Raw genomic sequence first — 72,089 nt, forward strand, 5'->3', positions numbered from 1 at the left:
AAAAGTTGATAATCAAATAAATCAAATAAGATAATTAAAACATGTATAATTAATTAAATTTAAGTGCCACTATGTTACACATTTTGACCAACTTTGGGATCACTTTATTTCCATATTTTTTATTTTTGTTTTTGCATAATTATGACATATTATGACATTTATTTCTACAGCATGCTTGTGATGATATTTTTCAACTTGAAAGCCTCATATTTTCCGGATGTCTTTTATTTTACCAAATGGTTGCCATGGCAACATAACCAATTTATATTGTTGGTAGAATGCAAATCTACCTTTAAAAACTTATTATAGATTTAAGAACATTTCAAAATGCACTTCAAGTTCCGTTATTCTTAGTCTTAATAATCGTAATATATCAATCAACTTGAAATTGGGACTCAATTTTCGTGTACCCCACCCACTTTAGGAATATCAGAATCCACATTTTTACACAATAAAGATAAAATTAAGGATACAAAAACTAAGATGTTGTTCAGGTCTTTGTAATATATGGTAAAATAGTCATTTACTCCGCTATGCCTTGACTTATAGGGAAAAATGTCAACCCTATGTCGATTTTTTGTATATTTTTCATGCTTTTTTAAGCAGAATTAATCTATAAAATCCAGAGTATGTTTATAAATAATGGAAAAGGCCCCATTTTCATATTGTTCCAATAGGATGTAGAGTTTTACATCACCTATACTAAAATAAATACAGAAAATAACTAATTTTAGCAAATAAAATGCGTATGAGCCATTTTTCAATACAATGGCGGCCATCTTGGCGGCCATCTTGGATTTCTCAAAACGTACCATGATTTAACATGTCTACCCAAAATTTTTGTAAACTTCAAATATTTAGCTTTACAAAGGTATAACATTTATCCATGGACCTTTTTTTGCACACAAACGGTCCCCAGGGACTGTACTATCGATAATTTAAAGGCACATTATCCCTCAAAAATTATAAATATTTCCTTCTATAAAAAGGGCAGATATGAGTTTTATAACCTTTAGGTAATTATTTAAAAGCATGTTACATGCATATCACCTGAAAAAAGTAGTGCTGAATGTGAAAGAATTGGTCATAAAACTAGCAAAATGTGAAAAAGTACTAGTATGTTGACGTCAATATAAAAAACTAAATCACTATATAACTGTACGTATTGCCAAAAAGCAACAGGAGAAAGAAAAGATATCTTAAGTAATTGGCCAATGAGTAACTTTTTTTTGAAAATGTAAACGGACGTCAAACATAAAAGGTTTTTGAAAAAAAAAATAGAATAAAAGCATTTCTGAGACATAAATTGGCCTTTAAAACGAGAGCAATCTCCTAGTAATTCAAGCGTTTAATAGGAAATATCAAGCTTCAAAGTCGTGCATGTTAAATTAATTCTGAAAGATATCTTAAAGGTCAAAGGAAAGATGTTTGTTTAAAATCTACACCTTTTAGATAGATATGTATGTATGTATGTATGTATGAATAGCTTGTTGAAGTAGAAGCATTAACAGTAACTTGTAAATCTAATTTTAAAACAACCCGTTTCCTGTTCACTTGTGTCTTATCTGTTACATGTAACTTGTACAATTCTGTAAGTTGATCGTTATTTATTATTTGTGTTATTTCTCTCCATCTGAAATATATACTCCCGCGAATCTAAATGACCCTTAAATTCAATAAAACAACATTATGTATGATATAAATGAAGATAGACGCGGAGTAAGGTTCGATAGAAGAAACTCATCTGTCAGATGCACTCCTACGCTCATGAACACATTATGTTAACCTCCACGCAAGTTTTGTCAACAAACTCTCACATAGTGCACGAGATAGTAGTTCAAAATTGTTATATATCTTTATTAGTGTGACTGTTACATGTATATATCTTTATTTAAAATATATAAACCTATATATCTGCCGCCTTAAGTTTACACTGTAATTGTTTTAACTTGGAAATGGAATAAATTCCAAAATGCCCCGTATGAAAAAAAAATATGCCTGTGTATTTTCTCAAAAGCAAATGGTACATGCGCAAAATCATTGCTTATCGGTTAAAGCCCTATTTAAATTAGCATCGTTATATTTTTATTCCGGAACATTTTATCACGTTATATTGTAAACGTACAATATTCATTAGCATAAAATAATGCTACAAATCTACAATGATACCGTATTGTAAATAGTATAATGAATCTAAAAAAAAAAATATTAATAAAATAAATAAAAAGAGAACAACGGCGCGTTCTCACGTACATATTTTTCGTCTACATGAGCCGCGTCACGACAAAACCAACATAATAGGTTGGCGACCAGCATGGATCCAGACTAGCCTGCACATCCGCGCAGTCTGATCAGGATCCATGCTGTTCGCATACCAACCCCATTACAAGTAGAGAAACTGATGGCGAACAGCATGGATCCTGATCAGACTGCGCCGATCCATGGTCTGGATCCATGCTTGTCGCAAACGCACTATGTTGGTTTTGTCGTGACGCGGCACATATATATCTGCTACGAAGCTGGTATGCAAATATTAATTCTAATACATGAAAAATATATTTTTTTATTTTTTTTTAAACTTTTGTTTAATCATTTAGATGCTACAGAATATTGTAATGTATAAAGGTCTGTACGAAAATGGAACATATTAATCTTAATCGGAAAACGCTGCTTTTATAAGTAATAAGTCACCAGTGTATTTTTTTTTATTTATTAAACACTTGGGTGTATTTTATGCTTCAAAAAAGAATATTAATAATAATAAATAAATAAATTGGGGAGCATACAGTCGTTGCTTCGTCCTTCCATTCTTCCGTCGCTCTTTTTTTTCCTTTGCAACTTAATTTAGTGACCAATTACTTTCATATCTTAACCAGTGAGATTGTCCTTTGTGAAGCGAATTCCGGCCAAGAGAAGCGAAGTCCGGCCAAGCTCCGAAACTTCTAATATTGTCCTGTTGCTCACTCCACCACGTACACGTAGCGAAGAGTGATTGTCCCGTTCACTGTCAACACCATGCTAGGACAAACATCTGCTGGAGTGTTAGGTATATTTGCTGAAAATTGGAAACCAAATGGCTTTTATCGCTAATTGAACATTGATGACCCTTGAGAACAGATTGACACCTTCAAAAGGTCTTTTTTGAATATCTTAGCATGCTTGACTTAAAGATCTATATGTTCAACAAGACAGATATAACTTAGATATTAGGATAAATTACTTCACATAACATTTTGAATGTTTGCAATATCGGTCGATGTTACATAAAACTAAAAAAATGTCGTGATGCCATAAATGTCCACCTGCATGTAGTCAAATTTTCAAACATAATAAAATTTAGTTCCAAGTCTGTTTGCACAAAATCACCAAGCATGTTTGAGTTCAAAAATGAGGTCAATGTCAAATATAGTATCATCATCATCAGCATCATCATCATCACCATTTTGTTTTATTTTTACCAATATTATCATTATTGTATTTATTATTATTATTATTATTATTATTATTATTATTATTATTATTATTATTATTATTATTATTATTAATTATTATTATTATTATTAATATATTATTATTATTGTTACTGTTTTTATCATTATTATTTTTATTATTATTATTATTATTATTATTATTATTATTATTATCATTATTATTATTATTATTATTATTATTATTATTTTATCATAATTATTATTATTAATATTATTATTATTATTATTATAGCATTAGTAGTATTGCTATTTTTACTCTACTACTGCTATGAATATGACTAAGATAAAAACATTATAATCGTACATCAATTTCAATTTCATCATCAGCTCATCGTCATCATTATCAAAATCAAAACAATATCATCACCATCATCATCATTATCAAAATCAATACAATATCATCGCCATCATCGTCATCATTATCAAAATCAAAACAATATCATCGCCATCATCAATATCATTATTATCATCAGTTCATCATCGTCATCATCATCATCATCAAAAAAAAAAATCATCATCACCTTTATCATCATTACCAGAACATCAGCAGCAGTACATCATTTACATCATAATAATCATCACCAGTGCATCATTATCATTATTATCATTAGCAACAATATAATTAGAATCATTATCTTAATCATTAGTTTTTGTATTTCCTATAGCAACATTTGGTTATCAAACATGCGAAATGCGTTTTTGTTTGTTGAGAACATCGTCGTCATCGTTGTTTTCACCGTCATTGTTATAAAACATTCGAATATAGACCCATAAGTAGTAAATAAAGACAAAACATATAATATCTACTGCCAATCTCTGTATAGATCACACTTTAATCCCTGATAAATTGGGACACGCAATAGTTTAGTTAATATTCATTGCATCGCCTGCAAAGGATTGTTTCATCATAAAACGATAAATTGTTAGTGGAATAAGAGAAAACGGATATGTCCGACAACAGTTTTAATTTGATAAAGATAGAAGAGATGACATATTATTACATGCAGTATATGGTTCTATATAAACGGCTTTTTATCACAGTCATATAACCCGAGCAGCAAGGCGTTGGTTATACTGTAAACAACTGTTTATATACGACCTGTCAGGAGTCTTCGTAACGAATTTATACAGCAAACTTCCTTTTTTGAGAAAGAAAAATGACAATTCTTCATAAATTGACAGCGGTCGTGAACATAAAACTTTATAATAGACTGAAAATTTGTAAAGTCGCTTTTCATTTGATAATCGTTACGTTTATATAGATTCATATAAATGTGACAATTATCCAATGAAAAGCGACGTTACAAAGTTGCAAATATTATAAAAATCACTATAAATATAAAATGCATGAAATTACAAGTTATACAATAGACACTTTATAATTCAAGATGGTATCAGTCATTAAAAATACTAAAACTTAAAATACTTCGCTTAATTAAATGTAATATTAAAAACAAAGTGATAGCCAACGTAAATGTATAGGTTAGTTTTTATTAGTAAGCATTTACAAGATAAACTTGGCCTAAGCAATCTAGTGTTTGGAATTATTTTTTATAAAACTTTCCATTCACTAGACTGATTAAATTTAGCCGAGTTACCAAAGTAAATGTGTTATGATTCATTTGAAATAATGAAATTCTATTGAAAAAATCCAAACGCCAAGTGTCCTTTTTTCCAAAGAATAAAAAAAAACTGACTGTAACAAAATGTCATAATAATTCAAAATTGATGAAAAATTTTCAAAATTATTGTAGGAAATTCTATTACACTGTACTGGATATATGACGCCCTTCCGAAAAAATATACCTTTAGTCCCCTACCTCACCTAGATAATTTAAGGGCACATTATGCCTCAGAAATCAATAAATATGTTCTTCTAAGAAAATGGCAAAAAATTGTTTTATAACGGGTAATGATTTCAAAACATAATTATACATTTCACCCGTAGAAAGTAGTGCTGAATGTGAGATTTTTGGATATAAACGTAGTAAAATGTAAACAAAGTGCAAATGTACTAGTATTATGACCTCCATACAAAATACTAAATCACTATATAACTGTACGTATTGCCAAAAAGCAACAGGAGAAAGAAAAGATATCTTAAGTAATTGGCCAATGAGTAACTTTTTTTTGAAAATGTAAACGGACGTTAAACATAAAAGGTTTTTGAAAAAAAAATAGAATAAAAGCACTTCTGAGACATGAAAGAGCCTTTAAAACGAGAGCAATCTCCCAGTTATTCAAGCGTTTTATAAGAAATATTAAGCTTCAAAGTCGCGCATGTTAAGTTAATTCTGAAAGATATCTAAAAGGTCAAAGAAAAGATGTTTGTTTAAAATCTACACCTTTTAGATAGATATGTATAGCTTGTTGAAATAGAGGCACTAACTGTATCCTGTAAATCTAATTTTAAAATTACCCGTTTTCTGTTTACTTCTGTCTTATCTGTTACATGTAACTTGTACAATTTTGTAAGTTGGTCGTTATATATTATTTGTGTTATTTCTCTCCATCTGAAATATATACTCCCGCGAATCTAAATGACCCTTTAATTCAATAAAACAACATTATGTATGATATAAATGAAGATAGACGCGGAGTAAAGTTGGATAGAAGAAACTCATCTGTCAGATGCACTCCTACGCTCACGAACACATTATGTTAACCTCTACGCAGGTTTCATCAATCCACTCCCACCAGAGTGCGCGAGATAGTAGGTCAAAATTGTTATATATCTTTATTAGTGTGACTGTTACATGTATATATCTTTATTTAAAATATATAAACCTATATATCTGCCGCCATAATTGTTTGAACTTGGAAATGAAATAAATTCCGAAATGCCTGTATGAAAAAGAAATATGCCTGTGTATTTTCTTAACAGCAAATGGTGCATGCGCAAAATCATTGCTTATCGGTTAAAGCACCCTATTTAAATTAGCATGGTTATATTTTGTATGTAGTTATTTTGTTCCGTAACACTTTATTATGTCTGCATAAAATATTCATGGTCGGGGAAAAATGTTACAAACTTTCGAAATGAATTTACAATCGTAGTGTACATAGTATTATAAATCTAATAATTTATTAATAAAATAAATTAAATATAACAACGGCACGTGCTCGCGAGCATATTTTCGTCTTCATATAAATCTGCTGCGAAGCTGTTGTGCACAAATTAATCATAATGCATGTAAAACAATCAAAATAGCAAATACTTTTTTTTTCAAACTGTTGTTTAAGCATTTAGATGCTACGGGATATTGTAATGTAAAGAAGGTCTGTAAGAAAATGGAACATTTTAATCTTGATCGGAAAAACGATCCTTTTAATGAGTTATTAGTAATTATGTATTTAATTAATGCATAAAACACTTATAGTTCGATTTTAAACTTCAGGTGTATTTTATGCTTCAAAAAAAATAGAATAAATAGATAAATAAATAAATATAGATAAATAAAAATAATAATAATAAAAAAATGGGGATCATATAGTCATCTTTCCATTCTTATGTCGCTCTTTTCTTGCAATTGCATTGATTGACATCTTAACCAGTCAGATTGTCCATGGTGAAGCGAAGTCCGGCTAAGCTCCGAAACTTCTGTCAATGTCCTGTGGCTCACTCCACCACGTGCACGTAGCGAAGAGTGAGTGAAAAAATTGACCCGTTCACTGTCAACACCGTTCTACAAAGGACAAACATCTGCCGGAGTGTTAGGTATATTTGCTGATAATTGGAAACCAATGACCCGAGGGTAAATAGCGTCACCACAGAAAAAAAATCTACTTGTATATTCAGGCATGAATAATAGACGCCCCATTATGTTGAATTATCATACACAATAACATCGATAATAATGGCTCGTTATACCCCGGTCACATATTCACGGAATACGCCCACGGAAGAGCCACGGATTAATTCCGGCACCGTCCGTAGCTACCCGTACTGGTCAGTAGCTCTCCGTATTGCAACCGTAATAAATCGTAGTGGTCCTTGTATATCCGTAGCGATCCTTGACAATTTTTGAACACGCACAAAAATTTGCTACGGAAAAATCAACCGTAGCGTATCCCTACTAGTCCGTATTAATCCGTAGTGATACGTACTGGTCCGTACGAAAACCGTAATAGTCCGTACTGATTCGTAGTCCACCAACTTGTCAAGGATTTCCACGGTTTGGTACGGAGAACTACGTATTTGTACGGTTACCCTACGTATAAGCTACGGTTTTAATACGGATTAATACGGCATTGTCACGGAAAGCCACGATCATAATGCGTTGTACTACGGAGAGGCAAGGATAAGCACGGTCTTATACGGTTTATTGCGTTGCAACACGAAACGGTACGGAATGGTACGGCCCACAACTGTTTAGTACGGATGAATTGAGTATCATGTACTTTTTCAAAGGTGTAAATACTACCTTCTTGATAATTAAAACAGACATATATATTTTCAGGAAATTTAATAAATGATAATTGCTATTTACTGGCTGCAACTTTATATTGAAATGGCTCGGAATGCGGAGGCAGCGGTCGAGCTGCTTGATGACATGCATAGAAGTAAATTTATATTTATATCGTACTACAATTCATAAGAAATAGAATTACATTTAATGTTACATATTTTACAAACATTGGATCGTGAAAATGGAGTAAATATGTACATAAAACGAAGTATCTCATAAGCCTCGGACACTGGTCATTTCGTGATAATAAGATTAATTAACAAGCATTTACATATTTTCAAAACATAAACATCTCGATAATTAATGTAATTGTAAGATGAACAGCAAATCTTAAATTAAAAGAGAAGCAGTATTGATCAACATTTTCATTAATGATTACTAGTCCATATCTAATCAGGTGGGCTTTTACGAAGACCGCTTCATGTTTAGTATGAGACTCTCATAGCTGAACTTGTTGAGCATCCAGCGTCCTTCAAGAAATTCACTTTAATTGGACCTGATGTGTCTCAGGGTTCGGACGCGATTAGGCTGAATCCTCTCCGCCAAAATCATTGAACTTTGCAATTCGTTTTCTAGGTGTTCTTTTCTTTTGAGACATTTTGAAAATGAGCAAGCAAGAGGTTGTGGACGGATGTATTAGGTCCGTATAGATCCGTGGTAATTCGTTCTACTTCCTATCAATACGTTCTTCTCCGTATCAGACCGTACTTATTCGTACTAACCCGTGCTTATACCGTAGCAGACCGTAGTGTATCCGTAGTGCGTCCGTCCTGATTCGTGGCGCTCCGTATCAAACCGTGTCGGTCCGTTACAATCCGTGTCTCTCCGGGGGCTTTTGGTGGTAAATCCGTCGGACTCCGTTCTCATACCATTGTGTGTCCGTACTGGGACCGTAGCAGACTACGGAATATCACATTTCCGTAGTAATCCGTGATCGATTAGATCGTAGCTCTTCCGTGGCATTATCCGTGAATATGTGGCATTAACCGTGAATATGTGACCGGGGCATTACAGGCTGGAGAACAGAAACAAATAATTGCAATGGCTGTAAAGAAAATGTGCGTACAAATTCATTATTAAGTAGCATTTAAAATGAAAGAAATAGTTGGTAAAGATAGTCATTTACTAATTGTTTCCTTCTCATTTGTTATGATTATAGAATACTTACCAAATTATGATTTCACGCGTTTAACGTTAATTTAACCGTGAATTCTCTTTAACATACATAATAATTATGTGGTATTACACATAGGTAAAATATTCGTACATAAAATAAAATAAAAAAGATTTTTATTTGAAATTTTGTCATTATTATTTTTGATTTTATTGCTATTTTTTGAATTCAAAAATAGAAAGTCGATTATAAATATTATTTAAAAAAAAATCTGTTGAAGAAAAATCTTAGGCCAAACAAATAATTCTCTTTCTGGTCTATGTTGTGATAGTGTAAGGCCAAACAAATAATTATGTTTCTGGTCTATGATTTTGATATTATAAGGTCAAAATAGTGTTATATTCCTTGTTTTTGATATCCGAAACCCTACCTAAAAAGAGAAAAAGTACATATGAAAGTCTGCCTTCAAATATTTTTTATACAATTTTTAGAAATATATAAAGAAACGTGTTTAATAAAATCTGAAAGGCAAAAAATTCTAGTGTTTGTATCAAAAGAGCGTTACTTCCACGGTCTATAACAAAGAAGAAGAAAAAGAAAATCTTTCAAATGACTAAAGTAATCAATTATACTAGCCGAAATAATTGTGAAAGTTATAATTAAACAATTTATAAATCAGTTTTATACATAAGATATTACTCTTTTTTTTTCTTGTATACATATTTTTCTTAACATAAAAGTTTAAAAACATAATGAAAGATAAATAAATACCAAGTGAACATTTTCTTATTTACATTTCTTCAAAGGAAGAGGATTTTATTTGTTATAACTATCCATTATAGATACGTCTAGTGTAGTATATTTCAGTTATGACAGTACATACATTGTTTAATATTCTAAAATGTATATCCAATTTTCACAATTATGGAACCATTGATTTTTAACTCCATCTACGTATGACGCATTATATGAGCCGTGTCACGACAGAACCAACATAATGGGTTTGCGACCAGCATGGATCCAGATCAGCCTGCGCATCCGCGCAGTCTGATCAGGATACATGCTGTTCCCTTACAAACCCTATAACAAGAAGAGAAACTGATAGCGAACAGCATGGATCCTGATCAGACTGCGCGGATGCGCAGGCTGATCTGGATCCATGCTGGTCGCAAACCCATGGTCTGTAGAGTTCCAATTTCCGCAATATAATATTCGATTTTCAAGTCTACAAATAATTTGAACATCGATTAAATTCGCAGATGTTTGCATTAAATAATGTTCTCTTTTGTTACAGTGCAACGGGGTGACATTGAACCGAAAATATACTTAATATTTAAATCACGAATAATAAAATGTAGGAATTTTCATATTTAAGTGGTAAATTGTCTATTATTGGATTTCAAATTTATGATATCTTCAAAGCATGACCATTCACTTTTTTTCTAGATAATATTTTAAATATTGATAACGCATCATCGTTTCTTAAGTGCAGACATAAATGAACTCTTATGTAACGCACGTTCCTTCATTGTATTATACAGCTATTATAAATGATATATTTTTATCTTACCGATCAAAACTACTTTGTACGGCTGAATTAACATTGCTTTAATTTGCATATATTATATTTAAAAAAAGCTACGCCCCACACAGAAAGCGTTGAAATAAAAGAGCTTTTTCTGAATGCATAACCATATTGCGTAAAGATCCAAATCTGAACGGTTAATTATATTTAATATCTGCAGAGTTTCCAAGATAGACAAGATAGTATTAACAATCAATATATTTCATTACAGTTCTCGATCAAACACAAAGGCCCACAATTAATCAATCATCTAAATTTTCAAATTACAAATCTCGCGAGATTTCCATTTCCAACAGTCTTTCATCTAGTTATTTTTTCTCTTTACAAAGTGTATCAATTTCTAGGACAAAATACCCAGTATCAATCATTATTTCATCTTTTTATACCGAAATGAAATCTCGTCTCACGAGAGTCCATCGCGGTCTTTTTTCCCGCTCCATAGAAACGTACTTTGTAATATTTAGCTCTGTACCCTAACCAAACGTCCTGGACACATGTGTCGGTACAGACAAACAGTAATTTGTCGGCGGCGCTTTGATACAAACCATTGTGCGACCATCAAAAGTAATTTACGTCGATTCAAAATGCAATTAATATAGACACGTTCCTTTGGGAATATCTGGCTAAAACAAGCCCACGGAATTATGAATAAAACGTGATGAGGATTCTCCATAGTGAGAGGAAATCAAAAACTTTTTCCAATATCATAGAATAAAAATATGTGATGTCTTGTTCTCAAATTTGCAACAGTATTGTTTTTCATCATAGGCTTGGCGTTATATAAACGTTTTTGTTATTATTGAGCGGAGCCGGAATGGGTTCTTCGTGAACTACTAATTTTCGTCTTCATGAATTATAGATGCTTTAAGAGAGGTGAAGATGTGTACGAGACAAATGAAGTATGAATAGTACAATAATTGTCATCACAGAAAATGTCCGCACCATTATAAATTATTATCTTTTTAACTGCTTCTTTAATTGTTTAAAAACTTTCGTGCACGTAAAGTGTTACCAATTACATTACTATATTTACTTTGCATTTATTTTGACATACAACGCACTTCTAATAGCTTATTTAATATTTTTACGACGTGATTTACATGAAAATATGACAGATATAAGCTATTTGCCTCCCTTAGATGATACACACGATTTTTCAGATTAATTTGAGTTTTACCATGTATTTGGAACACTGAAATAATGTAAGCAAAATGACAGTATGTCAGGTAAACGCTGTAAAAATTAAAAATACTATTAATACATTTAACTGAAGTTTACAATACTAAAATTTGCATACAGAACATGTTCTTATTTCAATTCATTTTAAATGCGAGTTGCGTTTTCCAAGAAGTAATGGAAATAAGAAAGAAAAAAAAAACGTTTTCGAAAAGAAACAAAATACCGCGTCTTACTTTTTTAACAAATTCAAAATGTGTATGTTTTCAAGTGCATAAACAATAAATTCGAAAATTAAAATGTATTCCAAACTTGTATGATGATACGAGGGGTTATTTGAATACCTTATTTTACATTAAACGTGTATTTGTGACCTTGATGTTAATTTATGATTCTCACAACCCGGTCAACCTACTGGATTCCATTGTATATTTACTCATAAGGCACCAGTACTGGCTAGTACTAGTTCTGGTAAGCCTACTAGGCAGTGTTCTAAATAATTGAGCCGTGTCACGACAAAACCAACATAATGGGTTTGCGACCAGCATGGATCCAGACCAGCCTGCGCAGTCTGATCAGGATCCATGCTGTTCGCTATCAGTTTCTCTACTTGTGATAGGGTTTGTAAGCGAACAGCATGGATCCTGATCAGACTGCGCGGATGCGCAGGCTGGTCTGGATCCATGCTGGTCGCAAACCCATTATGTTGGTTTTTTCATGACACGGCTCATATATTCAATATGTTTTCACAATAATGTTACAACATATATAATTCAAAATGTAGGTGGCCATACTTATTTTCATAGCTAATCAAATCACCATCATTTTGTTATCTTTTTCCGTGTTTTAACAAAACAATACATTAGTTATTATTTAAAAAAAAAAGAATGTCCAAAATGTTTGCACTCGCTTGATTTATTAACCATAATAGTCAGTATACCTTACATAAGATGGAGTGTCAAAAGAATCTTCAAAAATAAAATCAATTTATATGTCAATTAGAACCTCTTGTTGCACGCTTTTGTCCGATATTCTGTCTCCACCATACAAACTCAACTTTATTTATACTGTCCCATAGCTGGTTCCCTTGGGTGAACAAGTGTGCTCAATGTTTAATGAACTAATGTTACAATAATTATATCAATATTTACAACAAATGGTCAATTTGGTTATAAGCCATCATTGCGTCTCTTTCCCATTGATCGGCGCTGACTGTTTGTGTAAAGGCGGTAAAATAATAGATGCTGGTACCAAATCAAGTAAAGTCACGGATATATCTTCTAGAGATAGTTTCGTATTTTAGAAAGTAGCGGACGCGTTTTAATAATAGAACACATATTGTATTTGTACGAACAAAATTGCAAAAGTATTCTTACATGATAGGATGTATGTATATATTGTCTAGTCGTGTGGATGTTATTTCGAAATATATTTCCCACGGATAGTTCGTATATAAAATAAAACAATTTGATTGGACCATTAATAACTGAACGATCTTTATATGTTAGCGCAGGCTAGTTTTTGGATAAAATAGTTGGTGAAAACGAAATATTGATAGCCTTTCAATAAAGGAGATTTTTTTGGTTTAATAATACGAAGTGAAATAAACGGTTATTTATTTGTTTTACGGGAGATATCTATTAAAATAAAACACTTATGCAAAAGACGCGGACGAACTAACTTTTGGATATCTTAAACTCTAAGGTAAGTCAATGATTTATACGGTATTTACATAGCATTTATTCATAAAGATCTGAATATGTCAAATTGAAATATTGAAGAAATGATGCTATGTAAGTTGATTAATATTTGAAACATCTTGAAAGCTATATATGAAAAAAAAAGAAAATACTTTTTGAATAAAGAAATGGTACAGATCATTGAAAATAATTATCTTTAGATAAAACAAAAAGTCATGACATAGGAACATCTAATAAAAATAATATTCAGTGAAGGGAAGTTTACATATTGCGGAACTCTAAAAAAAAATTAAAAAAATGAAAACATATGTAAATTATCCGTTTTAATATAAAACAATAAGTTGTGACAAAGTTTTAATGCATAGGATTTCACAATGCATTCGTATCATAATATTTTATTTTTAGAAAAGTTGTATTCAACACCACTTAAACTTCATTTATTATTCATTTCAACAGGAATTTGTTATATTATATATAAATAATCAATACGAATCTTTCAGGTTTTAAAAGAGATAAAAAGCTATTGTTTTGTTTTTTTGTAAATGGTAGGTTATAGGGATACAGAAATTTAATAAATAATTCAGTTACTTTATCACATTCAATTATGTCAGAAAGTCATGAAAACCTTTTAGATGTACAAATATTTACCATTGTTTCAACAATGAGACCAAACAATTGAAGTAAAGATTTTCTAATCAAGTATCAACCGTTTAAAATATATCGATACATACATGAAGTGCACTCAAAAAGTTTCTAAAAACATCAGACAAGCATGGACAATTAATATATAAAACAATAACGAATAAAACATATCAGTGGATTCATGTGCTACATGTAACATACATGGATTAATTCGTGCAAGCACTAAACAACAAACACTAAACAAAATGTTTATTAAAGGTCCATTTAAACCCTGAAAAAAATGCTATCATTTTTCTCTCTCAAATACTTTTCATTTTTAGTATTCTTTTACATTTTCCAAAAAAATATCCATAGGCTATATAGATTAACCACTAGTATCTTTTGCTTCGTTTCTTTTAATTATATTGAGTTATAATTTAATAAAGAAGTCAAAATGGTACTTTGTTAATATTTTGCTCACTTTAATACTCATAAATGAACATTCAACACTACTTTCTGCCGTTTCAACACCTAAGACGCTCTAAATTCGTTATCAAAATATTATAAAACATATCAGCCTTTTCTAAAGAATAAAAAAATATTTCTGAGGCATAATGTGCATTTAAATGATAAAATTGCTGTCTATGAAAATGATTTCAAAAATTGGCTTTGTTAATTAACAAACTGACAGAATTCGCCGAATGATACGTAGTCGATATATTTATATACATTACACTATATGTCAAGAATGTCTAATTGGAATTCTTTATATTGATAAATTGACCGCGGAAAAATTGGGAGAAAGTTGATCAAATTTGCTTGTACATTTATCATATAGCTACTATTATTAGTTTAAGACGACCCGAAAGATATTTCAACATTATATGTACAAAGCGGGAACGAAACTCCAAAGCGATGTAAAATTTTAATCTTATAAACATGCCTTTAAGGTATAAATCAAAGGTGCCTTCAAACGCATAAAAGCTCCTAGGAAATGAACAAATATTGAATACTTTGGGAAAAGCTATAATATGAAAATAAGACATGCTATGCCTCCGAATGATGTGTACAAAAATTCAGGATCAGAAATGTGCACGAGAAATTTCCAGTGTCAAATTAATCACGTGATCTTGTGAAAGTGCATTGTAGGACATCTAAACATGTGATATATTGCCGCCGGACTTTGTATGGCTTTGATACCGCTATTAATAACTGATAATTGTCGATATTGGGTATAATGCTTACAAATATCATGATATGTCGTTCTCATTGCTGGCATTTTCTTGTCTGTCTACTTGTGGCTGACTGCGGATTCTAAATTTGCAATTATTGAAAAAATGCACACCGTTTTGTTGCGAATTTTCCACTTAAATGGAATTTAATACTGGTGCTGGAATTAGTTTGGAGGACTTCAAAAGGAAAATTGTTTCTCTACGGTACGTACTAGTAAATGTTACGTTCTCTTATTGAACGCTTGGCCTTTAATATATTGTTTTAATATAATTCTATAATATTTAGCTCTGTTGTACAATATTTCTAATCAAATATTCATGCAGAACATTGTCAAGTTAAGTGTTGTAAATGTCAGAAGCAAATTAGAGAAAAATGTGAATGTAGTATCAACAGATAATGCGTTCTAAATTATCACTTGAAAACAGTAGACTATAACAGTGAAAAGTTTACTTGGAGGATGCCGCCTTTAAATGTACGTTTGTGTTTTGAAAAGGTGCTTAATTCAGATAAGATATGTTTTGTTTAAAGGATGTTATCACAGGTAAGCATGCATGTCTTATCATTTTGAGATACGGGATTGATAAACTACGGAACTTTGAGTATCTTCATCTATTATATAAAGATATGTGTTTAAAATGTTAAACCTTGCCTCTTGGTGCAATCTTAATTGACTACTAGCTATTTTGGCAAAGTTTGTATTTATTTTAATACAAAGATGTACAAAATAACGCGCGTTTTATCCTAAAAATGCAATCATGGATCTTGCACGTGTTTCCCGTGCCTTGATTATTTGAAGCGGAAGCACGATTATCAACTGCAACTGGTTTCCCCTAAACTGATAGTCATTGATACACGATTAAAAATGTTTTTCTAAAAAGATAATTAAATATATGAGATAGCGGGAACATTCAGGCAAAATTTAAAAAAAAAAGGCATTTTATTCAACTACAAGTAGTTATGGTTATCCACTGATGCAAACAATTCCAAATGATTGATTTCTGTCTATTTAAACATTAAGGTTACACATACCTGAAAGGTAGACTGTAAAAATATTTGTTTTGTAGGCGGAGTTGTAACAGAAATTCAAAATGCCAGTATTGAAACAGTTACTCTCGAAATTACTTAACTGCATTAAGTGTAGGTTTATTTTCATAATACTTTTCTTTCAGAATTACAACTAAAGGTGAAAAGTGAAAATAATAACGTATGTGAAGCATTGGCGTGTTTGATCGGGTAGTATTTTTATTTCTTGGCTTGAACAGGTCAAAAATAAATATCGTTTTACCTCATAATAAACGTTTAGTATTGCATGACGTCATAGATTTCCAATCCGTAATGAATATGGTAACACCACGTTTCACGTCACGACAATTCCATCCGGTACTCCCGCGCATACCGGGTTTTTGTAGATTTGTAATGTATTATATCCGAGGTGTCGATTTTGAATATTGATTTGTTTGGTATGGTTAAATAATTTTCATATCCTTTTGCAGGTGATAGGACAAAATGTTCACCATAGACAAGATACTGTCAACCTCAGCTTACGCCTCGGTTGAGATAACTTGTCTAAGATTAACATTGTGTTATGTCACCCTCAGCGGGATGTGATATTGATATAATTGCAATTCATCACGACTACATTAATTTATAAAGAGAAACATACGTTATGTGATTGATACATATCGCCTGTACTATTGCTACGATAAGACTTTTAACTATTCTTAGATAAATTCATACCGGTAATTTATTTAACAAATATAAAAGCATAAATGTCGCACGGCTTAATAATCTAGTGTTTACAGGTTGAATTTAGATAATCCATTGAGAAACGGTAAAGTCGAAAGGTTCAAAAAGACATATTTAACACATTCCTATATTCGCACAACCTTTAAAATTGAAAGGAAAACAGGAACATTTTTCTCAGTATGACTTAACCAACATCACGAAGCTTAGCATGTTTTATAATTACAATAATGATCATAACGTGCATCTGTTTGTAAACAAAATGCTCAGCTAACCATACACGTTGCAACCGGTACCGTACGTCAATATGAACAAGTTTCAATTAAAATGCATTCTCTTATCTAAACTGCTGCGCATGTCAGACACTATCTCATGAGATAAAAAACAAGCAAACACACACCTTAAAATGGGGGAGTCAATTAACTGGGTAATAAGAAATTTCATATCTGTTTGTTTTAACAAAATAGTTATGTGCAAAGAGAAGATGATATAAAAACTGTTGATGCTTTAAAGCATACAATGTTTTGAATACTAGTATGTAAAGTCTTGAACATACTACAATATATTATAATATACCCAAGCTATAATCTACAGGTGCTAAGTTACTTTGTGTCTTAATCAAGGGATCATGAGTTCGAACCATACTGGTATCAAGACACCAGGGTCAAAGCATATAAAGAAATTCTCAAAGTTAACTCAGATCTCGAATATTTATTTGGCCAGAAACTGCCACAGAATGTATACTAGACCACTGCATATCATTAGATGTGAGAAAAAAGTATATATAAATTTGAGGTCTATAGTAAGTGGTACCTTTCAGGTAGTGGACTCAAGAGTGGTTTGAATGAGCTCCAAGCTTTCACCACAGTCGAGCTAAAAGTAACACTAATTAAAACTAATACATTCGTGAACAATTAAATGTTTGAAATTGAAAATGTTAACAAATGAATTATATTCATTCAATTCGTAAAGTATAGGAGTTGGAATGGAGATATAGAGGATATTTGTTTAGTTCAGTGTAAGATCGGAATATATTTCACCGAGTGAGCATCAAAAGTTATATTTCACGAGTGGCGCAGCCACGAGTGAAATATGAACTTTTGGTGTTCACAAGGTGATATATATTTCGATTTTGCACTACACTAAACAAATTTTCTTTTTATTACATGCAAAGAAACGTTTTAAAAAGACTTTTAACCTAATACTGAGTAAAAATCGCGCCAAATGATAATACAACGTGACGTCATTTACGACGTCACGTCATTAAGTTGGTACCCAGTACTGTGCACGCTGGTATTTCACTGAAACAACGTAAGGGGCTTAAATTCAAAACAGTGAAATTACCAAAGTGGTAATTTCACTGTTTCAAACAGTGAAATTACCCGTTTTATATCACTGATATATTTCTATAAACCACCGAAAAGCATGTAATAAAAAACATTAATGGGCTAGTGTGATTTAATTGTCCATAACAAAACAAACAGCCCGTCAATATTTATATATGTAACGTATTTTTAGAAGTTCTCCTGTTACATAAACTTCAGCTACAGCGTAAAACAAAATGAAGCAAATGTATCAGCCATGCCCGCGCTAAAATGACGTCGACGAATATATCGACGTAACGTCATGATCTACGCGTAGCACAACGTTAAGCTATAACTCTGTTCGAAAATCAGAAGTTAATTATGCTATGTACATTTCAGAGTTGTATTATTATGTATAGGTTGGTTAACTATCTATGGCTATACATTTATGAGAAACCATTCTCGATGGCGTTAAAATGTCTTGCATCCTTTATGTGTGCAGGCAATTTTCATTTGCTAATATTAATATTTTCCTATACAATATAACTAATATTCTGATATTTAACATGATACGATCACCAGGTGCTTAAACCGCACACCGTCGTCATTCTATCTCAATGGTATTTAATATCACACAAGAAAGTTCGTTTGATGTAAACACATATTGTACAGAAATATTATATGATTTCCTTGGAATTATTACTATAAAAACTTGGTCATATGAGACTTCTTTGCGCAATGTTTCTTCAATATTTCATGAACCCGAGGGACAAACATCATGTCGCTTGCATCATAAACAACATTTATGTCGCTTGTGTCTTTAATTATTCATTTAATTAAGGAGGACATCTGTGCGACACAAGGCCTACGTCACCTTGCTTGCTGTAAATTATTGAAGGCATGTGTAACTGGGAAACAATAATTCTATTGCGTCTGTAATGCGACAGGTCCCATAGAGGAAATTATCACATTTTTTAACACATTTCAACAAGAATTTCTGTTATCATTTGAGCATAAATAGAATTAGTTTCATTTGGTACAAATTCATAATAAAACCTTTTCAAGAACAGGAAATATCGTGCACGAAAACAAAGTTATAAATTTCATAATAGAAAGAAACTGGTACATAATACATCATTTTCTGCAAATTTCTTTTTCCATGAAAAAGATAATTCAATAAAAAGTCAAGTTATCACGGTTCGTGTGTCGGACTCGGAGATTGACTTTCCCTTAGTAGGATTTATTATATTATTTTCAATGGGATTTTTAATGGCAAAGCTATATATATTTTAAAAGAACGGGGCCTGCGTTGCCGAGTGAGAACTTCGGCTACTTTCATGTGAGGACGACTTAAGGTAGTTAACGGGGTGGGGAATTCCGTCTAGGTTCCCGTTTGTGCCTATAAACTGCACGGAGTGGTATCTCAAGTTTCCCCCAAAAAATAAAGCATATGCTTTAAAAATATTGTTGACAAAATAAATGATACTAATAAAATAAATAAACCAGTGATCGATAAACAAATATACATAAAATAACCATTTATCAAATGCTACTGTGATTTAATCAATTGAGGATGCTTAATATATTCATTTACTTGACATATACATGTCAAAAAAGGTAACAACAACAACTAAAATCAATAGGCAAAACAAAACTTTATAACCTAAGAAATGAATGTGTTGTTAGTAATTATTGTTTGCTGTTCAAAAAAATATGCGTTCCTAATGCTTGTCTAAGGATAACGGACCCTAATGGACACCAGTATAAAAATCATAGGAATCAGCCTTTTATTACTTGTATTCTTTTCTAGATAGTATAAGACATTTTTTTTTCTAAAAAAATAGCAACTCTACAATATTATTGTTTTTAATATTTTTATAATGTCACGCTCCAGTTTTGCCTTTTTGCTCAAATTTCAATCACTATTATGTCATATTTAGAGGAATTACTTTTGTATACGAAAAAAGTGGGGTTATTTTTGCGTGTTTTTTATGTTTTGTGTTTATATTTTTTGGTTTGAACATAAACAATTAACAAAATTACTTTTAGTAGACAGCGGTTGTTACTTTAAGCAATTTATATTATCTTTATTAATAGCTTTATGTACATGGACGAAAAACAGACACTCATTTTTGCGGACTCGAGTAATACACATCTCTTCAAACACAAAAAAAAAACATTGTACATGTGTAGGGTATAAAATAGGACCTAAATCCTCAGTGATATATAAATAAGTTGTAAAAATATAAACACTTTTACTATTTAGTACTTTTGGTAAAAACAGTTTGAATTTGATTCATACAGAATTTTACTTAGCCAGAGTTTCAAACTTGCATTAAAATTTCATTTATGCACATGTGTTGACTTATTTCTTGAGCAAAAGTAAACTTCAAAACAAAAAGACATTATATAATTTCAGTTGCCTGGACCACAGGCTTGCTATACAGTACTCAGGAAAAAGTCCGAATCAAAATATAGAATTTCCATTTTGATTTGTAATCCTTATGAGGTTTACTCCGAGATATATTTATATAATAAATGTATTGTTTATTATTATAATCTTCTTTTAGAGAACATTCATGTTTATCTAGAAAAAACTTGCAAAACAAGATAAAAAATCAAAATATCGAGATTCAAATTTCAAAACGATCCAATTGCTATCCATGCGTTCATGAAGCATTATTGTTCACTGACCTTTGTTGGCATACTGTATTATACAAAGTGATAGGTTTTTTTTTTTATTTGAAAGCAAACGCGTATATGATTCATTGAACCGACATTATTATATTGAATTACGTACATTGTACAAAGTTAAAAACAATTACATTCATACAAAACAGTATGATCAAACACTTTCTCTGTTACAATAAAATGTTCTCATTTGTTTAGAAAATAACTATGAATCGCGATCCTGATTGATATTCATTTAAAAACAAATACAAATTTGTAAAGTGTTTCATCGCATCCATACACAACAACAAGGGCAATACATGCCTTTAATCATTAATGGAGCCTCACGTTCTATTCAATTAGTAGACAGTTTACTGTGCTTTCATCACAGTTTTGTGCAGGCACGTTTTCCCAAAACAATCACAGGGTCGATACTTATTGAGAACAAAGTACCACACTGTTGTGAATGACAGATACTCGTTTCTTATAATAGCGCAATTTCCCGGGCTTTAGTGCTAGTTGTGTTTATGTTACACATAGGAAAAGACACATGCTATCTCCTGTCACAAAATGCTGACATGTTTCGTTTTTTGTAATGGGAAATGATATAATCTAGCATTTTAACATGACATACTGTTGTATATGGTTAGGATAAATTATGAGATTTTAACTAGGAACAACTATAAGTAATGAAGTAAATAAGTTAATAATTTTGTTATCTTAATATTTTATTTTAAATAATTTTATAATTTTAATTTTGAATTAAAATGCCGTCTAGCAAATATATCTCAGAGTGAAGAGTGAACCATATTTACCTTTATATTAATATACAATTTAAGAACTGATTATTAGATGTTATTGCAATTATCAATTAAATGGAAAATATATTAACTAATACAGATTTTATTCTGTTCAAGAATTTTCATGAATAAAAGTAACATTTGATTTTGTATGGATAATAAATATAATTCGTGTTCCAAACTGAACAAAAAACAATGATGATGTATTTTCTGATTAAATTTGATATTAGTTATCTTTCTGTGGATGTTTCTAAAGTTAAAATTTCAATGCATCCATCCGTGTTTAAATGTTGAATTCTGCTTAGGCTGGTGCTAAGGTTTGTGAACGTTAGCTTGCACTTTTCAATACCGTCCATAAACACGCGTAAATCAAACTGAGTCTGCGACATTTTCAATTCTGTCGTTTTAGACGTTCTTTAGGGATCTCATTTTTCTCTATTTGCTAGTATTGCAACATATTTGGACACGAAACATTGTTGTATCAATATGATGATATGATTGCATATATTTGTAATTGCAAAACATTATCATAAAAAGCTTTCGGAAAGAATATTATACATAAACAAAATCAAAATGCGTCTTTTTACCGTACCCGCTTAATTAAAGTAGATGACGTATCCGTATTATATTTTATAACTGCCAAAAACTTACTTCTTTAATGATCATCAAGATGTTTATATCAGAGTAATAATATAATGCATGCAACAGTAGAACACTAGACTGTGAATATCTGGCCACCCGGGTTCGATTCCCGGACGATGAAAGTCGCTTTCTTTATAATTTACCACGAAATCCTTTCTTCGGTCATTTGTCTTGTACCTCTGCTTTGACATGTACAGAAGTTATCAGTTCCTTGCAAACGTGAATGCGCTAGTACTAGCATGCCGGGGAAGGGTGCGGTGGTTGAACCGTGCTCTGGTGAGTGCAAAGTGGTTTACTGCCGTAAACTACCAACAACACCATCACACACTCAAATGTATATACATGTATGTCGAAAGACTGCACTGTTGTAAAATTAGTATAAAAGCTTACCTGATTTTCTGTTTGTAGCATAGGTCATTCATCACAACTGCAATCACTTAAAGTACGAAATAATACATTATTACACAACGATTTTGTTTCTCGCTCAAGTATCAGGTTATGTTATAAAATGCTGTATATTATTATCTGTATATATTGCTAGATAGTATTTGATACAAAAAACTCATTTAAGCCGCGCCATGACAAAACCAACAAAATGGGTCAGGATCCATGCTGTTCGCTAACAAACTCTTTAACAAGGAGAGAAATTGATGGCGAACAGCATAGATCTGATCAGACGGATGCGCAGGCTGGTCCGGATCCATGCTGGTCGCAAACCAATTAAGTTGGTTTTATCATGGCGCGGCTCATTTGTGAATTAATGTGTATCAGGAAAGTGCTTTGCATTTCATAAAATGTTACTGTGGAAAAATTACCCGGAACAACAAATTAGCGGCAATACCATTACGCTTTATATTTTATTACATTAATTCTTTGCATTTCTTAAGTTAATTTATATAACTAGCGGAAGTTTACTCCCACAAAATATCAGAGTATACGCTATGTTTAATACTGACTAGTATAATTATGTTATATTAAACAGGATGTTCGGGTTAACAGCTTAATTAAGATAATGGCAATAAAACAAATCATAACAAAGCGAGTCAATTAATGGATGTAATTTCATCGTGCAATTATACCGAACAATGAGCAAAAACATTAACTGGGATGATAGATCCAGTATTGTGTACAAAACCTACTGGCGTATGGCAGGCATAAGAAACGTTACCAAATTTACATGTTCCATTTTTTAATGTTTTTTCTTCTTCAAAGATAAAAATATAGGTATTGAAACGTGTTTATGCTTATTACTAATTACTATACACTGTTTGAAACCGTAAAAATTACAACAGAACATAAAACGTATTCCTAAATTTTAGATATCGAAAAAGTCGCAAGAAGTCATAAAGATTTATTTTTGAGAACAAAAAATATGTTTTTAACGATAACATAATTGAAATTTGCATATTAACTAGAAATAAGCTGGTCTAGAACTATTTAAATTTGATATAAAGTGTTTGTGTTGCAACGATAAAGAAGACGACTGTCACTTTCGTTTGTTAAAATGTTCAAAATGAGAAACATTAAAGAACGGTAAGATAATACAAATAATTATTTCATCTTATGCTTGCAAGAATGAAAACCATTCAGTAAACCAGACTCTAAGGGTTCATAATTATGACAATTGAAACCTAATTGTATGTAGTTTTGATTAGTCCAATTTGTTAAAAACAGTGCATTTAGGAACTGCATTTATTAAACAATTATTTCATTTACCAGGTTTAGAAAAAAATAAACATGAGTCATTTATTAGTTTTATCACGCAACGTTTAAATACTACACTATGTTGTTCTTTTTCTTTTATGAATAGTTATAAAGTAAATGTATTAATAAATGTAAAAACTTTGAATATGCTAAGTAAAATATCTAATACACATATTATTGTATTCTGTGTAGATTAGGTTATTACACATTATTAAGTACAATATTTGACAAGAACACAACTGTCATATTTATATTGGACGAGGCGTAAGGCGAGTCTGACTCTGAAAATGACAACGAGGCTATAATAGATTCTATATGCATTTGATATTGAGATTTTGGACTCTGGAAGTGGAAACGAGGCTTAGTTGATAAGATTGAATCCTAGGAACGTCACGTGGTTCAAATGCTAAAGACTTATTGGTTATAGTTTTAACTTGTTAAATTAGTATCAATACATGTTCTATAGAATATGAATATTAGTTAAGTCCTTTAATGTCTGAAGACAATTCTTAGATTTTGAATGCGCACCGCGTCTCTTTAAAATTTATTATAAATAAACGTCTTAAAGCATGCACTTTCCTCTGCAAAACTCGTTTCACTAAGGAATTGTGGCTGCTGAATATTTCATTAAGTAAACTCTTTGTGACGTGCTATGTAACACCGCACTTTGGGGTCAAACGCACTTTGGGGTCCGACCCCAAAGTGCGTTACATTTCGCACCGCACTTTGGGGTCCAACGCACTTTGGGGTCAAAATCGAGAAATTGACCCCAAAGTGCGTAATTATGCTACATATCAACGCACTTTGGGTTCAAAAGTTCTGAAGGTGTCAACTGAGTTCTGCTTAAATACTGAGTTCTGACTTATTTTCGATCTGCGACATTGAAATATTTGAGGTGGAGTTCAAGTTGGCGATTGGATGCTAAAGTGATAAAAGTTTCATTGATTTTACAACTTGAAATATCTAAAATTGTGCCCATATAACAAAGTACTCTAGTACATAAATTGTTAATGTATCCTAAAATTAAAAGATGCTGCGAAACATTACCATGTTCTGTCAGTCATTTACTTGATAACTTTTTGTGCCATATTAAGCCCCATTTTAAATACGATGGGGATGAAAAAAACTATAAAATACTCTATTGCAATGTTCTGGTGAAATATCTAGTTTCTAGATCAGACTATAAAAAGTGATTTTTACAAATACATTATTAAGTTTATGAACAAACTTAAGTTTTTTGTAAGCTCAGTAACAACCGTTCGCCCGGTGCTTTTTAACGGGAAATCTTACATACTTCTTTGGAAATGGCAAACATGAATTTTTAATGTTTAAATAATAGTATCAGAGAAATTTAAGACACTTGTTACCTGTATAAAGAAGCGATAAATGTGGAAAAAATGGATAAAAGTAGCAAAATGTAAACTATGTAGTATTTGACTTTCATATAAAGTACTAATTCACTATAACTGTACTCATTGCCAAAAAGCAACAGATGAAAAAGATGGTTCAGATAATTGGCCAATGAGTAACTTTTTGGATACTATTGAAGTATACCAAAATTTAAAAAAAGCTTAAGAAATACAAATAAAAGTACAATAGGCCTCTGAAATGTTATTTCTATAATATCGGGGGGATAGGGACCCTACCATCCCGTCTGGACCCCCCCCCCCCCCAGTGAGAACTTTACATTATTGTACTTTCTGATCGCAGATCAGGAAATACAATGCTGCCATTCAATCTCTGGCACAGCGCTTCACGAAAAACCTAACAACAAGTAGTTCCCAAAACAGCTTAAAATTAGCAAATCGGATGTAAAAGAAAGAAATATTTTTATTTAGTTACAAGTATCCAACAAATTTTAACGTATTCAAAGTTTAAAAGTAGTGTTGACTTATAGCATTGTCAATAAATGCACAATCACAAATTACGCAGATGAATATCAATTTAAACAATGAAAATGCTTTTTTAGCGATGTCGATTACCGAATACTGCAGATAAATCTGACTGTCGAGTAGTGAAAAATATACATGTTAGACTGTTTTGGCAATGTTAAACAACAGGTTTATCGTGAACAAAATACCTCGAAATTAATAAGGAATACAAACTCTAAAATTCTATAGAATTATTTGAGTTTATTCAGTTTTTATTCGTATAACTGCCCCTTGGTGCAGGGGTAACGTCTTCGTCCAAGCTGCGAGAGGTTTCGGGTTCAAATCCCAGTCGAGACAACTATTTTTTAAGTGTTTTTTAAGCCACGATATGCAAAAATAAAGTGTGGCTGTCATAAAAAAATTAACATAAATGATTTTTGATGCAACTCTGGTCATGCAAAATTCCGTATGTGTCAAACTCAAACTGTTAGTAAAAAGTCTAAACGCAGTCGCTGCATCTCGGTGCCCTGCAAGATGAATTATAGTATATAAAAATAAACTTACACAGGAAAATACATACAGATATACAATACGAGTTAGATGTCACAGGTCAGAAAATGCCAGAGAGCTTGCAGCCCTTTGATTATGAATGTGTGACTACTTAAATAGTTTATGCTATTTTTGTGTACTGCCTGTACGGACCAGTACTTAAGGCCGGATCTACACCTAGTCAAGTTACTTAAATGTCATATTTAGATAAGCTAAATAAATGGTCATTTTAGCATATAATCAGGCACAATTTTTGGTGTTTACATAATATATATTTTAGTTCGATTGTGTAGGAAGCTATAAGCTTATAGACACACTTTCGAATCCGTTCCTGGGACCAACCAGTACTGAGCAATGAGTGTTAAGTTTCTTACTCAATGAAACAACGACTTGCCCTTGACGGGGTTTGAACCAATGCAGCTAGCTATCATTAGATTACTAGTCCGACGCGTTAACCACTCGACATGTCGGCACAATTTTTATTAAAATGTCTTTATAAGATTTCCCAGAATTTAAACCTTTGTAAGACTATAATATTTCTATAAAATGTATAAATAAAAATAAACGGGAAAAATGATGCAATAAGCTAAAAACAATGAAGTTAATGAAAGGTGTACATTCTTTTGATATAAATGGAAAATTTTGAGAAAAAATACATTTTGAGCTTAATAATTGATACAAGTTCTTTATTTGATGAAAGTTCTTCACTCATTTAAAATCCCTATTGATTCTACTTTAATTCAAGACACATGGTTTGCCTCTATTCAATACCTTGATTTTGTTTACCATTGGCTTTGACTGCAATATATTATTTGAAACATCATGAGAATTCATTTTATTGATTGAATTTTTATGATCCCAAAGTGCGGTCGCTTGTCTGATGTTACAAAATGCATATGTACCTGTTTAACGCACTTTGGGGTCAAAATTGGACCCCAAAGTGCGTAACGCACTCTGGGGTCCTACCCCAAAGTACGTAACGCACTTTTGGGTCCGACCCCAAAGTGCGTTTGACCCCAAAGTGCGGTGTTACAGTGCTATCTTTTTTTTCTGATTATAAAAAAAATGCTCAAAATGGCAATGTTATCGTCTGCATATAAAAATCGTCTGCATATAAAAGCTTTGTACATTACACCCACATCATTGGCAGACAATCGTTGTGAATGTGTGTCTGCATTTAGTATATGATACAGTGTCATCTATCTCATTGAGTATATATATATTTTTACCGACGCTCAATTTTGAGATCCATATGGGGTTCACCCCCCCCCCCTCCCACACACACACACGAAAAGGTGAAATCAACATGTTACAAGCTATATTTTGCTTCAAGCTGCATGCTCCCGACGACACAGCTTATTTGAGACAAATCTTTTCAAGAAAATTTAACTTGAGAACATTGTACCAAAAAATGTGATTTAAGATTCATGTAATAATATATATTAGTATGTTACCTTGTATTTGAGGTATTTGAGATTAAGGACTTATTTTGCAGTACTTATCACCATATTTCTAACGCGTGACAAACGCAGTAAAGGCTGTTTTTGCTTATTTTAACCTTTATTTGTGAATTGCCGTGGAATGCAAATACTGTTTGAAATGTGTAATTTATTTTCTTATTTTCTTTGGTCACTTAACAACAGAATTTTACTTTTAAATATTTGTTTATAAGCACGAACCTCGGGGCATGCTTCTTTAAATAGGTAAAGCATTTATTTGTTTTTTGTTAAAAAGCAAAGAAAACAAAACTATCATATTAAGAATAATAAAACAACAACAAAAAAAGAAGATAAAGGTATGGCGCAGGCGCATGCGCAAAACCATAGAGAAGAAATTCTTTAAGGTCAAGAGCAATTAAATCATTGTTATAAACAACTTATGCACATTGAAAATATCACTGACATTTTTGTAGTACAACATGACGACTGCGATGTTTTTGAAATGTCGATTATACAATAATAAGTTATATATTTTACACCGTATAATAATTTAAGTATTATTAAAAATAGTGAACAGTCAATGTTGTAAGATGTTCTGGTAGAAGGTTTTTTTTAAAGGTACATGCCTCCAGATGAGTCAAAATATTTCAATAAAATCAAACATGAGAAAAGTTAACAGTTTCAAGATTCAATTTTTTTTTTAATAATACTTTACATATTAAGTGCGATTAATGACTGATTTTTCACTATTTACAACTATATTTCTACTGCGTTACTAACGCAGTAAAGGCTACATGTATTTAAGCATATTTTGACCACTTTTTGGCAATTTACGTATTGATAATGTGTTAATTGCTTCCTTTAGGTTACTTCACAGTGTTACACATCCAAATACATCTTCAAATTTTTTATGAAATTTAGCAATTATCTGGAAGCATACTCCTTTAATCGGCTATCTTCAGTTAGGTTGTCGAAACGGCAAACCTGTGCAAGTATTATACACGTACCATGGCATTAATGTTTCATACTTTTGCTAAAATGATATAGTAAATATCATATAGCTATGGAAATATATATTTCAATAAAGAATGCAAACCCGCTTCGTCATTTTACAGCTGTCAACATGTTCAGGTAAAAGATATGTTCCTTAGATCTTTAACAATGCAAACAAAAAGAAAATTGAAACTGTATAGTAGTAACTGTAGATACTTACTTAAATGTCTCATTAAAGGAACTCCACTGAAGTCCAATAGCCGAGAATTATTTTCATTTTAATTCTTCCATAAATCACCTGGTGCACTTAAAACTGACAACTATGCGTAATATGGTATCTAAATTGCTTGACGTACAATTGATAATCGATTTTTATGCGATTATTTTGCCCATTTGAGTGAAAATCGTTGCAACGCTTTTCATTTCAGGATCAATGCACAATAAAATTGATTATCCCTGGGAAACGAAAGAAACGAATGATCTAAAATTTGGAACACAAGTTGATGGTGCAGATCTACATCCTGTTAAAAAAAAGTCTTAAAAAAGACATTTGATCTCCTTATGTTAAAAACCTCAGCGGAGTCCCTTTAATACACAGCAGATATACGATATAGTACTCATGAATAAACGTATTTTGATACTCAGTTACTATTAAGATATCAAACATCTGCTTATCTAAATGCAATATATTACATTACATCTTTGAATACGTTCAAAACAGAAGCAGTTACTATCGATATTTGTTTAACGTGACGAAAGAAAGCCGTACAAAATGTTAAGGTTCAAATACTATCACCATAAAACAAAAAAATGTCAGTGTTTCTACATTCGTTTATTAAAGCGCGGATCAGGTGTCACATGATTTAGCAAATGGCATGATATCATTCTTCTATCACAAAATTACCACAGGCTTACTTATGGTGGCTGATTTGGTACATTGCGCGTTGCGTTGTCGATAGCGACAACGTAACCTTTAATTATCGTTATCGCCTATTCGTCTTGTCGTGCTGTCGGCTTGTCGTCCAGTCTCTAGCGAAGCACGTCAAACGGGGCGTTGTCGTGTGGCGTGTTGTCGCGATGCCGCCCTGTCACTAGGCTTATTAGGCAACACGACGCACAAAAGCGTTCCAAATCAGCCACCATACTAATGTATAAACAAGAATCATTCCAATTGCGATAATGTAACAAATATTAGAAACTTTGGAATAAATGTACTTATAGAAGTTATATATCATTCTTGGTGATTAAATTCAAGTTCGTATCAAATTTATCCGAAAACTTTATTAAACTGCATGCAGGAAACAGTTTTTATGGCTACAGACAGAAAATAAAATAGGAACGTTCTCAGACATACGGAATGTTTTATACATTATTCGAACACTCCAGTCTTTCAATTTTCATTTAAGTTATAAAGGAGACGTGCATAATTCGTGATATTGCTAAGATACCAATGCTTCCCTTAAATTCAAGGCGGCAATTCAATTTACACACGCAGAAAGTGCTGCCCATACACGTGTCGTCTGATCACAATCTGCACTCATATCTTTTCAAACATTTCATTCCTTTTTATGTTGTTGAAAATATCTGTAAAAATGATGAATGTTTTAATTTGAATATAATGATGGATTGGATTATTTTAGCGTGAAAATGTTATACAAAGTGGTGATGTAATGTAAGCTACCAGCGGCATTGTGCAAATTCAAGGATCGAAATCTTTATGATGTATGTAACAGCGCTATATTTGCAAATATTATAAATATATTATATGATCGTTTTATTATTATCATTATTATTATTATTTTCATTTCCGTAAAAAAAAAACATTATTCGAATTATTTTACTTTCCCACACCTTTGATAAGTACGAATATATGAACGCCTTGCATAGTAAACTCCTTATATACGGTGCACTATTCCGTGTCTACATTATTATACAATGTATATATTTTTGATAAACTATAGTATCAATAATGAAAAAAAGTCTGTCCTAAAATATAGTACTTCTTACATAAACTCGTTGTGTTAACAGAACAAGCTTTGTAAGGACCCAGACTGCGTTATCAATCATTAATGAGCGTTTGATGAAGTGGAGGACGTTCAGAATTCTAAATTTTGTAGACACGCAATGGTTGTTTTTTTTTTCAACACGAGTTTTTCTCATTTGTTTATAGGAAAAGAAAGAAATTTAGATACCAGACGTATCATTATTCAAATAATATATTTGTTTCCTTTCTATTTAAACAAAAGAGGGTGTGTGAAAAAAGTGAACATACATTTGTAATTTGCTTCCTTTTCCTTTATATAAATTATAAGTAATTGTGATGAAGATTTTTTTCTGTGTTACTGCCAGTGAAAACAACAATAGACTTATTCAAAATAATTTAGTTGACAAAAAACGGAAAAGCAGATTCAATTTATATGTCTTGTTTTTTTATTTGTTCGTTTCTTCTTTCTTTGTCGTTTGGTTTTGGTGTACTTTAGTCAAGCTCTGAAGAAGTTATTCGTGTCAAAGTCAAATAGTTTATTGGTACGTTCATTGCCATGTGTTATGATTTGCGGTTTTTGATTTAACATAAACATTGCACAAGTACATTCATTAATTTTGTAAACATACATAATACATGTAACATACATAATAAGTACAGAAAATTGTGATGGTGTATTTGACATATTTACATAATTACAAGAAATAGCAGGGCAAAAAACAATGTTTTACAAATTAATATTATTAAAAAAAAACCAACGAAGAAGAAAATTCGGAACAGAAAACAAAACAGTTTTTTTTTCAAATGATATGCGAATTATTTAGTTAATTTTATCATTACGTTTTTCGAAGAAGTCATTATATATGTACTTTTATACGAAACAAATATAATTTGTAATTTGTTCCATAATATATGTAATACATATACATGTAGTGCAGGCGCATGATAAAAAAACATTTTTGGTATAATTATGGCATTATTTGACTGTGTAATTACACACAATGTCTCAGAAACAAATCAGTTTTTCTTTCTAATCAAAGGGCAGACATAAGTTTTATAATGTTTAAATAATGGTATTTGAACATGTTACATGCTTACATAACATGTGTAAAGAAAATAAAATATTGCTGAATATAAAACTATTCTTTATACTCGTAACAAAATGTAAGCAAAGTTGCATAAATATAACTTTATCAATTGCTAAAAAGCAACAGAAGTACAATAGCGTTCAATTATTTGGCCAATAAGCAATGTTTTGGAAACTATAAAAGAACACCAAAAATAAAAAAAAGTTTTTGGGAAATGAAAATAAAAGCATTTCTGACGCATTATAAACGTTATGAGTACAATTTTATACGAGCCCGTTATCATCATACAACAATATGGAATGCTGATGAAAATCTACACAAAAAAGAAACGTAAAATTAATGACGTCACGCTATGAAAAAATATTTGACAAATTGGACGATTTACTTAATAATTCATATTATCTGGTTTGTTTTTTGTTCGTCTGATTTCTTAACTGCAATACACATTTGTGTTGAAGTAAAGCACCAATAAGAACAACAACGTCAAAAAAGAAAAGAAAAAACGCAAAAAAGAAATAAACACTTGAACATTCATGGAGGAAGATGGAAGATTATAATTAATGAAATAATGGATATATGATGATTGAGTGTGTATAATACCCGTAACGTTAAAAACAGAACGTCTCCAGATTGTGTTTAAGCAATTTAATTTTAAAACAAAAACAAAAAGATAAAAGATAAATAAATAAAATTTTAGCAAAATGTTTTTGTAGTTACAGAAATGAATAAACATTATTTCAACAGAGTCGTACGTTCAATGTACATTGTATTATGAAAAAATAAGACTTCATTCACTGTTTAAATCACCAAAATTCTTATCCGTTTACTTACGGATTTTAAGAAAATTCTTAATACTTTATGATTTATTTCCATGGATAGCAAGTGGCGCACGCTAAGTTAAAACTCGATATTTGAGCCGCGTCATGACAAAACCAACATAATGGGTTTGCGACCAGCATGGGTCCAGACCAGCCTGCGCATCCGCGCAGTATGATCAGGATCCATGCTGTTCGTTATCAGTTTCTCTACTTGTAATAAAGTTTGTAAGCGAACAGCATGGATCCTGATCAGACTGCGCGGATGTGCAGGCTGGTCTGGATCCATGCTGGTCGCAAACGCACTATGTTGGTTTTGTCGTGACGCGGCTCATTTGTACAATCGGCAACATGTCTGATAATCAAAACAATGATTAAAGTTTCATAAATATTAACAAAAAATGGAGGCGTGCTGTTTTAAAAGCGATGTTGAAACACTATCAATGTTCAGTAGAGACTCCATTCATCTTTAATTAAAACAAAACAAACACAATGGATATCCGCGCAGAACAAACTTGATTAAAATAAAAGCGTTTGTTTTCCCGCGCTGTCAATACTGATTATATCTCTATTGGGAGAGCGTAGCATATATTTATTATGCATTATTCAAAAACAGAAAGTATCAAAACAACCCCACCGCATCACCCCCCCCCCCCCCAAAAAAAGAAAAGTACCACAGAAATCTCAAATCATTCCATGATAATATTTATTACTATTTGCTTTATTGAACAAATACATTGATCACTGCCATGTTTGTTGTATTTTTCTAGTGGGAGACTTCTTTACTGAAATAAATAAAGTCTTGAATCTTGATTGATACTTTTTTTTTTAAATATTTCAATATGAAAGGTCACAAAAATAGGAAAAAGAATAATAATAAAATAGTCAAACAGACATAAACTAAAACTGTTCTTGTTCAACCGAAACTGGTAGAAAAATAAATATAGTTAAAACATGATCCGGTGTTGACGTAAGTTCCTCTTTATTCGTTTTGTATTTGTCTTTAAAACTATCAATGTGTATTATTTAAAGGTGCTTTTCCAAACAATATGTATTATAAAAATGTGTTTGATCATGTAATAAGACAAAAATTCTGTAAACATCTGGGCCTTAGCCAAAATAAAGCAAACAAGTATTCCACGAACATCTCATAACTTATCAGAACTGTTCGCGGATTAAACATTTAGACTGGTAAACTTTTCCCCCTATTGTTGTCGGAGCAAGACTAATTCGACAAAACTGCGTGGAAACATCGCAATAAAATTGCAATCTTCCATACCACAATGGAGAAATATTTTCGATAATCACATTTTTGTTCCATTTACATGTCTCAAATGAAGGAAATTTTTATGTTCAGCCCGTCATTACTAGAGAAAATCTGTTTAAGAATGTATTACTATTCTATAGGGATGTTGTTTAACATTCACTAGAGGATAACAATCTTTTTATCCGCCCTTTCCTTCAAAGAGGTAATTCTGTAATATATATTTTCCTCCTTTTGTATAAACGGTGCTGCCCGGTCACTCCTGTAAATAAAAGTTAGTTTTAACAAAGCGCATTTCTTCCTTGAGGCTCAAGTGTGTTCATTGAAGTTTAAGTGGTAATCAAAGAGTTCTTTGTTCAATTAAACAAAGATGGCACATTTCTTTTTATCAAATAAACTATTTTGATGATCGTCATTTCATCAACTAATATTTTTTATGCGCACTCGACATTAAAACAATCTTATTAATAATCATATTTCAATGTCTTTATTTTTTTATCACAAGTGTCAAACTATTTAAGATATTGCGTCAGATAGAACTTTTAAGTGTTAAGAAATGTTGGTTAAGATCCTGTTTAATAGAACGTTTTACCTGATGAAAAAGTCAGGCCAATTCCTATGAAGAACGATGCTGCATCATACACGGCATAATTTGCGCTTAAAGACCCATCATGTCCGGAACTGTATTAATCTTTCTTTTTCTATTTTTTTATGCCCCGCTTTAGTTTCTAAAATATTACTGATTGGCCAATTACCTGAACCATCTTTCGCCTTTGTTGCCTTTTGGCAGATAGTACAGTTACAGTGATTAAGTAGTTTGATTAGATTTTGTTGCTTTCATGACATAACTTTACATTTAGCTCTATTTCTGATTACAATCTATTAACATGCTCTTAAACCATTATTTAAACACTATTAAACTTATGTTTGTCATTTCTAAATATGGAAAAATATTATTCATTTCCGAGGCATATAGGCATATTGCTCCTTTAACGATTCCAAATTTGAGACTTGCATACATATTATTCAAACTGGATCAATTGAACAAGATCAGGAAGCACTAAAGGAAACAAACCTCTTGCTCATTATATTAGCCGTAAGACGGTGGTTCATGAATTCTTGCTTTCCTTGCCAACAAGAAGTTCGTCAAAGCTATATTACTCATATTGTATGTGTTACAAGGATAACACCCAGTGTTTCACTGGTAAGCATAAAATAAAATATCTTGAATGGTGCTTTTATCATGGGACTTCAATCAGTAATTAAAAATATGATATGAACTTGAAAACAAGACGTTTTATATTCATTTTCATATAATATTATTAATTTTGATCATCTTAATTTTTAATGAATATAATGTAAGAACACGTGCCTTGTGGCAAAATATCTGTTGTCGCCGAGGTGACAGATCGATTTCCCGTTGTTTAATGTTATTTCCTATGAGAATTCCTGACACATACTTTACTTTCAATTACTGTCATAAATAGATCAAGTAGAAATATGAGTATTCTCAGTAAATGAGATAAAAAAAAGAGGTGTATTATTATAAATCTGTTGAAAATAATTATCAAAGTTGCTTTGAAAGAATATATGTTATGCATGCTTACACTATATTATTAACGTGCTATTTGGTATTTTGTTGGTGGAAACAGGTTTCTCGTGTTAAGTAATTACAACTATAGCTTATATAGTATTATACAATATAAATAGTTAGTATACTAAGTATAAAAAAAAAAAAAAAAAAAAAAAAAAAAACATACACACGTGAAACAGTTTTCTCCTTACGAAAATGTGTCATATATTTGAGTAAATTTGATGGCTTTGTCGTAATCTTATCCCAAAATAAGCTTCGTGTTTTTATTATTTTATTTAATGTATTTTTTTTAATTTTAATTTGTATTCCATTTTTTTAAAAACATTTTATATACATTTGCATGATTCTACCATTTTAATTCAGCCGAATAGGATGAAGGTCATTCTCATACATGTTCAACAATGAAAAGAACCTATGACTGATTGATTGTTTAATTATCCTCAAATTATATGTGTTAACAACGGGCCAGTAGACCTAATTTCCACTATCCTTGGTTTAATAAAACACTTACATTAGCCTTTTATTTTCTTTCTCTTTAAACTCTAAAGGTTATTATTAAGTTATTAAACGCATGGATATTATTGAATTTATGGATTTATATACAAAAAAACCTCTTGGGAGGGATCTGGAAAATGCTATTTGCTATTATATTATTCGGTTTCCATGGCTACTTCTTATTTTCTTTTAAGTTGGGTCCCAAGATGAAAAGAAAATTCCGTTAGATAATGGTAGTAAATGAGCAACAGTTTAAAGTCACTCTTGGGACAATTTTGGATCATTAATACGATATCTGAAATAATGCAGTCTCGTTGGAAAGAATATACAATTACCAACAATAATACTTTATTGATTACTTACATATTTAGTCACCAGTTACAGGTCAAGAATATTCTAAAATATGAATATTATATTTAGAAAGGAAGAACGAAAGGTTTTTTTATTTGGACAAATATTGGAATTCTTACTGTAAAGTTATGTTAAGTTTTTTTTTCCTCTCGACTGCTTTAATGTCTTTTGGACAAAGTCTGGTTTTCAAGTTATTACGAGACAAAGCAATCCGATTAAACAAACTGTTTTGTACAAGGCGATTTTACGGAAATTGTTATACTTGTAGATTGCCCAGTAAATTAAAAATCAATCTGGGTTGTCGTAATCCTTTTTAGCAACGGCGCTGTAATCAGATTTGGCATTATTTTATGGGAGAGTTAAGGCAATTTGTTGCTAATGACTTTAGACGGGGTATTATCGGCAAAGCGTTCATTCTAATATAGACAATGGCCCGTAAATTCCACTTGGGAAACATTTTCTACAAATGATGACGCCGTGTGGGGTGAGTAAATGCAAACGATGAACATTTTTCTATAATCTATAGTTAATGGAAAACGTGTTTTTGTTCTTTGGAAAATGCAAAGTAGACAAATATAATATCTTTTTAGCCACACTTTCTTCAGAATCTATGAAAAACAAAATGTAACGTAAATAAAACAGAAATATATTTAAAATCAAAATTATTATAAAGATTTCTTCATGAAGCATATTCCATTCAAATGTAATGAATATACTTCTGTGTATAATTTTCTCGTGAAATTTGTATAAAAAAAAACTCTTCTTTCGAAAACACGCAGTGCCTAAATCGAAGCCTTGTCATTTATAAAATGCGCTATATTTCTAAAAATATATTTTTAAAATAGTTGGTGTATCCAGTAAATTACAAAATAAGCATGATATTGGATTAGAACATTATGTGTAATATCCTAAATATAATGTCAAAATTTAGCAAATATCAGTACAACTGGTAGTTTTAAACATATTATAATGATACTTTTCGAAAGCTCAATTTATTTTGAAAGTTAATTATCACGATAATTTAAAGTATCTTTGAATATGACGTAATTAAAAAAAAAAACGGTAACTTAGGGAAATTTATTTACTATGTATTGTCTAAATACGTGCAGAAATGGGAACGGGTGGATACGCGTAGTGCCATGTGAGATACAGCATTGTCCAAACCAATCGGTACGGCCAAGTAAAAAAGAAATAAATACTAGTTTTAGTAAAATCAAAATATATAATGCCTAGACACTATGTACTGCCACATGCCGAATTCTATAGCGCCACCAGTTGATTTTCTGTATCGACGGATTATTGGTTATTTGAATTGTTTCCATTATTACACTATTATTGGATTATTCAAAAAATCTCTGTGACATCGTAACTGACTGGAACAGTTCCGGCAGAGTGTTTGCTTAGCGTCTCCAATGTACACACCATCTTGAAGTACAAAGTATTGTAGTATTGGTAAAATCAGTTTTTAGTATCAGGTCTGTAAACAAATGTCGTGATTTACGTGAAAAACGTATTAACGAATTAAAGTACAGACGCGATTAGATTTAAGTGCTACAGATAAAAGATCTATTAACACCAAGTATTGTGATTTCGCCTTTTTCTCTTGATTAAACAAGGGTGTTAAAACATGAATCATCCTGCAATAAAATTACAGTTAAGTATCGCTACTGTGACGTTCAAATATGACATTAACTTTTACGCATACCAAATAATTAATCCCATGTTTAAATATCGACACATTCATTTAAAGGAAGGGTATGCTGATTAGTTTGCTTTGTTGGTTGGTTGGTGGGTGTGTTGGTTTGTTGATTGGTTGGGTTAACCGGTGACACTGACACATTACTGGTCATACCGCGCCGCACACTATAATAAGTAGACCTTTAAATGAGTACAAATTAGATATTTAAATCTAAGAATACGTGTTCACTTCCTTTAAAGCAATTTATCAGGGTTTGGATGAAGAGGAAAAATATTCTATAAGTAAATTGCCTTGATAAACTCTGTCACGAACATACACAGCGAAAGTCATATAAGATATATACACGTATAATTACGAAAGGAAGTGTATATATTTCTACAATGATCGTCTTAAATGTTTCATCTACATGTGCGTAATTATCCTACCACGATCTTTTTCAGGGTAAAAACACTGTCAGGGGTAAGCCGTTGATTTCTTAAGCAAGACACTTTACATTCATTGCTTAGTACCGGTTGGTTTTAGGAACGGTTTCGAGAGTGTTTCAATAAGCTTCTAGCTTCCAACACAAAGAACTAAAATAAATTTGTATAAACTAAACTAAATCACAAATATAAATGTTTTGATTTTCACAAATACAATAATAATTATAAAACACAGAAATATGGGAAATCATGCTTATATCGTTTACAATTTAGCTTGGTGACAGGACAAGGTTAATTGTCATGTCACTGTGACACCGGTGTATTATTTGAGTACCATAAATTATAGGCGTTTGGCTCGCGGCTAGAATATACAGGCCCACCTATATCACCAAAATAGTTTGGGTTGCGGCATTTAATACACACCTAGTCTAGAATAATTACGACCTGGTATTCAAAATGTGCTAAACAAAGTGAACTACAAGTGCACTGTTGCACGCATTATTCCGTTGGACAAAACCTTGCTGCAATGGCCACCAATACAATCAATTAAAATCATGAGCATATGTGTGTGCACATGAAACATATTCATTTCAGTTTCTAAATTAAAATAAAGCCAAAGAGTATTTATGTTCTAAAAGCTAAGGTCTACTATGAGATAAATACAATTTATAACAGCGGTTTTAATTAAAGATTTGATAGTAATTAATCTGGTGTTAAATCTCATAAACTATGGTTGAGGAAATAAATAGTGCGATTATTCATTGAAAAGATATTGCTGTGTTAAATCAGATTGATACTACGCTAGTGGAACAAGTTCTAATGCTTGACTTTGTAAGAGATCTATGAAGCTTGTAATAGATGTGATGCGGTTATTTTAATCTTTTATGTGTAAAATAACATAATGCTATAAAAGGGACATAATTCTTGAAAAAATATATGCAAATTTTATGAAACTAAATATGACGAGATAATGCTAATGCATTAAATCGCACTGGGGGAAAAGAGAGAAAAAGTGAATTATTTAAAAAAGAATACTTTTCCTAGACACCATTGTGAAAATAACCTTAAGGTACACTAATACTTAACCATACCGACAGAACTGTCTGACCCTGCCCGCCGATTCAGCTAATACAGAATGCTTGAATGGCAATTTAATGGGGGTTTCTGGGTACAGCTATCAATTATTAAAAGGAACATAGTTCAAAACCATTCAAAGGTACAAGGTTAATAGAGTCATATTATTACGATAACACAAGGTAATACTGCAGACTTATAAACCGTCTACAATACAACATAAAATATGCAAATACAATTCATATAGACATGATTTATGCATACGGTTACCCGAACACCAGATGAATACATTACAAATGAGGAGAAACCCATTTATATATCTATATACAATGTATATCAATGCCACGTTTTTGTCAAAGTTAAATGGCCAAGTGAAAGGATGTAATTTCTAATAAAAATGGACTGGGGCCTTAGCAAGACACAAAATATGTTTGTGGGTAAGTAAATTAAGCAATCACAGTTCTTAGACCACAAACTATATTTGTAGGAAAATAAATTATGCCATTCCAGTTCTTCCCCATTCTTAATTTACAACAGCATGTAAGGGAATTTGTAAATCTGAAATTTGACTTGCCGTAAAATCGGATTTGAAAAAAAATCACATATGTACGTGTTGTTACAAGCAGCGAAGTAAAATAATCGTTATAAAATGTTTTACTTTGACAAATACGTGCAGGCACATACTCGCCGAATATACTTCACAGACCATTTGCAATATAAACATTAACAGAGTGCTTTGCTTATAAGTGTAGGTCAATACTCGCCGACCATAAATAACATATGCTATGTATACACATAACAAATATCAACGAAATTGTAAGCTTATATACGTAGACAATTATAAGAGTTCATTCAATCCACAAAACAATATTGTTTGCAGAAATTATTCGATTAGACTGAGATATATACCCACACATATGAAGACATAATCAAAATTAACACAAAAGCCGGTCTGTTGGACTAAGAAATAGTCATTTAGTGTCAAATGATATATTTGAAATAAAGAACTCTTACATTTAAGAGATCAAAATCATTTCTTTAACACGTTAGATTGTTAATATATTAAACATTTGTTTCTATCATTTTGAAATGTTTCTTATTATTTTATTCTTCAATTTCTATTTTCAGGATTTCTAACACTATAGAAGAACAAACAACGAGGTGAAACAATGACGAATTCAAAAGTGACACAATTCAAACCGACACCTTTCATGAATAATTGCTCAAGAATTTTCATTAATTATGTCATTTATATTTTTCTCATTTACGTCATATCTGGTGTGGGTAAAGCCTGCAAATTTCCCAGCTATTTGAATACTGAATCCATTTGGACAGCGACACACACTGACAAAAGAACTTTTCAAGGTTACTTCAAAGGAAATGTGATGGTGTTCACGCGCTGTGATAGGGAAAGTGTATGTTTTCAATACACGAGAAAATGTCTTTCCAGGCAAAACAACAATAAGTTTGAGGTGCAACATAGTTCAACTGTAGGTAGTACGCCTCCTATATTTTTATGTATACAAATTCTTCGTAGAGGAACCAGTATCATTCAAATTAAAGAGTCACAAGAACTTTACTTCCGTAGTGCAAATTCCTGTGACGACAACCATTTAATATTAGACAATTGGCCTATGGTAACAAACGAAAACTTTATAGAGCAAAAGATCCCATGTCCATTTTCTGGTGGATATAATATAAGGCTACACACGTCTGACAAACAGCCTAAGTGTGGTCATGAAATTATTCCGGCTAGATTGGAAAGTGAATGTGAACAAGGAGATGGAATGACAATTAACTTCCATAATCGAGAGTGTCTTGAAAAAGATCTAGGCATGAACGTAGAGCAGTCATTTTACTGCGCAGCCACTTGGGCTCATGGAAATTACACTTTCGTTATATTGAGACCCCAGAATGACGATTTCAAGGCATGGTGCATGCGAATCACTGGCACTGACTTCACCAAACCTATCGAGCATGGACATTTATTTGTTGACCTTATATGTGACCCCGGTGATGGAAATGGCAACATAAGGGAAACATCCAGGTATCTGTATCTAGAATTCACACAGCGCATTATAAGCTCAACTTGCGCTGACTCCTATGCGAGGATATGCGACGATAGCCGACTTTGCCAGTATAACGACAAAACATATTCCATAAATTGCAGACGGTTTTGTAACTATTGTTCGGCTGAAGAGAGTCAATGCACTTTTCCTGGAAATTTCCAAGGTGGTTGGGTTGGAAATAATAACGGAGAACAGGTGAGAGAAGCATTATCTATCTAAATATAAACGTCATGTTTTGTAATAATGATATAATGTAAAGGTGACAACATATGACGCATTCAGTGACAATAATTAATGATTGAATTTAGTTGCGTCGTGATTACATATCAGGTTGCATGTAATAAAAATACTTCAGTCAAATATACCATAGCTAAATCAAATGAAGTAAATATAGATAACGATTAAGATATAGTATTTAAGACTGCATTATATCTATAACAAATATGTAAGGCTTTTCTTCCATAGTTTGATTTAGCATGTAGTTATGTTAATTTATTCAGAATAAAACGATATATGACCCTTCTGTGGTACTATTTCCCGCGTTAAATTGAGCAATCGTGACGTTTATATTAATCATAATAATGGGCACGGGCAATTTTATGAATATGAACTATATAATTTAATTGACAATAGTGTAGTATTATCAATTCGCGGACTCCGGCTTTGGCTTGCCCGACTATAGCCTTCACGTGTTAAAGGACTATAATTCAAATAATAAAATAATGAATAAATATGAATAAAATGTATAGACCTATCAATGGAATTGTCAGTGTAATTTGTCGTTTATGTAATTGTGATTTTTCCAAGGAATAATCATCAAGGTGTACCATTTGTAAACGGTGCACAGAAGTAGTAAATTACACATATAAGACAAAAAATTGACGGAATAACGCTGTATATTCAGCCCTTGATTTAACTTAATTTTTATCTGACGTCAACGACCATAGGCTTTCCCTACTTTACTCTAAGTGATAAAAAAGTTACGCTAAATTATATTGTCTATTTAAAAAGAAAACATGTCTTTAATAGCTGTGCGGCATATAATGATATACCTGTCAACCAGACAGAAAAAATGCTACGTTTAAAAGATATCATTTGTAAATCACATTTACAGATAGCGTTTTTCCAAGGGCAATATAAAAAGGTGTGTTGCTGCTTACATGCTTTAGAAAGAGATAGAATGCAGAAAACAGGAAATTACTTGTGTTTCCGTCCCATTTTATGGCCTTTTCGCGCGAAAAAATAAAATTGGTCAATTTTGAAAATTTACAAGATTATGAATTTTATCTTGGTCAAATAATAAAACAGTTGTTGTATGAAGGGTCCGGTGAATATCCAAGTCTATTGACCTGGCTTATGTGATATTCACCAGGTCCGTAGACTTGTTTATTTATCTCATCATTATACAAATAATTGTTTATTAGTATTATTGGGTGTTTGCTTCTTATATAACCTAGCGTTTTGACATTCGGGTTATATCAACGTTTCGAGCGTGAATACTGTGTCATACAAGTATAAACTAAACAGCTTTTATTACATGCTTTTCGGTGGTTTATAGAAATATATCCGTGAAATAAAAACTGATAATTTCACTGTATTAAACAGTGAAATTATCGATTACATAATTTCACTGTTTTGAATATTTGAGCCCGGTACGTTGTTTCAGTGAAATACAAGCGTTCACAGTCCTGGAAACCAACATAATGACGTGACGTCGTAAATGACGTCACGTTGTATTATTATTTGGCGCATATAATTAAAAGAAAATGTGTTTAGTTTAATGTAAGATCAAAATATATTTCACCTCGTGAACACCAAAAGTTCATATTTCACTCGTGGCTGCGCCACTCGTGAAATATACCTTTTGGTGCTCACTCGGTGAAATATATTCCGATCTTACACTGCACTAAACAAATATCCTCTATATATATGACCTTTCCAAACAGATATTTGCATCTTGATATTTAATATTTGATATAATATTTAATACTCATAACTGTATGTTTAATTTCGTTGTATGACTACATTTTCATACAGTATTGTGTTTCCGATATTTTTGAGAAAAAATAGAGGATATTTGTTTGTTTTGCATGTAAGATTGAAATATAATTTCACTGAGTGAACACCAGATGCAATATTTTCACGAGTGGCGTAGCCACGAGTGAAAATATAATAGCTGGTGTTCACGAATGAAATATATTTCAATCTTATATATAAAACAAATAAATTTTCTTTTTATTTCATGCGTTTTAAGTGATTTTAAGTAATTTTAAGTGATTTTGCCGCGTAACGTTGCGCATTCTCCTTTGTGACGTCATCACATCATGACGTCACATCAACAATTTTGAAATATAGTTCTGTTAAATTTCTCTAATTTTGTTACATTTTAAATATGATGTATAGTGACATCGACTTTCTTTTTATAAAAGAGCCAAATTTACACATGATGGCATTTATTTCCGCCTGTCATTCCATTTAGTTATGATTTTCTTTTCATCCGCATTCAGATATAGTCCGGCTACAGTGAAAATTATATTTTATAAATTTCACTAGTGGTTTATCAGAATATAATCATCTGATATATTACAATAAAACACTGGAAAGCATGAAATAATAGCTAGTATTTCTTGTATTTGCCTTTAGTTGTACATTTTAACTCATTTAAAACATTTAATTATACACTAATACTTTGCCTCTTTTCTTTGTCAATGGTGCATTTGCTCAATGAGTTGTTTAATATTTGCCTCCCTTTGATACAATTATGTTGTATAACAGAGAAGAAACTTAATTATAAAAATGTTTAATGTTTAATCATGTTTAACAATGCACAGAGTGATAAAGAAATATAAAACATAATTATTTTACGTCACAATTATTTGACGAATAAGTAAACCTCCTAGGTCTAATAATAAAATAAAGCGATGCTCTTTTATAAAGTGATTAATCTGAATTGTTTGGAAAGGCATGACAGACAAAAAATTGGTTTGTATCTAAAATATTCGGTTTGTAACAATGTATATGAAATTATAAGTTATTTTGATTGTGAAAATTTATTTGTGTATCGTGCTTATATAAATCGAACTAATGACAACAATTTTGTACATTTCAGAAAGAAGTAACAATGTCTTATTATGACATTTATATAAGTGGAACGGGACAGTTTCGATGTCACGAACCCGACGGACACGATTTTGAAAACAGAACGATGCTTCTTCAGACTTTTTCAAATGGCTGCTATCCAAGATATGCTTGCTTCGAAGGAAAGAAAGTTTCTTCGTCAATTCTAGAGTATCGCCTTGGCAACCGTGTCAGCTGGCCTGTGAAGAACCCGGAGTCACTTAAAGAAGACGTGTGCGCTGATCAGCAGTTTGAACCGAGTTCAAGAGATAGAGAAAACTTTGGGAGAAGAATTGATGAAAAACCAACGACAATTCTAGTAGACACTAAACACCATTACCCGTTCAGCTGCAATTTACAAAATTGGCCAGGGCTAACTGATAACAGACTGTACATGCAGGAGGCAAATGTTTGTGAATATTGCTTTGTGTATGACGCTAAAGACAAGCGAAGCCAAAGAAATTTTATTGCTCAGCCTTTTAACTGTACATCCGGCAATACTCTTGACCGGAAGGATTATCATTGCCTAGGGGTGTTTCCACAAGGGGAAAACATCCATGCTGTCGTAACACGAACCATTCATGCTCATCAAGAATACTTATGCTGGGTGTTTGTACACGAAGAAGAAAACGACGACAGAGTTGGTATAGTTTATGTTCTAGATGCGACAAATTGTAACAAAGTTGCTATAAAGGCTGTTCAAGAAGGTACTGTAATGCCTAAAAGAACATTGGTCATACCAAAGAACCGCCAGAATTGCCCATACATAGAAAAGCTTCTGCCGTCTACGACGTCTGTCGAATATGGCACAACTAGGAGACATCATCACAACACACATAAACCTGATAGATCCGGTACTACCCACTTTCCAATGTTTACTAGTTCGTCACATAAACTGTATCATCCGAGATACCAAACCACAGTCCTACCACCATTATACAGTAACATGGAAAGTTCTGCTGCCTGTGTAAAATGTTTTAGTAAAACAACAATGTCTTTTATTCTATTCACATTAATATTTGTCGCCCTTACTTAGCATTGGTTTTTGTGATGATAAATAGTTAAGGTGTGTTGACAAATAGGATGCTGTCGTTCTCGGACAAATATTTCGGACATGATGTTAGTGTGTGGTGTATTGTATTCTCTGAAGCTGACAGATTACAGTATTTAGGACGAGCAGATTGTGTTACTAACTGTTATTCGTTCGTAAAATCATATGAATCGATTTCTTCTTTCTCCAACGCTTCTATATCTAAACAGTTACCCGAACTTGCGCTATATACTATTTTCTATATTTCTATACTCTATAAATATACTGTACGGCATAGTCATACATTAAACGTTCATACTTTATAGGTATAAAAGATCATTTGTGCACAGATTTTATTTTATCTTAACACTAAAAACATATACCCTTTTAGCTTTACTCTACACTTACCTTTCTAGATCACTTTATATAAATACCATATTCCATTGTATTACTTTTTTAAAACTGCTGATAACGTTAAATTCAGGAGTGACAGCTAAAACAACAATGTATTTTCTTTCTTTAAAATGTATTGTTAAACATTAAATCCAAACGTATTAGACAGGAGTAACAATTTTTATTAGTTCTAAATCTGTATTAACCCAATACGAAAAGATTTTTTTTTGATTTTTCAAAAAAGTTCAAAATATCTTTAATATATTTCAAGATCTTCCCAACAAATTTAATATTCGTTGATGTTTATAGTGATACATTCTTTAATAAGAACTTTATAACTGCCCAAACAGTTTCTAATATAGCATACTTATTACAACTGAAAGCTGCCTTTTCTTTCGAGTAACTTTACGTTACACATGATTGGACATTACTAGAGCAAGGGTATGCTTCCAGTATGGTTGATTTCACCTGACACGTAGTTTGTTCAAAGTTTATGTTAAATGTTTAACTGACAATTGCAGAGTTTTAATTGCATTTTTTTCTTAAAAGTAAAGCTGTTAAAATATAGAACAGAAACCTTAAAATATCGCTTGCATATTTTCGTGTGTGTGTCGGGTTTTGGTGCACAACTTTTATACCTTTCTAAATATGGTGATAGTTCTTCTTGTTCTAAGCTTTATATTATTTAAGAAGCTGTAAGTATGTATGTAATATGTATATAAGCTTATTATTTTATCAAATGTTTATTTGATGATTTTATGTAAATATTTACAGAATTGAAGATGTAGATAAAAGAAATTAATTTTAACAGGAGATTGTTTTTATGTGGATCATTGTATAACAAAATATAAGTTTTCAAATCGTGGTGTGTGTTGTTTTATAACATACATTTTGTAAATCAATTACTGGAGTTCTAGATATTGTGTGAATAAGATAGTTTACGCATTTCAAGTCTAATTGATAGTCATTATAATATATTGTTTACATATTTGAGAAACATTTAATTTACAAAACTTATTAATGTTATTTTACTTGTAAAATAGGAAACATTTCTTGTATATGTATGTCTTTACAAACATAACGAAATCTTTTAAAGGTAAAAACATTTTTTTTTATTGTTTAGCATTCAGCAAAATATAACTGTGAATATTTGTAACGCGCATGTAGAAATTGTATTTGAAATATTTGTTAAGTTTAATACATTTATCATATATTAAAATTATCATGTAAAGTTACAAATTTTATCTATAAAACACAATTTAATGTTCTAATGTTAATGCGTCCTAAATTGTTTGAATATTCATGCATTTGTTGTGACATTTATTAATTATTTTATTTCATATGTTTGATTCATGAAATGACCAAATGATATAAGCTGTCAACTATGAACAATAATTCTGTAGTCGTAAATAATATAAATTCATTTACTATGAAGCGGTTTTGAAAACAAACATATTTAACGACAAATGGTTATTAAAAGCATGAAGTGTTTTATGTCTGTTTTAGGTATAGTTTCAAACACAGTCGTTGCATTTATAAAGCATAAAATAGTATTTGTTGCGGTTTGACTTAATTGATGACTTTTATCAGACGAAGTCCCATACGTTTCTTTATACTTAAAATTTCGAAGTTTTAGTAATGTTATTAAAAGAGAGCAAGATTTGCATACCTGAAACTTGGCAAAATTAATGTTAATAATTTGTAAGAAATGGTGTCATTTTTTAATATTTATCACAAACCTTTGTGCAATTTACATTTAGAAAGATGGAAAAATAAACAATTAATATTTTTCGTATCTTATTTCGTTTTTAATTGTCATTCTTCTACAGAAGTATCTAGTAATTTGAAATGTGTATTTCTTCTTGAATTGTCCGGTTATTTGCTTTATTAACTATTATATTGTCTTTACAACAGATTGTTTCTTGGAGTTGTTTAATATTTTCTTTGAGAAGTAAACATTTATATACATATACTATCTTCATGTTTTGCTTTAAAATTATGAAATTTCATTCTTGCGTGTGCAGTCATGTACAAAAAGGTAAAATAAAAAAAGCAATTACCTTTACGTGACAAAAATGTTACATGTAACGCAGTTGACAAATACGGCCTTCTTGTTTTGCGCCTATTGTTTGTCTACTTATATCGCCTTTTTCGGGTGTGAATAGTATTTGTCATTTTAAATTTGCATGAATGACCTTAATGAGTGTAATTTAATTGCCCGTTATAAATTTGGAACAACTTATCTTCATGCCACTAATGAAGTATCATTGTCTATGGAAACAAGCAGAACCTTAGCAACAATGCGTCCTTTGAACGTTCTTGTACCAAATGCATTGAAGTCCGTATTTCTTATTTTTCAACAAACTATTATAGTGTTTAATATTTTAATGTTTTACTTGTATTTATTTTACGATTAGATTTGGCAATTCAAAAACTTCCTTTATGTCAGCGATGTTTTTAGGACATTCACATATTATCGATGATTCAATAGACAGTAGAAAGCTTGCCGTCACCTGATATAAAATATATTTGGGATTGGGTTTCTTGTCACACCAACACAGTATTGGTCATACCAGCTTGACTGGTGGCGGAAGACAAATGAGCAAGTGGTTTGAAGTCAAAAACCTTAAACTATCGGACACAGACGAGCAGTTATAAAATAATAATCATAAACATCTTGTGATATATTGGCTAATCATTGTAATATCAACAGGACGCATAAAGCATGAATTCTCTCAAAGTGCACAAATATTCTAGTTTATATACTCAGGTGCAAATGATTATAACAAATAAACCGACAAACATGAAATTACTCAAAGCAGTCTGGAACAAATGGAGATCATTATTATACATATCTATTCTGTATTACAAGTGTTACAGCTAAATTTATATGATGCATGGTGTTTTTAAACTGCTTCTTATTTGTTCACAAGAGATCGAAGTATTCGTTACGTAAAGTGTAAAATGTGTTGTAAAATTGCCTTTGGTGAGTTAAAAACTAATAAACATAAGCACAAATGTTTTAACAACATAAAGCATTAAACTAAAATTGCATGTTCAAACGGTTTGGTTCGAAATGATTTATTTGGTACTCGGGCCCTTTTCAAAGATCCTCCGGGTAGAAAAAAAGCAATATAAAAGAATTCAAGGGTGGTACAGCATGTTATTTTGTTACAACGAGTTTAATAGATTTTTATAGAAGCACTATAAATATAATATTCTATTCATAACGTATGTAAAATAAGAGCTGTTTACTGCAATAAATGTGAAAAGCATGTTATCTTACGTATGTAGACGTTCAGAAGCATTTTGAAAGAATATATCAATGGCAATGTAATATTCAAATGACATGATAATTCTTCACAATTCAAGGCGAACAGATGAAAGGAGAGAAGAAATCCAGTTTGATGTAGGCGAAAAATATCTGGACTGTGTACCAATTAGTATATTTTAATATTCGTCCTTTATTTAACACAGACTAATTCGACTAAGGAGCGTAAAAACATAGCAATAAACTATCCATCAAGGTAGCCTCTCTGGAAAAATGATTTTTGTAATCACATTTCTACCCCATTAAGATGTCTCCAAATGAGGAAAATCTTTACATTTAGACTGAATTTACCAGAGCAAATCTGTTTAACAATGTATGACTTTATAAAAGAGAGTGTGTTTTAAGTTCCTATGGGAACTATATTTTCCTCTCCATCTTCATGACAAGACTATCCTCTCCTGTTTTCTTGTTATTTCTTGTTGCTTTATAAATAAGCACGATCATCCTTTGTGTCTTATTTGAAGTCGTTTTAAAGCTACTTAGCATTACGTCGTTTTTCAACAAGTGTAATATGTCTGGTGTTTTTTTTGGCATTGCAATATATTATTCAAAATGTCACTTCATTTGTAAAGTACTCATTGCATTTTTATCGCTCTGTATTGAACAGACAAAAGACAATAAAGATCTATTAAATGTCAAAGGTAGACGTAACATCTTAAGGGGCTTTAGTTTTTGAAACCCTTAAAATTTTTATTTTATTAGTAAAGGTAAAGAATGGGCGGATTCCGAGATAAATTGAGATACATTTAAGGCTGTAGACCACAAATAAAAGTATAATTTTATATAGAGAACAAGTTAATGTATAGTTTCAATTTTAGTGTACATGTACTTTTGTATAGTTACAGTTATTTCATCGCTACTGCATGAAAAATATAAATGTTAAAAAATAGTCTAACGTGGTCGCTGGTTTTGTTAAATTGCATTTCTATTTTGATGCAAATGCAAAAATGACGTTAATGGTGTATTTGACATGAATGGCCAACTCCTTAGACGACTATCAGAATTAATAATATATAAATCTTTGTATCTTCATAATCTCATCAAGCTATTCTTGTTTATTGTTACATATATCTTACATTTAAATTCTGATCATAATCTAAACACATAACTTTAATCCTACAATGTGAACACTCAATGTCATGGCCTGATATTAACTAATGGTAAGAGTGTTAAAAACCAACACACAGAAGTGAAAAAAAATGTGGCGACGGTATCATTAACTGATACAAAACTGCTTATAAAGAAGTATATTGACTTAAAGAGCTTTTATTTATTGATTAACTTTCACCGGAAATAACAAATTAAATGCGGGTGTTTTTACAACTTTGAATAACTAATAGCCATACAAATCGCATAAGTATGTGCATGATATTGTGCTTCAATCAAATATTCGATAAACACGAGGTTATTAACTTAAAGACGGCTTCCTACCTTAATCCAGTCTCTGTTTCAATTTTTATTCTTTTTTAATTTATACATATGCCATGTATCAAAATTACTGCCTGTGAAAAAACAACATTCTTATAGACAAAGTTTCACCCGTTGTCTATACGCTTTATATTTTAACCGATGCATTCTGTTCAAAAGTTGTATTGTATGTACATGTATTAATTTTACTCGAAACATGTTAATACGATCGAATATTGTAGTGCAAATGTCTAGAAACCCTGCAAGGAAAAAAACATTTAATATATATATATGTTTGAAATATGACGTATTGCATACTATTTAATTTGATAAATTAAACGCATTTCTAAGGAAAAGATTAGCTGATATTATTTCAACAGTTATACCGACTCTAGGACATACACAGTATGTTGCATGGTATATATTTGTCATGCTGAAAGATTTATCGTACACAAGGTGAGAAAATATGACAAAATTGCCATTTGATAATTCATATGCTTGTCAACAGAAATTTTACACTCATAAATTACAATTGTGTTGTAAAGATAGCAATTAAAGTATATGAATTTTTAAGAACAAGGTTGTTTTTGTCAAAGGGCAATACAAACAAAACATTGAAAACAAGTAGTTGAAATTGACAACATTTTTACTTTTCACAAATGTATCTCTTTCCATTGCATGCTTTATGCTTATGACGTAAGGAATGGCATTTTGAAATTATCATCAACGTTTATCGTTGTCTGCAAATAATGTCTGAAATTAATTTTAGTTTCACTAGATATTGATTTTATCTTAATTTAACTGTTTGGCATTTACAAACTTGAAGCATATTATTTTCATTTACTTGAATTTATTTATTTTTTAAGCTAGTATAAATTGAGCGTTGATGAAATGTTTATTGTTGTTGACGGTATAATGAAATTATAAATTACTCATATGTGTCATATGTTTTATTGATAACGGATATGATATGATAAACAATCTTGAACTTATAACACATTTACTTCATTCGACATAAATCTGGAAAATGGTAGTAATTTTCACAGAGCATTGACAACAAAGTGTGTATAAAAAATACTTTTGTAACAAATTAACGGCAAAACATTTCAATTCTGAATAAACCATTATAGGACCAAACACGTTCTGGTTGAGATGAAATAGAAACACTGGCAGCAAAGGGAATATGATAGGAAAAATTGGCACATGTTATTACTGGTAAGTTATCAAATATGATAAACAAGATCAACAAGGAATGGCGGCGTTCAATGAACGCAACCCCCATATGACCCAGCAACAAGAACCAATAACCATCAAGCCTGTTAGACGAACTGGTCGCCGAGATTTAAAAAAAAAAAACGTTTCACAATTGGTGTAACAACATATAATCAAACAAGTTGTAAATGAAACTATGTAGGGTTTACTTTATATGAAGGTAATCAAAAAGTTTGGTCAAGCCAGTCGCTGGTTTATTAAACGTCTTAATTAGTTTCTATTCATGACATGGCATTAATGAGCGGATTATTATGTTTTTATTAATATCCGCTAACAGATTTAGTAACAACCTTCTAATTTTATTATATATTGAACAGACCAATATTCAATCACACTCCAGTATTTACAATCTTTAGAAAGTTTACTTTGTCGTTTTCAATCATTCTTTATTTTATATGAGTGTTAGTTATCAAGCTGAGAGGTTTCAATTAACGTTCTGGTTTAATTTTCTTTCATTATAATTAAATATATCACATATGGGCAATGTTTATGGATCATATCTACATACATTTTCAATTGACTGCCATGCGTTTTAAAAGTAACGGGAATAATATCAAAGTAAAATGCAACTTACATTTTTCATTTAACAAATCAAAATAAATGGGTACAATGTAACAGTTAAATGTTATCATGCTGTTCTGTATTTAGGAAAAACAGCATAATGATGTTCATGGCACTTACATAGAGAAGGAAAGACATAATGAACCTAAAGACTACATTATTACTTCGGCATTGAAAAATAAACTTCATACTTATTCCCTCTGATATTGACCTTGTCCAAAAAAAATCATAATGTAAAATACACCAGTTAAACAAAGTTGCAATGTCGATGAATAATTGGTTTAGAATGTAAAAATGTTGAATGACGAACCTTTCAAGAATTGGAACTTCGGCACTTTGCTTCCGAACTGATGCAAACAAATGTTTCATGTGTGAATAAAAATGTGACATGTACATTGTGTACGTATGAATAAGATTTGTTCATATGTAACTCAAGAAGGTTATTGCAAGTATGATAACCATGTATTGCAAATGCGCATGATAAATTTATTTTAAACGCCATGTTTTATGAAATTGCTGTGTATGTTGGGAATTAGACCTGATTATATTCATAAACATTTTTTAGATATTAAAACAAAATGATGTACATATTTGAGGAATATAACCAATGAATTATAAGCTTCAGTTTATTGGGGAAAACATATTTCTTCTTGTTTGTCGGTTTGTTTGATTGATTGATTGGGTTTTACGTCACACCGACACATTTTAGGTCATTGGTAACGTTCCAGCTTTACTGGTGGAGGAATACCTCAGGTGCCCGACCGTGCATTATTTCAGGCACGAACGGGCACCTGAGTAGAACAACAGACGTTCCGTAAGCTAGCTTGATAGCTTCATCACATGAAATAATCCTAAGTCCCTGTCGGGATTCGAACCCCCAGCAGTGAGGGCAAGTGGTAAATTTCGTCATGTATATGTGCGTATGTTGTCAAAATACTTTTTGTTTTTTAATGATTATGGCCAACAATTAATAGGCTTGCGAGTGTTATATCTGAGATATTATCACAACATACAACATAAGTGTTTTTAAAGTATCCTTTTTGTATTATTCTTTTCATGTAAAATGTAAATTTTAATTTCTTGAAATAATTTTAATTTATCAAATAGCACAAGCAAATGGGAATGTTTGAGATGCGCAAGTAGAGATTGTTATATATATTTGTTTACTTACATACATTTATCGTAATGTTAAAAGATTATGTAAAGTTACAAATTTTATCAAATTGAATACAGATGTTCAAATCTTAGTCTATCCTAAATTTTTTAAATATCCATACATATTTTGTGATTTTTAATTATTATTTCATAGAGGAACCATTTAAATAAGCAGATAAAAAGTATCAAATATTTAATTAAATTACCTACCAATATTGCTTTTTTAATAAACATAATTATATCACTGCAAAAAGACAAAACAAAACATTTAAAAATATACAGTATGTTTTTGGAAACACATATCATTTGCAAGACATTACTTACATTTTTGATGAAGGAAAGAAAAAAAAAACATTGACAAGTAAAAGTACTTTGTTAAATGTTCCTGCCAGCAACCCGATTTCTGTGAAATGGATTCGCAATCTGGAGGATTGACTTCGCAAAATACAACTGCAACTCTAATGACTGATAGCATTCACTTTATTTTACCTTTTATTAAATGCTAACGTAAAAGAACGTTGCAAATACGCAGTTATTTATAACAATTGTGATGAAAAATCTTTGCCTCCAAAAAAGCACAAAAAAGGCGTCCAAATACTAAGGGAAGCAACTCATTTCTTACTGACACGTAAAAAGTCCAACACATACCGTACCTTAACCGTAACATTAAATATAGAAATATTAGAAACTTGTAAGCAAAGAAAACAAAAAGTGTTCTTCATTTATGTAGGAGTGAAATTTAGAGTGTTTAAAAGAATGTATCAATGATAATGGAATATTCTAATGGCATGATAGTACCTCATATTGAAAGGTGATCAACGCACAAACCCAGTTTGATCAAGGGGAATAGTAACTGAACTGTATACAAAGTTGTATATTTTATATTCTTCCTTTATTTAACGCCAGACTAATTCGACTAAGGAGCGTAAAAACATAGCAATAAACTATCAATCAAGGTAGCCTTTCTGGAAAAAATGATTTTTGTAATCACATTTCTACCCCATTAAGATGTCTCCAAATGAGGAAAATCTTTACATTTAGACTAAATGTACAAGAGCAAATCGGTTTAACAATGTATGACTGTATAAAAAAGAGTGTGTTTTAAGTTCCTATGGGAACAATATTTCCCTCTCCATCTTCATGACAAGACTATCCTCTCCTGTTTTCTTGTTAATTCTTGTTGCTTTATAAATAAGTCCGATCGTTCTGTGTGTCTTAATCGAAGTCGTTTTATAGCTACGTTATGTAAACACTTTTAGGCTTATGTCATCAAGCAGCAGAACTTTCTTTTAGCTTCTATCAGCACTACGTTGTTTTGAACAAGTGCAATATTTCTGGTGTTTTTTTTACATTGCAATATATTATTAAAATGTCAATTGATGATTTAATGTTGTTTCGTATGCAATAGACAAAAAGAGGACGCTGCAATATCTATAAATTGCCAAAGGAAAACGTACAGTCGTTAAGTTATTAAGATTTTGAAATAAAAAGGTAAACGCTTAATATCATTTAAGTCTGGTATAAAGTGTAAAGAGGAAAAGTGTATATAGAGAACAAGGTAACGTATAGTAACAATTTCAGTGTATATGTAATGTAATTTTGTTCAAAATATTATATGTAATGTATATCACTTTAATGCACGCATACAACTCATATGGCATAAATAAATATTCTAGACATCTTTGACATGGTGTGCATGCAACGTAGATATCTTTCGCTGAAATTTGTATTAACAGCATTAAATGTGAAAAAGGAGAAACACATATTAATAGATTGCCAGTTTTACAGAACATGCCTTTTAAGACATGGTTCATATATTATATAAGAACAGTTAGTTCATCGCTCTTGCACGAAAATATAATGTTAAGATAAATGTCTAACGTGGTTGCTGGTTTTGTTAAAGTTTAAATGGCATAATAAATCACAATCAGCAAAGCTTAACATTGAATATTTATAAGATCAAGACCATGCATGACCCTCATAAATTCCTAAATTTGATTTCAGATTGACGGTAGGAAAAAGATCAGATAGGTTAGACCCAGACATCAGCCTCAGTCACCGTTCTTGAAGGCACAAAAAACTGGCACTAGATCTTAATGTAATTTTTACAAAAAATGTAAAAATAGGATACTGTATAATAAAAAAAAACAACATTTTCTTATATTTATTTTGTTTTGTCATGTTTTTTAAGTTAATCGGAGGGTTAAACTGTATGAGACAAATATTTGTTTATATTGACAACTGTCCGTTTCTTAGAAAGGGCGACAACCAAGATTAGCGGCGATGTCTAAACGCCGTATTTGGGACATAGGTATAATGCCCTCAGGCCATTATGTACATCTTCGGGCAATTATCGCATAATGGCGAGCAGGAACCAAGTATTAACCTCTAAATTAAGTTTTTAATCTGTATCTAAAAGAGTTTTCATTTATTGATTAACTTTCACCGGAAAGAACAAATTAAATGCGGGTCTTTTAACACCTTTACTAATAGCCATACGAATGGCATTTTATGTGCATGTTATTGAAACCCACTTAAAACAGTCGGTAAACACGAGGTCAACACCTTAAAGAGGTTTTTTTCTGGCTTAACCCAGTCTCTATTTCAATTCCTAAATTGTTTGCTAATTCATGCATACGCCATGTATCTACATTTCTAACAACGTTATTACTGACAAAGGTTTCACCAATTGTAAATACGCTATATATTTTAACCGATGCATTCTGTTATGTATTATTTTTTACTCGAAACATGTTAATACGATCGAGCAGTTTGCCAAACAATCTAAACAACACTGGAATGAAAAATACCTTTAAAATACATGTATATAAGTCTGAAATATGACGTATATATACTAGTTCGATAAATTAAATGCATTTCTAAGGAATAGAATAGCTGATATTTTTTCAACAGTTATACCAACTTTAGGACATACACAGTTTGTGTGACTACACTGTTGCGTACAAGAAGTTTAAATGATATATATTAATTATATATATATATATATATATATATATATATATATATATATATATATATATATATATATATATATATATATATTAGTTTTAATGAGATATTAGATTTGCATTCTGAAAGATTTATCGTACACGAGGTCCAGGCTATTCAAAATGACTTGAACATAATAGAAAATATGACAGAATTGCTGATCAATAATTCATATGCTCGTCAACGGAACTTTTTATACGTAGCATCAGTAGTAGCCTCATAAATTACAATTGTACTGTATATATAGTAACAAAAGTATAAGGTTATTAAAACAAGGTTGTTTCTGCTAAAGGGCAATACAAAAACAAACATAAAAACAAGTAGTGGAAATTGACAACATGTTTACTTTTCACTAATTTATCTATTTCCATTGCATGTTTTATTCTTATGACGTAAGAAAAGACATTTTTGCATTATCATAACGTTTATCGTTGTCTGCAAATATTACCTGTAAATTTATTTTAGTGTCACTAGATATTGATTTTATCTGAATTTAAATGTTTGGCATTTACATACTTCAATCAAATAATTTTCATTGAACAGAAAATGTTTTAGCTAGTATAACTTCGGCATCAATGCAATGTTTATTGTTGTTTACGGTAAATTAAGTTATAAATATCTCATGATCGTCATGTGTTTACTAATAACGGATATAATATGATAAATACTTGTGAATTGATAAATTGATAACACTAAATTTATTAGACATATGTCTGGAAAATTGAAGGTTTGTCAAGAACAGTGACAACAAAGGGGTATAAATGAATACCTCGTTCGTTCATGGTCACATGTTCTTAATGTTTAAACGGGAAAACCTTTCAATTCTAACTTAACCAAAATAAGACCAAATATTTTCTGTGTGACATTAAATATAAACTTTGGAAGCAAAATGAATTGTAAAAAGACAACTTGATATATGTAATTCAAGAAAATTCTGTCAGATGGACTGATGTTCAATTATGGTTCAAACAGGTGGTGTTACAGTCGGCATAAGAACAGATAACCAAACGAGTTTTATATGAAAGTATGTAGGTTTACTTTATATGTAGGTAACCGACAAGTTTTGTCAAGACAGTCGCCTGTTATAAGTCGTCTTACTTGGTATATGTACATGACATGGCATATGCAGATTATATATGTTCATTACAGTCTGATATAAAGTTTTCGCTAACAGATCCAGTAATAACAATGTAACGCATTGCTTCCGAACCGATGTACACAAATGTTTCGTTGGATGAAAAGACGAAAAAGTTCTTACGGGCGTCCGTGGCCGAGTGGTTAAGGTCGTTGACTTCAAACCACTTGCCCCTCACCGCTTTGGGCTCGAATCCCAACAGGCACTTTGGATTCTTTCATGTGCGAAGCTATCCAGCTAGCTTACGGAACGTCGGTGGTTCTACTTAGATGCCCGTTCGTGCCTGAAATAATGCACGGAAGGGAACCTGAGTTCTTTCTCCACCAGTAAAGTTGAAACGTCGCCATATGACCTATGCTGTGTCGGTGTCACGTAAAATTCAATCAAACAAACAAACTAGAGTTCTTACAATGTGTGTGAATAAATATGATTGTGTTCATAAACATTATATATATCATAAAACACAATGATATACTTTTTACATATTTAAGGAAGATATCCAATGAATTGTTAACTTCAGTTAATCGTAAAAATGTAATTCTTCTAGTATATTTGCGTGTGTTGTCAAAATAACGTTAACTATTTGTTTTCAGTGTTTATGGTCAATGAAATAAAGGATATTATATATTATATATAAGTGATACAATTAAGATATTATCACAGAATATTGAAACGTGTTTTTAAAGTATAACTGTCTTAATATTCTTTGAATTTAAAAAGTAAATTTACATTATCTTAATTAATTATAAAATTTACTCATAAATCAATTAGCATATTAAGCAAATCTATGTGAATGTTTGAGACGCGCATGTAGAAACTGTAATTTAAATGTATATATTCTTAAGTTTAATACATTTACAATAATATTGTAAGTTTATGTAAAGTTACATTATTATATCAATACAAATGTTCAAATGTTAGTGTGTCCTAAATTGTTTAAATACCTATACATATTTGTAATTTTAATTACTATTTCGTTTAGTAGATAAAAACGTATTAAAATTAATGTTTAATAAAGACTTTAGGTTACATATCAATGATGCTATTTTAATATATACCTATATTACTGCAAAAGGACAAAACAAAACATTTAAAAAATATACATTATGTTTTCCGAAACTACAAGCCACTACTTACATTTTTGATGGAGGAAACAAAACACATTGACAGTTAAAAGTGTTTTGTTAAATATAGAGATATTAGAAACTCATAAGCAAAGAAAACAAAGGCTTTTAGATTTCTTCTTCGGCACCATTCTCTTCATTTAATATGTAGGAGTGAAAGTTAAAGTGTTTTTGAAAAAATAAACCAATGATAATGGAATATTCTAATGGCATAATAGAACCTCATATTGAAGGGTGATAAACACACAAATCCGGGTTTGATCCAGGGGAATAGTAACTGAACTGTATACAAATTGGTATGTTTTATATTCTTCCTTTATTTAACACCAGACTAATTCGACTATGGAGCGTAAAAACAAAGCAATAAACTATCAATCAAGGTAGCCTCTCTGGAAAAATGATTTTTGTAATCACATTTCTACCACATTAAGATGTCTCCATTTCAGGAAAATCTTTACATTTAGACTGAATTTACCAGAGCAAATATGTTTAACAATGTATGACTTTATAAAAGAGAGTGTGTTTTAAGTTCCTTTGGGAACTATATTTTTCTCTCCATCTTCATGACAATACTATCCTCTCTTGTTTTCTTGTTACTTCTTGTTGCTTTATAAATAAGTACGATCTTTCTTTGTGCCTTTTTTGAAGTCGTCCATGATGGGAACACATTTAAGCAGATGTCATCCAAGGTCACAATATTTTTGCTACTTGTAACGTTACGTTTTGCAGAAGTACATGATGATAAAATAAAGATTTTCGATATATTATTCAATATGTAACATACGAGTTCATTGAATTTATATGAGTTCATTGAATTAACATCGTTCTTTATGCAATAAATGAATAAACTGGAATATTTATAAGTTTCCAAAGAAAAATGTATCATCGAGGTAAGAAATGTGGATTAAAATTTAAAAATAAAATAGAAAAAGCTGATCTTGATTATATTAGTCTTTTATAAAAAATTATGAGTTGTTTCCGTATTGAAATAAACAACTTAATGTGTACACGTAGTTACTAAACTTGACTGTTAAGGACAGTATATATAGAAAGAGCAAGCTAATGTTTTGTTTCAATTTGATGTACATGTAATTTTTTTGTTCAAAATATTATGTGTAATGTACATGACTTTAACTCATGCGAACATACTCAGATGACATCAGTTAATATTTTTGGCATCTTTCACGTAATATTCAACCTTGATATCTTTCATTCAACTTTTTTTTATAAAAGTCAGTTTAGGAGGAGGAAGGAGAAAGCATATATATTAATCAACGACCAGTTATATATTAGTTATACTGTGTTGGCGTGAAGTTAAACCCATCTGAAACACAATTCTACATACTTATATGTAGTGGCAGGTTTTGTTTCATTATTATGTCTGGTTAATAAAAAAATCAAGATAAGACTTTAAATTTTGAAACAACATTAATGAATTCCGAAAACGTACAAACAGAAGACCATTATTGTGTGTCGTTAGTATAAATGTAACAACTGAACATATTAAAAGCATATAATTTAATCTTAGACTTTAATTACCTAGAGTCCTGGTACATACAATGTCAAATGATTAGTAAGAGCAAAATAAAGGATAAAAAAAGTGCAATCACAGGACGCGACGATGGCAATTACTGATGCAAAACTTCTATAAACAAACATATTGATTCAAAACGTACTCTAAAAGAATGTTCTTTTATTGATAAACTTCTACCGGAAAGAAGGAATTATGCACGGACCTTACAACTTTACTAATAGCATACAAATGAGATAATTACACATTATTACATCATAGTTTAACATTCAATAAACACAAGGGGCATTATCTTAATACCCAATCTTCATTGCACTGTACTGATGCTTCTATAATAAACATATTTAGCATGAAAGAATCACTGTAATAACATAAATATAAATACATAATTTTCAGAATTATAACATGTACATTATCTCTATTTTTTACAAACAAACAAACGAAAAAAAACTTATAACATTACTCCCTACAATAATTTGATAACATTCAATTTATAATTACACGCTACGTTTTGAAATCTTGAAGTATTACTTTATCAGATATCATTATACAGACACCTGATATCAATCACCTGTGTAAAATATCAAAACATTAAACGCTTAATGAACAGTATAGTGAATACGTATAATGCAGATTTGTAGCATATTCTGCTTGCTTGCTTGCACACAATATGGTGTATTGGATGGTACCCGGCTAGACAGGTTCATAAATTGCAATCTAATTTAATTACTATATAATTTCTAACACTTTTGTGATGTCGCGTGCAATTAAAGATGTTTATGTTTCGAAATCAGTAAAAAATATTTGAATTTGTTTTATTACTTTTGTAAAGATAATTAAACAATGCAAATATCAAATTGTATATTTGTATCGGTCGGAATGTTTAAGTTCTTTTACTCAGCGATCATGACTTTGTCCTATACAAAAGCTATCAAAATAATCGTGTTTTTATGACGTCAAGGATGACATTTCGGAAATATCATCCGAGTTAGCCATTGTCTGCCTGTAAATCAATTTTAGTTTCACTATATTGAATTTTCTCTTTATTTATCTATTTGGCATGTACATACTTGGTACACATTATTTTCAGTATTAGTTAGGCATTGATGCAATATTTATGTTGTTGACGGTATAATGAAGTTATAAATTTCTCATATGTGTCATGTTTTATTAATAACGGATATGAGGTGATAAACAATCTTGAGTTTAAAACACTTTTACTTTATTTGATATAAAATTAGAAAATGGTCTGTCAAAAACAATGAAAACAAAGGGGTGCTAGGGGGTAGGATCACGTGTGCTTTAACGGTATCATGGCACAATATTTTATTTTTATTTGACTTAAGCAATTTACAAATTGTTTCTTGTTTTAGATTTAATAGAAACATTGGCAGCAAAAGTTTAAGTAATAGGGAAACAATTATGGTAATTACTGGTCAGATATCCAGGAAAGCATGTTAGGTGTGATGACCGCTGGTGATATGGCAAAATAAATTATGTGTTAAAGTAGGCAAGAAACAAATAAACAAACAGGTTTCTAAATGAAAAAGATCAGATTGCGAGTACATTGAATCAGCGTACCAACCCTAACACACCCACTGAGGATGTTCTTGTATGATGTGCAATGTGCATTAAAACAACATGATATTTGAAAGGAGTAAATTTACACAGTCAGCAAGAACCGATAAAACGAATACCTTATGCACCTGTCTTTCATGCTCAAGGAATCTATACCTATGAATCAACAAACAAGGAGCAAAGGGAAGATATCATAAATGGACATTAAATGGCGTTATATTGAAACGAAATTAAAAATGTAGAACTAAGTAAACGGAATTACTTACTTCTGTTATAATATAATGAACATTATTTTTCTTGTGTGATTTGTTACCTGAATGCTACTAGCTACTATTTCTTTCTTAACAATGTACAATAGGAAAACATTTTTAGACTATTTGGAGTTCCCTCATTTCTGACAAATAGCTCTTCTAATAGCAAAGTTTTAATTAATAAACAACAAAACGTTAAAATTTTGTTTTAATTTTGCATACAAGTGTCCTTAAAGGCATATAACCTGCCTATGTTGTCAGCTGAACAGTTCCTGACAGTGCCCATTAGGGTCTTCTACCATACGACAAAAACTGACGCGAGCATGTGTTTTGTACAACTTTACTAAAACGGGCACACAATCGAAACTGTTTTCTAGCATGGGAACTGGCAAAAACTATACTTTTCTGGACCAATACAGGAATACAATAAAAATGTATTGGCCCTCACGATGTGGATACTAAGGGGTATTGCGACAGAACTCAGCAATTCAACGGCGGGTATTGCTAGTTACGTTAATGTCACTTCAAATAGGGAAATTACGTCCGTTCTCTCGTTTTGTTTGTATCCATTGTATGTATATTGAATGCGATGAGACAAGACTAAACCTACAGCGAACTACAAAATGCATTTTTATTATATAGATATTGTAAAGGGCCTCTTTTTGCGTCAGTGAATTATTTTGGTAAAAGATCGGTACCTCACATCTATATAACATAAACATATTTACAAATCAATGGCAGAATCAAGTTAGAAACGCAAATCCGTGAGAAGTAATAATTCAATTTAAATATCAGTAACCTTGTTCAAACATTTCACAGACGTGACATGCACTGATATTGTTTATTGATGGTCAAAATATCAGTTTAATCATCTGGATTTGTTGATTGAGACACTTTGTTTCAAGGATATTTGTGAACACTTAATTTTTAAGATAAAATTAAAACATTCATAGACAATACGAAAAGACAAATGTACATAATTATAAATAACATTAACAAATGTAAGAGACATTTACTAAGCACGCCCCCAAAACTTGGAACCGAGTAAAATCTGAAACTATTCTGACATTGTTTCATACACCTGCGATCACTACAAAAGTCAAAATAGTATGTTGATGTAGAATATGAATATCACGAAATTTCACTGTAAAAGCTGATCTGTTTAGTGCGTGTGTTTTTCTTTTTTTACTGGACAATAGTGTTAACATGACAGTTTTGAATTGGAACGACTCGTCAAACTGTATAATTATTGAGTGTGAAAGTGAACTAACATGACATTAACCGAACCCTCTAACTAACTCCGTCATTTTGCGCTTGCATTTTTTTGTTTTCCTATTTTCGGACATCAATCTTTCAGGATATCAATTTTTCTATTCAATGGTAATGAGCTTAAAATAAAAATTCTGGTAATAAATATTCATTGTGACTATATCATCGCCTTACACAGACTACTAATATTGCGAAGTCAAGGTGGACTACTAAAGGATAATCACTACAATATATACAATAACGTCACTAAAAAATGTACTGGCTTTAAGTATAAAAAAAATAGTTGTCAAGCGTCATAAATAAATATAATAAGTAAAGGTATATATATCGCGTTTTCATTATAAAGACGGTTTGAAATGAAATTTGAAAGCTCATTGGTAAATTGAAAATAGTGAAATGTGAAAAATTCTACTATCAAGTTTGATTTGCGTGAAATATATTTTGTCATTATTTCATTGTTTTTAGTTTATGACAGCTGTCTTTGCCCATGTAAACTAAAAATTAGTAGTATTATTACATTCAGGCAAACATTATATATGGGCATATACCTAACGTGAACATAGAAACACAGGACTTATTTTGTAAACGATGATCTTTATTCAGCTTCTTTCAAAGTTTGTAATTTTGTGATTTGTGATTCAGCAAAATTTCTCCGAGATAAAGTTATTTGGACATAGAGCCCTACTAGAACAATTGTTTTTTTTTCTTTGAATACTGTGGGATAAAAAAATGGCAAATTGGTTAAACAGATGAATTCCAAAGAAGAACAATAATGCCGATGACGTTGGCAAAAGAGTCGAAAACATACACATCCACCTTAAATGATTATTCTTCAGATTACACGTACTGATATATCGTAAAATTTTCAAACGTAACATATATACTTATGTATTTTTTTTTTTTTGAACTTTGAAATTTTTTTTTTTGACTTTTTTGAAATTTTTTTCTCGTCACCAAAGTAGAAGTAACATATTTTGCTATTGCTCGATTAGGCAATTAAATCAATTCAAATGCATTTCATTGACAAATGAACAGCAAAATAACACTGGATACAAATCACATGTGCAACAATGTGTTTGTAGCAAACATATTCAATATGGGAACGTAAAATGTCGTGAGAAATGAAGGAGAATTCAATTAGCAAACTCACATCTTAAGCAAATAATCTTAGAAGTTTCTTATTCGCATTCAATCAATGACAGTATTATACTTGTTGTTGTCCTTGACTGGATTGTTATACTGCCATGGAAAATTTCTTGCAACACGACAGCATCCCAGGTTAAATAAAAACTAAATATATGTAAATAATACTTGTATGATGTCTTGTATAGGCACAAGTATTAGTAACTTACTATTCAAAGGTTCATCGTAAAATGACATTGACCTCGGATTAGGACGTTCTGTTATAACTCTCAAAATGGCAAATTATAAAAAAGAAAAATCTGTTTGACGTCATTATATGACAACCGGACTATTTATAAGAGATCGCCGTCAATTGTATGCTTTAAAACCGCTTTCTTAATATTAATTTTGCGATGGCTTATTTATTCAAGTTCATTTTCTGTAACTAAACAAGTTTCTATTTAACACAAAACCAACAACGGTGATTCACCATCATGGTTCAATAAATTGATAAATATTATGGATAAAAGACCACACATGTTATCGTTTGTAATGTTTATATTTTATCATTTTAATAAAACGATTAACTAATATGCGGGTAACATTAAAAAAGGCACTTTCACTTTGAAGCGTGTTGCAGACTTTAATACTTTAAAAATGTTTTGCAAGTCTATGCACTTTAAATTTTAAACAAATAAACCGGTAAAATGCAATAAAACAATTTTCAAGAGAATGGACGCAAATGAGTATACACTGTATCAAGGTACAGTCATTAAAAAATCCTCATAATGTGGTATAGTTATTTGTAAACATTGTAAAAACATCAACGCAACTATTGATCGTTCCGTTGAAAAGTTATCAATAAAAAAGAAGTGACGTGGACGTTTAAATTAGAATCAGTATGCTTCTTGAAACTATAAAAGAGATTTAGTAAAAAGAGGTATTTAAAATGAAATTGTAAAATATTCTTTGAAACCTGTTTTTTCTGTTTTAACGATAATTGTAATTTTTTCAATGCATTACTTTCGCATTTTTTAACGTAAATATTTAACAGTAGATCCTGGACTGGGTTGTATGTTTATATTCACTTAAAATATTTTCTGTCGTTAATTATTGTCTAGAACACAATATGTCCAAAGAAATAAATCTATGTAAACTGTAGTAGATAAAATTTGAAAAAAAAAACGATTTTTTCCCCCAAAAGAACCAGAAATAAACAAACAAAAAAAACAAACAAATACTAGCTCAATACATAAACAAATGATAATAATTATAAAAAAAATATGTATCATAATCTGTAAGGTCGTCTTTATCGTATTGATAAAAGCAATAACATTTCTTCTGCTGATACTAGTGGTTAGAAAGCGTCAATTGTTCTTAAACATGTTGACGAAGGGAAGTTTATATTATGTTTATCAAATCCTTACAAAATGCGTCACCTGAATAAACAAGAGCAACGGGTTAACAAGGAAAACAAAACTATGGTTCATCTACAGCTCGATCCCTTTTTTATTCATGACTGTAACAATATCATTTAGATAATGTATATTAATTTTATTTTTGAGCATTAGAAATCTTAAGCTTTATAAGAGTTTGAAGTAAGATTATTACCAAAAATTATCCGGGTTTCTCATTCATGCAGTTCGAATACAGATAGCAATGATCTTAACATAACGTTAAAGCCTGATTCACCTTTTTAAGGAAGGATTGTAATTAAGTAAGACATATTCCAGATTTCAAAGCTTGTCAATTAAGTAGTCCATGTCTTCATAAAAAAGATCCGTTTCAATAGGAAGCCTCTTCTTATCCCAAATGATGGCATTTCCGTCGTCATTTGTCAACGATAATTGAATGTTGATACTTCGGAACATATCTGAATCTAATCAAAGTCTGATATTGCGTGTGTTAGTTTGTCGAAATTAACATTTCATATTATTTATTCATCGTTTCGATGGCGGTGCTATAGACACTTGGGTGTGTATTGGCATGCTCGTTATAATTTTAATTGCCTCAATTGATCACAACATTGACGTTCACAAAAAGAGTATATTCATGAATATAATAATGCTTAAATATGTATTTAATTTGTGAGGAAAATTCTGATCCTCAGTTAGAAATGATCGGGGCTCAACTATAGAATAAAAAAAATCACTTTCCGATCGATATGTATAAAAGGAAACATTGTATTCGGACCTCGTTTTATGTATGCTTTGTAAATACTAAACAAATCAGTGTTATTGGCCCTTTATTTCGGCAATAAGGCACAGTGATTTTTATCAGAAAGAGAAAGTTACTTATAAAACCCACCAGAAAGTAATTAGATAAAGTTAAAGAATCCCGAACAGCTAGTTTACGAAACGTTGGTGTTCCTCTCAGGTGACTGCGATAGTTAGAATAAAAAAAAACATAGTCTTATCTTAACGATATTCAGGGGACCACCTGATTTTTGTCGTTATATTCTGAATATCATTGCTTGTAAAATCTTTTTGGTTGTGGTGCATGTTTAGAAATGTGTTAGCAAGAACATAGTTAGCAAGACTTAGTAAGAAGCAAAAGCATATCTTTTCATAGAATTTAGCAATTTATGTTTTTTTTTCTTTTTCTTTTTCCTCTGATAAAAATCAACAAGAAAGACAACACGACTACAAAAAAATAATCCTTAACACCAAGGAATTATGTTACATTTTCTACTTTTGCGTTTATCTTTTTCTTCCTTTATTCGATAAGGTATCACGGCGCATTAAATCAATATAGGTCATCTGGCGACTTTCAAGCTTTACTGGTGAAAGAAGCCAGCAGATGCCCATCTTTGCTTTATTTAAGGCACATACGGGCACCTGAAGGAATAACATTGTTTAAACTGAGTGTTATAGTTAATAAACAATAATAACGAAATTTGCATTTTCATATGCAATTGGCAGATAGACATAATTTATACCGATTTCTATGCAACATTGTTTTTAGATGAATAGATAAGATTATTATTGCACGAGAGCTTTTATGTGCTGGTATTTAATTTGTTTAATCAATACTCTTAAAAGAATGATTTTAAAATTGTGGGCGGACTTCTTTTTGGGGTTGAAAATATATTTTAAGCAAATATTCAGCTCGTTTTTATTTTTTAAAATTAAAACAAGATCTATTTTTAATTTTTCTTTATCAAAAATTTAAAATTTAAAGAATCGACATATTGGCCCTTGTTTACGACAGTATCTGAATTTAAAATAATACCAAAAAATTTATTTTCAATCGGGCATTTAATTTTTCTTTTCAGAAGAAACACGAAAGGGTTTTACTATAAAATAGGGCAATCAATTTAAAATGTATTGCCCGAAAATAAAGAAAAAAACATGACCATTTTTTTATCATATCATTTGTTTAACAAAATGAATTTGGGAAAAGGGGTTTGTTTCGCATTACATTAAACAAAAAAATTTTAATAAAAACAAGGGATAAACGTATTTGAAATTTTTTCATTTTCTGGGAATTTTTAAACTTTTTTAAATCGTCAACACGTTTATAAAAATACTAAAAATTTCTTTATGATTTAAAATTTGGTTTTTCCGGGTGAGGTGTTACGCTTCTTGTTGGAGCCATGACGTCAATTTAAACTGATTAAAGAATTTTTTTTGCCCCTGACATTTACAAAAAGTTAAAACCGAGGGCCAATTTTTTTCGTGCAGCAAATTTCAAAATTAAAAAAGAGCTGAAAGATTAATATTACAAAATATTTATTTCACCGTTATAAAATTTTAATTTTCAAATCAAGGTTGCTTCCCTAAATAAGCCTTGTATCAAGTATAAAGTTAATTTTTCATGGTAGTTTATTTTTTTTTATTTATTCCTGACATGTTTTAAACAATACCGGGGAAAACTCCCCCTTTAGACGGATTTTTGCTTTTGGTTAAAGTGTGGTTAATATTCTGTGTGTGAATTGTTGAAGAAAAGATTACCAAACTTCCAAAAAACGTTGGATAATTTCTTTTAAATAAATTTTTTATTTTTTAAAAAGGTTTTAAAAATAAATGATTTAATAAATAAAATTATTCCAAATTTTTATCACTAAAATTAAAAATATTTGTTTTTTCCACACTTTAAGGTATTTACAGCAAATTTGAAAACTATTTAAACAACTGGAATAAATGTCAACTATGTTCAACTGAAATTGTATGCATTTAAATTGTATAAAGATGATCTTAACAGTTTTCCTTGCGAAGAGATCAAATTGACGAAACTGGACAAAAACATTAACCCTTAAGTGTCCTTTTTTATTATAAACTCTAATAAACGACCAATATGCAAATTACGAAGTCCTAACGATTCCTTCCGAACACTTGTGACAGGCTACGGATATTATTCGCACATTTTAAAAGTATTAAATGAATTTGGTTTCATTGTAATTATTTTTTCATAGAACATCATGATACCATTATATTTGTAACATTGTACTCATTTATCTTATAATAGTCAATTACACTTTGGTATTGTATTATTTCCGCTTGTGGTAAAACACATGGCAGACTATGGAAGATTTATTTAGACATGATCCATAAACATTGTCCATATGTCACATTTGTAGCCGTAAAGAATGACCTGAACGTAAATTGAATCTTCTTAGCTCACTTACTTACATTCATATAAAATAATGAATAATTGATGAGTACAAATTATACCCAATGAAAGTTATTAAAATGGGGAGTTTGATTGATTATTGATCAGTTCCATAAATAACATTAGATTATTATCTCTTGATCTGTAAGCGGGAATTTTTATATCATGCTGTAAATGAAAAAAGAATCAGCTTTCGCCATGTCATGTACATATATTTGGTTAAGTTGTTTTAAGTGACAGTATGTTTTTTGATTTCCTTAATATTAAGAACGTAGACTACTTATGTAATTTCATTTCAGTCTTAAAATCTTTGTAATAATGTTTTAAATGTAAACTTTCTTTTTCCAGCCAAGTTTATAAAAATAAGAAATGAAATACAATGTACACACAACGTGGTGTGTGCTGGCATTTAAGGGATCTACTCGGGTCAGTCTAAAAAGGAATAAATGAACCACCTCTACCATTTTCTTACTCATTTAGGAGACACGTTTGTACATTCTGTCATTTTGAGACCGTATGTTGGCTTTTTTGGACGACATAAAAGTGCCATATATCAAGGTTCCATATAAACATTTGCGTTCAAATGCATCATCAGAAGCCATAAATTTCACGTTGAACATCATTTTTAATATCGAAGTTGCATTCTACTAACAAAAGATCGATTATAAAAGACATTGATTTTGACTTGCTTTATCTATTGTCATTTATGAGTCCAAAACAAGGAATAATAGGACCGGACCTGTAATATTCTAATCGAACCATGTTGTACAATCCTCAATATATCAACATTTGATACATTTTCATGGTTAATGGAAAAATTGATACAGAGATGTTTCAATCCTTTTGGACCATAAATGGCGTTATAAAAGATGAGATGTTACTTTGCAAACAGGTTTGGATGATTATGACCTAACAATGAACACAATTTTTATTATCGTATGATTAAATCGTATACATCATTGCAATTTCTTCATTTATCCAAATAAACTGTGTTGTATTATAATTACTCCATATGCATTAACACATATAAGCCTGTTATACTACTTTCACGACATTAAGAAGCCTCACCTTAGTGATTGGTTAGTGTTCAAATAATTTGCTAGTACTTAAAGATTCTTTCATTTGGGTTACGGACGACCGGTTGTTCTACTTTCGTTACTTCGTTATCGCAGGAAGAGGCTTCTGATGTATTTCTCCACCCAAAAAGCTGGAAAGATACCATCGGCATTATCAGTTTTGGTTGGACTTAAAACAGCCCCCCTTCCTGTATATCCTTGTATTTAACTATAATCGCACTGTACTTGTTATATATAACAGCAAACATATATTATCAATCATATTGCAGACAATATGCAGCATTGATATCTTAGACAAAACAAATTTAAGGGTTATGTCTAAATCATTTGTTTGGATTTGACGAACCAACGACCTATACAAATATAAACCGATCAACCAAGTTTTTTTATGTCTGGTCTGTGTTTTTTTAATTCATATGTCATTGTACACAGACACGAACCCCGATTTTAATTAAAATTTAAAATTTGACAGTCTCTCCCAAACATCGTCAAAAAAGCAACATCTTGATCGGACAAATCTTTTTGATATGGTATTATTAGATGTTGACTTGTATAGTTTTCAGACTTCTTTTTTGGTGGTTCATATAATGCATTTTCACTTCTATCCAGATATTTACATTTTGCTTTCATTTAATATAATCGAAACAGTTATTTGCAAAAAATAAATAGTCAAATACACATTATTTCTTTTTGATTGCGAAGATAAAGTAAAATGGATATAGAAAAATATAGTTATAATTTAACGTTTGTTAGATAGGGTTTTACGCCACATCGACACAGTATAGGTCATATGGTGATGTTTCAGCTTTACTGGTTGAGGAAGACCTCAGTTGCCCCTCCGTGCATTATTTCAGGCACGAACGGGCACCTCATTAGCGCCACCGACGTTCGGTAAGTTTGCTGGATAGCTTCCTCATATGAAAGAATCCAAAGTCCCTGTCAGGAGTCGAGCCCACAACGGCGAGGGGCAAGTGGTTTGAATATATTGTAATTAGTAGGTGGCTCTGCTACTTAAAACATATTTGCAACTCTACGAAATTCAATAATTAAATAAATGTTTATGTGCTTTCAAGAAGTGTTAAATAAAATGGGCACGTGCGTATTGACGTTTAAACATATTATTTAGACAAAATAGCATTTGTATTATGATACGTAAGT

General features: G+C 31.1%; 1 protein-coding gene across 3 annotated transcripts; it reads left to right on the forward strand.

Moving 5' to 3' along the window:
- The first annotated feature begins 13,033 nt into the window (after nucleotides 1-13,033).
- LOC132737283 (uncharacterized) lies at nucleotides 13,034-48,469 on the forward strand. Of its 3 annotated transcripts, none has more exons than XM_060724543.1 (3): nucleotides 13,034-13,539; nucleotides 41,019-42,154; nucleotides 45,069-48,469. In XM_060724543.1, the coding sequence occupies exons 2-3, from the start codon at nucleotides 41,060-41,062 to the stop codon at nucleotides 46,110-46,112; spliced, it is 2,139 nt and encodes a 712-aa protein (XP_060580526.1). In that variant the 5' UTR covers nucleotides 13,034-13,539; nucleotides 41,019-41,059; the 3' UTR covers nucleotides 46,113-48,469. The 3 variants fall into 3 exon arrangements, with proteins under 3 accessions (XP_060580526.1, XP_060580527.1, XP_060580528.1); XM_060724544.1 differs by lacking the exon at nucleotides 13,034-13,539 and adding an exon at nucleotides 15,380-15,592; XM_060724545.1 differs by lacking the exon at nucleotides 13,034-13,539 and adding an exon at nucleotides 15,790-15,930.
- Nucleotides 48,470-72,089: the final 23,620 nt, after the last annotated feature.

This window comes from Ruditapes philippinarum, unplaced genomic scaffold (assembly GCF_026571515.1).
Source record: "Ruditapes philippinarum isolate M1 unplaced genomic scaffold, ASM2657151v2 ctg3595_1_1_1_1, whole genome shotgun sequence".
In the NCBI taxonomy this organism is placed as follows: Eukaryota; Metazoa; Mollusca; class Bivalvia; order Venerida; family Veneridae; genus Ruditapes; species Ruditapes philippinarum.

What these genes read in the sequence shown, in the direction of transcription:
- LOC132737283 (XM_060724543.1), top strand. Translation starts at nt 41,060, where the DNA reads ATGACGAATTCAAAAGTGACACAATTCAAACCGACACCTTTCATGAAT. An exon ending in GAAATAATAACGGAGAACAG is followed by an intron (nt 42,155 to 45,068) that starts GTGAGAGAAGCA and finishes TGTACATTTCAG; the next exon opens with AAAGAAGTAACAATGTCTTA.